The sequence below is a fragment of the Diadema antillarum genome, unplaced genomic scaffold (assembly GCF_040938485.1).
Source record: "Diadema antillarum isolate AM-2024a unplaced genomic scaffold, OU_Dant_1.0 scf00000029, whole genome shotgun sequence".
In the NCBI taxonomy this organism is placed as follows: Eukaryota; Metazoa; Echinodermata; class Echinoidea; order Diadematoida; family Diadematidae; genus Diadema; species Diadema antillarum.
The window spans coordinates 3,135,630-3,207,718 of NW_027270918.1; the positions used below are offsets into that span (position 1 = coordinate 3,135,630).

General features: G+C 39.7%; 1 protein-coding gene across 1 annotated transcript; it reads left to right on the forward strand.

The window, feature by feature from the left end:
- Positions 1 to 738: 738 nt before the first annotated feature.
- On the forward strand, positions 739 to 38,623 carry LOC139739636 (uncharacterized). Its single transcript, XM_071650249.1, has 18 exons — positions 739 to 957; positions 2,067 to 2,273; positions 3,391 to 6,894; positions 7,471 to 8,261; positions 9,210 to 9,316; positions 11,220 to 11,396; positions 12,616 to 13,303; positions 14,566 to 14,770; positions 15,541 to 15,660; positions 16,489 to 16,665; positions 17,371 to 17,454; positions 20,426 to 20,509; positions 21,458 to 21,550; positions 24,160 to 24,162; positions 27,215 to 27,263; positions 31,282 to 31,403; positions 34,660 to 34,846; positions 38,183 to 38,623. Exons 1-17 carry the CDS (start codon positions 739 to 741, stop codon positions 34,804 to 34,806), a joined length of 6,777 nt encoding a protein of 2,258 aa, XP_071506350.1. The 3' UTR covers positions 34,807 to 34,846; positions 38,183 to 38,623.
- Positions 38,624 to 72,089: the final 33,466 nt, after the last annotated feature.

The window sequence follows — 72,089 nt, forward strand, 5'->3', positions numbered from 1 at the left end:
TGACTCGGTATAAGCTGAGAGAAAGGCTGAAAAAGTATTATCTTTTTAAAGGCACCATAGAAGATCTTGCCCTGGTCACTATGAGATAGCTACATTCAGATCAATCGCAGAGCTTGCTGCCGTGCAGCCATGAACATGTCTTGTACGCCGTGCTGCACTGTCTGCTCCTGTGCAACGCAGTTATCGCAGAGTGAGTACATGTGTAGCTGCGATCAACATTCTTCCGAGAAGTAGAAGAGTGTCAAAATGCGAAAATTCCTTTCCTGCTGGACTTGACTCTCTCTCAGATGCAAATATTTGAGGCCGTTGGGTATTTAGAACGAGTTTGTGCATGTTTGGAGGTCAATTGACAAACGGGTTCGAAAGTACACTAGTGCCAACATTGACATTGTGTTACCTTCCGGATTTTCCTTTTAGAGTCTCTGAATAGACTGAACGAGACACTTGAACTAAACTGGACCAGTGAACACTGGACACTGAAACTGGAAGAAAATGTACAACAACTGGGGAAGTGGGCCACCGAGAGGCCAAATGATGGGACATGGACCTCCCGGACCACCTCAGATGGGAATGCGTCCCCAATTTCACCCAAATGCTCCAATGCCTGTAATGCAGCGTGGACCTGGTCCAGGACCTGGTCCAGGACTTGGTCCAGGACCTGGTCCAGGACCTGGTCCAGGACCTGGTGGGCCAATGTTTCATGGTGGAAATCCTCATCAAATGATGGGCCCAAGAATGATGGGCCCAGGTGGTGGGCCCATGCCTGGGCATGGACCTGGCATGCCTCAGCCTGGTGGTAATGGAAATCCAGGTTACTGGGGTGGACGTCCACCCTTCCAGCATGGCCGTCCTCCTGGTCCCAGACCTGACAGAGCTCCTGGACCACCACCATTAGTGATGGCTGGAGATCCTGGACCACGTCCTCTACAACAGCCACAGATGCAGAGGGATCCACAGGTATTAATATAAATTGCACATGACTAAATTAAAGGGTATAATGTCCTCTGTTGGATCATCTCTTCAGTAGTCTCTGATCAGTGCCTGAGACATCAATTCAATTCTCGTATTTTATAAGCAGCTTAGCTTCATCAGGTAGAAAAAATAACAGTGCTAGATTTGGGCCTCTTGATCGTAGACTGGAGGTATTTAACCTTTTTTTTGCCTTCCTTCAAGGAAACCAACGCAAATATAAATTTGGATTGAGTGAAAGCAGTAGTATAATGTAATGTATTGAAACTACATGACAATATAAAGAAAATATGAAAATTCAACATATTTTCTCTCGTAGTAAAATGAAAGAGCATTTAACTTGCTTCTTTCAGAACTTAAGAGCTGGGGGAATGATGTTACCCTGGACGTACTGTACAATGTATGTCTAACAAATCTGTTAAATGTACCTTTCATGAATAATGATTTTTTTTTTCTCTCTTATTGGCCATACATGCACATGACTTCATGAAGTGGTGTAAAATCTAGCCTTTTAAAGCTATGATGACATTGAAATTATTAAAAATTCAATAACTTTTGAATTGTTTACCTGATTTTCCTAAAACTTATGATGTTGTGTTTTACTGCAGCTGCAATACTGCTACTTTATCTCTCGATCTACATTCATATATATATATTTTTTTTTTGTTTGTTTCTTTGGGGGAAATGGGGGAGAGGGGTGGGTGGGTAATGTACAGGTACTAGTGTAAATATTTATGAATACTGCATCAAGATACAAATGTATTGATCATAATTGCATGGCAGGGATATTATTGTACACCTGTACTCTCTTTCAATAAAGTTGTCCACTGCAAGCCTAGGTTGCCCCATGATGCTGAAGTTGCCACAGTTTTCTTGCAATGACAGATCGCGTAGAGTCAATTTGTGTGTGAGTTGTACAGGACAGTGCTGTTATGATGACACTGCTTGATTGACCATTTCTGTTTACGGATACCAACCAAAATTTAGCTGCAGCTAGTGGCAAATACCTTTAGAGCAAAACTGTTGGTAAATCAAATGGCACATTTTCTTGCACAGTTTGTATGCCATGTTTAATATTGTGTCTCATCCATTCATAGGAGGAGGCATTAAAGTTCAGGAGCCTTCAAGATAAGGCCAAAGAGTGGCAGGCCACTGCATCCGACCGGCAGATGGCTGAGGTGGAGCAGCAACGTCAGGCCATGGAGGAGCAGTGGAAGAACTACCACAGTCAGATGCAAGTGTACCAGCAGCAGTACCAGCAGTGGTACCTGTCACAGGAGGCTGCTTTGGTCAATGTCAAGTTGGTGAGCCTGAAAAGCCTTGTCTGCCATTACAAAAGCACAAGTGTCTTCATTATGTGATATTCAAGTGTTATTTTTTGGAAGAGTCATATTGATATTCTGCGGTATCAGCTGCATTGTTAACAGGTGACCCTTATAAAGAGAGAGGTGGGATATGTAAATATAGGTTTAAAGTAGAGTCCCGGGATACAGGGATTGTGCCCTGACAGAAAGATCCATTGAACTTGCCTTTGCCATACTGGGGTAGTTATTCAATAGTGCCATAACATCGAATTTCATTTTCCCTTTCTTCAAATGTTATCTGATTTTAGGATATTTCTTGACATAGGAATAACAGAATCAGACATACTATGTTTTTGAATAAGGGGGGAAATTTTTATATCAAAATATGCTTTGGAAGTTGAACTTGATAGACCAACTGACCAACATAGTAAAATTTTATGCTTACGTGTAAATGAAAAAAAAAAAAGCAAAATCAGAGAGCATACCCTATGGTTTAATATCTTTCATGGCAACTACGAATGCACAGAATTCACATCGTAGATTCCAAATGCTCAAAATATTTATTAGGAATTGGTGAATTCCAACAGCTTTGTTTAGTTCCCCTAGGGAATTATTACGATAATTTGAAGAAAAAAAAATTATTAGTGTGTTGTTAGAAATTTTTGCAATTGTCCTATTTTGCCTGTGTCTTTAACGTCACACTTGTAAAACTAGAGATTGAATGTGTACATTTCCATCATCCATGCATTGAAGGTGGAGAGAGGCTCACTGAAACCAGTCAGGATATGAAAAAGGTGTCCCTATTAGCATATAAACATTTATGGTTCAGTAAATACCCAGCTTAGATGTCTAAATGGACTATGTGGTTTCGGACAGGATATTGAGAGTGATGAGTAGCCATCTTATAACTATCAAGTGGATGTCAACACTACATACATCATCATTATTATTGAATCCCAAAAAGAAAATGCATTTATAACCTACCATCAGTAGACATGGAAGAGATTTGTCGAAAATTATTTTTACAATTCTGTCAGATTGTAAAGTTCATTTTAATATTGTGCATTATTTCAAGAGATGATGTCCCACTTTCGCTGTTTTGTTTTTTCGTATTCAGGAGGATTTGCATGAAAAGAAGAAAAATTGTGAGAAACAGCTGACAGATTGGAAAACTCAGTTTGACCAGTGGGTGGAACAGCACAAGCAGCATCCAAACAAACAGCAATTTGACCAGTATCAGAATCAATGGAAATCATGGCAAACTCAAATGGAGAGCATGCTTAATACCTTGGACATGCAAATAAAGATCAAGGAACACTCGCTTCAAAAGGCGAAATCTGACAGTGTTCCAGCAACGCTAGCACCGGCACAGTTGCAGCCAGGAAACACGCCCCAAGTGACAGGAACCAGCTCTGGAGCACCAAGTGTGACGCAGGATGTGAGAACTACTACTGCACCTGGAGGGAATGCGGCTCAAGCACAACAAGGCCCTGCACCGAGTGGGCCTGGGATTGGACCAGGGATGGACACGCGACCAGTGGGTCCTGGGATGGCGGACTTTGGTCCTGGACCAAGGGGTCCAACTGGAACAGGGTCCGACCAGGGCATGAAAGGTCCAGGCTCGAGAGGGCGAGATGAACGTGGCAAAGATACAACTGAAGTGGGTCCTAAGAAGAGCAAAAATTTCTCCTTTCCATTTCCAGGGGATTTTCCCTTTCCTGATGACATGGATAGTTTTCCTTTCCCCCCAGATATGAAGCTTGATGATATGTTTTCTGCTGGTATGAGTTCTGATGATTTCCCATTCCCATTTCCAGATTTTCCCATGCCTCCAGATTTCATTAAGTCTGATGACTTCCCCTTTCCTGGTGATATGAAAACAGACATGTTTCCTGATATGTCAACCAAGGAGATGTTTGCATTTATGAGCAAGATGGAATCTAATCTTGAGAAGTCAGTCCAAGAGGAAATGGCCCAAACCTTTGGTGAAAACAAACCATCTCCTAGTGCTGCAGAGCCTAAACAAGCTGGCCTACCTCCAGTGCGTCCTCAGGGCCACACTGACTCCAATCAGAGAATAGGAGTAGAAAGAGAGCCAGGATTTAGTGGTACAAATGATGGGTCACGTAGTAAAGATGAAATTCAATCTGGCATGGGTAGAAGACCCCTAGATAGTGAAAGAGTACAAGTAGGTATGAATAGAGGTCCGGGGAATGTAAGTGCTAGTCCATCAGGTGTCGATGGAAGTCTACCTGGAATGAATAGAGGCCCTCCTGTTGTGGATGAAGGACCTTCAGGTATGAATAGACCTCCTACCGGAATGAACCCAGTTCCACCTGCCATGAACCCAGTTCAACCTGCAATGGATGGAGGATACCCAGGCATGGGTGGGGGTCCGCCCATCAATAGAGCACCACTTGGTATGACTTCAGATCCTGGTATGAGTAGGGGTCCACCTAGTATGGATAGGGGTCCACCTGGTATTAATAGGGGTCCACCTGGTATGGATAGGGGTCCTCCTGCTATGGATAGGGGTCCTCCTGCTATGGATAGGGGTCCACCTGCTATGAATAGGGGTCCACCTGGTATGGATAGGGGTCGGCCTGTTATGGATAGGGGTCTGCCTGGTATGAATAGGGGTCCGCCTGGTATGGATAGGGGTCCACCTGGTATGGATAGAGGTCCTCCTGGTATGGACAGTGGTCAAGCTAGTATGCAAAGGGGTCCACCTGGTATGGATAGTGGTCCAGCTAGTATGCAAAGGGGTCCTCTTGGTATGGATAGGGGTCCACCTGGTATGGATAGGGGTCCACCTGGTATGGATAGTGGTCCACCTGGTATGAATAGGGGTCCAGCTAGTATGCAAAGGGGTCCAACTGGCATGGATAGAGGTCCTCCTGGTATGGATAGTGGTCCAGCTAATATGCAAAGGGGTCCACCTGGTATGGATAGTGGTCCAGCTAGTATGCAAAGGGGTCCACCTGGTATGGATAGAGGTCCACCTGGTATGGATAGAGGTCCACCTGGTATGGATAGTGGTCCAGCTAGTATGCAAAGGGGTCCACCTGGTATGGATAGGGGTCCGCCTGGTATGGAGAGGGGTCCACCTGGTATGAATAGGGGTCCACCTGGTATGGATAGTGGTCCGCCTGGTATGAATAGGGGTCCGCCTGGTATGGATAGGGGTCCAACTGGCATGGAGAGAGGTCCTCCTGGTGTGGATAGTGGTCCAGCTAATATGCAAAGGGGTCCACCTGGTATGAATAGGGGTCCACCTGGTATGGATAGTGGTCCAGCTAGTATGCAAAGGGGTCCACCTGGTATGGATAGAGGTCCACCTGGTATGGATAGTGGTCCAGCTAATATGCAAAGAGGTCCACCTGGTGTGGATAGGGGTCCACCTGGTATGGATAGGGGTCCGCCTGGTATGAATAGGGGTCCGCCTGGTATGGATAGTGGTCCACCTGGTATGAATAGGGGTCCACCTGGTATGGACAGGGGTCCACCTGGTATGGAGAGGGGCCTTCCAGGTATTGAAAGGGGTCCACCTGGTATTGATAGGGGTCTACCCAGCAGAGGTGCTGTGACAGGTCCTCCTGGAGTTGACAACTTTCCACCAGGTGCGGAAGGGGATAAACTCAAAGCAGCTATTGCTCCACCTGGCATGGATGATCATCCTCCTGGTGAAGAAGCTCCTTACAAACCTCCATACTGTAGCCCTCCTAGAGACCTCCCACCTCCCGGGGTTGATATCGCTCCTCTTGGAATCGATGGCCAACATATATGCACAGCAGGTGGACATGGCCCTGCTCAAGATGAGCCCCTTCCACCAGGGATGGAGCCTCCTCAGTACAGTGTAAGAAGTGCTGCCAAGCCTGATGTTGCCCCACCAGGATTGGATCCCCCCAGTCCCCCAGGGGCAGAGCAAAATGCTCCAGACAGTGACATTTCAAAAGCAGAGAATGAACCGGATGATGCAGGGCTTAGTGAGTTTGAGCGCAAACAAAACCTACCTCTGTTTCCTCCGAGGCAAACCAAGGGATTGACACAACACTGTATTCCAGTAACAGCGATGGTTCAGGATTCACTTGGTTCGAGCTCATTTGTGTCATCACGACAAACACTGATTGGCAATCCTCTTGCTGGCTTTGATACCCTGGAATCAGAGAAGGCTCGAAAGAAGCAGTTAGAGCAAGCAGAAGAGCATGAAAAGACTAAAGGTAATACAGCAAAAAATAAGTTTGCTACCAGTAATGCTTCTGCTGCCAAAGATAGTAAAGACTCTGTAAAGAAGGGCTTAATACAGATTAAGACAGAGCCGAAGTCCGAACCAACTGCTAAAAGTAGTCGTGATCCAAACAAGAAAATAAATATTATAGTGAAGTCACTCAAACAGTCAGATGAGGAAACTCAAGAAAGCGATACCCATCGACGGACTTTGCCCCCACCTCCAAACTCTTCCAGCAAAGGCCCAGCTCCTGCATCAATAGGTGAACTCTTCAAACGGAACTCCTCAGGCACTGTTGGGTTCAACAAGGAAACAAAGGCAACGCTTCGGAGTTATCGCAAAGCTGCAGAGGAAGATGAGGAGGATGAGGAACATAAGCATGAACCAAAGAAGGTATGAAAATTGTAATCAACTCATTTTATACAGCATATCAAATACCAAAGGCGTTGTTAACTAGGCAAATATTTGATCTTTCATGGAAAACAATTCAAAAATGGTGAACATGATATGGGATTTTGTGTGAAAATGTATCATGGTCAAGATGAAACTTATTTACATTTTGTCATTATGATTTTGAAATCTTTGTTTTTGTGTGTCCACGCAAATTGAAACTGGTAATGTAGAGGAAAAACTACAGGGTCTTCTGATCTTGGAGGTTTTTTTTTCTTTATTATTATTATCATTAAAAGACAATGTATTGCAGCTTGGCCTTTTCGTTAGATGAATTGGGCTGTTCAAGTCTCTGCTTAACTGGGTAGTCATGATATACAAGACAATGCAATCACATGCAATTACAGCCATTTTGCACATGCATTAAGTTAATGTTTTCATTTTGTCATTATTTTGGACAAACAATGGTAAAATTTAAGCTCTAAAAACAGCTGATCCAGCTCTGCTTGTTCAGTCTTTACTCAGCCAGTTCTCCTGTTCAAACACTTCCCTAAGTCACTCTGTTGAAATATCTTCCAGGATCTCAAAGATTCCAAAGTCAAGAAAGACAGCAAAGGCCGGGATGATTCGCTGCGGGCCTCAGCTCCATCTCCACCGAAAGGATACAGGTCAACTGACAAGAAAAAGAGGGACTCGCCATCTCCAGACAGACGTAGGCGCAGATCTGCCTCAAAGTCTCCAGACAGAAAGAGGAAGAACTCGAGATCACCTTCCAGAAGGAGAAGGGACTCGCGATCACCTGGCAGGAAGGGGTCAAGGTCACCGAGCAGAAGGCGGCATTCCCGCTCCCCTCCTGGGAACAAGTCCAAGCATTCTCGTTCTCCTCCTGGGAGGTCCAAGCATTCCCGCTCACCATCTCGAGGCAGGAGTAACAGGTCACCAGACAGGCGCAGATTAGGTTCCAGCCAGAAGGACCGGCCAGAGAGGTACCGAGACAAGTACAGCAGAGAGTCGCGGGGACGTGATCACCGGCCACGAGAGTCCAGTCAGCCCAACACGGAGGCATTTGAGAAATTACGAGAACTACTCTACGACACTTTGGTCCGTCAGCCAGATGACAAGCAGCCGGAAGTTCCTCTAGGGGAGAGGCGCTACATAGACGAGCGTCAGCGTGGAGAACCCTCCAGGGCTCCATACGTTGTGAGGAGAGAAAACTATTACCCCCAGGCTGAGAGACCAAGGATGCGTGTGCCCCCACCACCACCGCCAGCACGCCCAGCCCCGCAGAGTAGTGATGTCCCCAGAGGCCAACCGTACAGCCTACCACGGGATCCTCCAAGGGATTCAACTGCTGAGCGATCTCTTGAAAAGTAAGTGCATAACAGTGCTCATGAGAACTTGGCTTCAGTGTGACGATATTCTATGTGACAGATTTTACAACAAATTTTACTTGTTGCTCATCACTTCGTCTACCTAAATCCTAGTAGTTGGAATGTGTTTTGGTTGAAATGCTGCCACTTCCTCTCATTAACATTCTAAAATTATGACTTAATCCATTGAATATGTAATAAATTCCTTTTCCTGCCATATAGCGACTTTCATAATGCATCCATATCATAGACTGTTGAATGTACATCCTTAACGGTCACTGTTTGGAAAGTTTTTTTTGTTTTTTTTTTACCCACCAAAAAGTCTAGTTTACCCCATTGGAAATGCCATTTTGTCTTCAGGTGTTGGAGAATGTGTCCACCTAATGTAGTGGTCCACTGTTTCTGGCCAGTATATGAGCTGCACAGATTATCTTTTATGATCCCAAAATCATTGATTTCATGCAGCTTCTTGCTATGATGAATCGTATTTCTGCTTCTTCAGTTTATCTTTTTATATTGTATTGCATTGAAAAATTAATGCCACCGAAGAAGCAGTGTTACGATACATTATGCATGTTACTGGCCATTTACTCTGAAAGGGATGTGTCCCTAGGGCCTGTTGCATAAATCTTTTTGCCTGAGAAAAAGTCAAGTTCATTTTAACAAAAATATTTGTGTGTGAAATCAATGGGAGAATCATACTAACCTGATTTTTTTTATGTTCGTACTTGAGTTTTTCTCAGATTAAACATTTTATGCAACAAACCCCTGCTGGTATGATCGTGGAGGAAATTCAGGATCCCGATACAGACTCAATATGATGCTATTTTTTCTTTTTTCAGGCCAGTCACAGGAGTTCATTAAAACCAAAGTTCATTAGCAACAACTGGAGTCTAAACAAGTTATGTTTGCATCATTTGTTTGTCTGTCTGTCTGTCCGTGATACAGACCAGTGGAGAAAGAGCCGTCACCCGACAGAGACAGACTACCTCCGCTGGTATTTGAGTACGAGCATGAAGACTCATCACGGCCTCCCTTTGACATAGATGTGAGAGGTATGATGTACTTGCACTTTGCTCACACACACACACACACACACACACTCTCTCTCTCTCTCTCTGTTGTGCGATATATGAGCTTTTAATTTAAAGTACAAGTGTAATTTTCTTCAGCGTACAGTCTGACCTCTCCTATCCAGACATGTCAGGACCGGCGCTCATCCGAATAAGGGATTTGGCCGGATATACAAATTTGTAGGAGACTCAAAGTTTAAAGGGATGGTACAGTATTGGTGGAGTTGAGGATTTGGCTTTTAACTTTTTGCAAGATACCAAGAAACCACTTATGAAATGGTGCAGAGCATGCCATTCTAAGAGGAATTCAAAGTTTATTTGATGAAAATCGGTTTTGGAATGGCTGAGACATCCATAAACAAAGTAAAACAAAGCTATCGTGATAAAATGCGGGTCCCACATTTTATTAGTATTGCTCTGTTTTGGGTATCTCAGCCATTTCATAACCAATTTTCATCAAATAAATGTTGAATTCCTCTTGGAATTACATGCTCTTTCATATTTCATAAGAGGTTTCTCATTATCTCAACTAAAAATGTTAAAAATCTGAATTTAGGTCTCAACCAAAACTATACAAGCTCTTTAATACACGCAGCTGCCTACCCAATGGTGGCTACAGCATGTATCAATTTTGCATTAACATGTCACGTCCTCGTCAGCTGGTCTGCGTTAATAATTTTCTGATGATGTGCTCAATGAACGATCGCCTGTACCATGCCCTGATTTAATGATAAGTTTTCTGTCTTTGCTCTTGCTGTGGTTTTGGGGTAGTGAATGTCTGAATGCATTTTATGTAGATGACAATTTGATGTGCATCTATGTTAATTACGTTGGGAATAAATCTTATGTAATTTGTGGGAGTTTGTGCAGGAATTTTGTCTGAGTTTGGAATCCCCTTGTCACCCATAATAATTTATTAGACTGAAAAAAAAAAAAAAAACATAACGGTGAGATTCTGTCTGGATAATTGAGAAATCCATGTAATGGGAGGCTGGATAGGAGAGGTTGGACTGTGGGAATATTGACAGTAGCTTTCATGGTGGGTATGGATGAAGAGAAATAGGAGCAGATGTCCTAGGTGGATACTGAGATGTTGGTGAGAATTTGTGAAGGTAATACCACTTCAAAACTCAGCCAATCATGCTAAGTTGCATTCCACTGAGTATGTCAAATTCATCACAGCCATTTCGATTGTAATGTGGAGATTAGTAAGACATAATTTCTTGTGAATAGAGTGTGAATTCTAGTATTTGTCGCATTTTTAAAATTAGCCATTGAGTTTATACCAATTCTTGAAAGATAATGACTGCTTGAAGACATTTTGAAGACAGCATTGGCGGCTCCCAGAAAATCTAATGAATTTCTATCTTCTGTGCTTATGAAACAAACAACATCTTGCACAGGAAGCAACATCTTTTTCATTAGAATATTTATTTCCCTGTGTCAGGAACTCATTTTTTAATGATATGTTGGTATTCAAAAGTGCAATAGGAATCATGATAGATATTCTTAGCGAAGTACAGTACTGCAAAATAAAAAATGTTCCTTTCCATTTTAATTTTGCACATTTCTCGAGAGCCAAAAATTTGCGAAAATGCATGCAAGAGTTCTTGTCACGCTTAGATGCATTGAATGCCAGTAGCAATTCGTGAAAATTTCATGCAGGGGAAAAGGCTGTTGCCTCCAATTTGCACAAGTTTCATGATGTGAAAATATCTTGCTTTACAGTGGTCAGTTGACCAGTCTGCTTGGATGTCGTAACCCAATGAAGTTTGGGAGCAGCATTTACATTTTTCTGACTGCTCCAAAGTTGGTCCATTTGCCAAGTCAGTCAGATGGATTTCTTCATTAGCGTTTGCCCACTTGTCTCTACAATTGCTTACAGAGCCCATTGCGAGTTTGCTCAGCAGTGCGGTGGTGGTCGATGTAGTGGACTATGAGCACGGACAGATCCGGCAACCCTCGATCCGGATTATGAATGGCGAAGAGCTGATGGAGGAGGATCAGAAAATCATGCTGTCCTCTATGGCTGCTGTGGTGGAGAATCTACCACCATTAAACGGTGAGATAATGGGTAGTGACCCCCGCTAAAAAAGCCCACTTTGTAGCAGTGCACACAGCTGCAGCTTGCCAAACTGTGTTTGTTATTAGTATGGAATGAGGGTTTAAGGAATGCCCCAGTCACATAGACATCCCGGATCACCCCGAACCACCCAGGATCTGATCCGGGGAGAGATCCGTGTTGACGCCGGGAAGCCAACACGGCAACTTTTGGAGGTCAAAAACATCCGGCGTCATCCGGGGATTGCCGTGTTGGCAGAGCAATCCGGGGTGGTCCGTGTGGCTGCCGTGTAGATGCCGTGTTGATCCGTGTAGATGCCGCGTTTGTCCGTGTAGACGCCGCGCTCTTCCGGCCTTATCCGTGTAGCTGCCGTGTTGATACCATGTGTACAGTCATACCAAAATCCCGCATCTCCCCGGATCTCCCCGGACGTCCCCGGATTTCCCCGGATCACCGTGTAGATCCTTGAGCATCCGTGTTTATATGTGACTGGGGCATAAAGTTTACGTGAAATTTGTGAGGGTGTGACAGTACTACAGTCCCACCGGAAAGAGCATTGTAGTACATTGCAGGAGATGGCACTAAAGTTTGATTCTTATTAGCAGTACTGTGGATTAAAAAGCAAATATATGGTGATGTGCAGTTTAAGGAATGCTTTTCATTGCCTCCTCTCGGACATCACTGCATACTGTAAAAGTGGTTTCTTTCGCGGTGGTTTTATTTTCGCGCTTTGAGGTTGAACCGCGAATTTAACATCACGCGAAAATGTTTTGAACTCGCCGATTGTTACAACGCTATTGCGCACATGCACACACAAAGTTTCCGCGCATTGAGTGTATTGAAAGTCAATTCACAGCGATACCGTGCAATATAGGTACAAGCATGTTATAAAGTACTCAAGAGACGATATTTCAGGTAAGCCTGCATTTAATTTTAATTTCTATTTAATAAATCAAAGAATAATTGCATTATAGTTTGGGTTTTCATGTGCAAAGTAAAACAGTTTTTGCCGACTGTGAAGTCACAGATTTTGCCGACCGCGAATTTAAACACGCGAAAAAGTCAGCACCGATGGGAACCGCGAAAGTATCTGTGCGCAAAAGAAACCACTTTTACAGTATGTACTAAACACAGGGAAAATCCTGCAAGCATGAGCATTTCTTTCTGTAAGGGTCTGATTATTTTATTCCTAAATTATGTCTGTTTCCTGTATCCTCAGATGAAGAAGATAATGTGTCACAGTTGCACCAAGATGAAGCTCCAACTGATCCGGTCCTACCGCCCACATCCCAGATGCCACCTCCTGAGCAGTATTCCCAGCCATCCCAACCCCCTGACGTATCTCAGTACGAAGCCCCGCTGGAAGTGCCCCAAACCCAGGATGAGTATTTTCATGACGAGCAATACCAGGACAGTTACCATCACCAGGACAGCTACCACCACCAGCCGCATGATACCATGCACATGCACCAGGGGCAGCAGCAGCAGGGGCAGCAGCAGCAGGGGCAGCAGCAGCAGGGGCACCAGCAGCAGGGGCAGCAGCAGCAGGGGCACCAGCCAATGTTTGGTGGTGGGCAGCAGCAGCCGAGCCAGTTCCAACAGCAGTTTCCACATCCACCATTCCAGGGTGCGGACCAGTCACAGCAGGAGGGGTCCTATATGCAGCATATGATGGCCCACCAACAAGCCCCTCCCCCTCCTCCCCCGCAGGAGAAGGCACCGGAGTCCTACCAACCCAAGCCACCGCCCCCGCCGCCACCGTCATCGGAGACAACTGCCTTCCCCTTGTGGTCTGCTGTACCCCCACCGCCGCCCCAGGAGAGCTACCAGCCCAGTCCGGGTAGAAGAAGCCTAAGCCCTGTTAGAGATCAGACTGGGGAGAGAGGAAAACGTGGTCATGATGACATGTATGTTCCTTGGTTGTCTGCATTGTTATTCTTTCATGACATGATTCCAGCATTCTAGTGCAAAAAAAAAAAAAAAATATCTACTTGACTTTCTTCTGTGTTATTAGTATTATCTAGATATGACAGCTTTAAAGGGATGGTATAGTTTTGGTTGAAATGGGGATTCGGGTTGTAACTTTTTTACGAGATAATTAGAAACCACTTACATGAGTTTATTGGATTAAAATCGGTTTTGAAATGGCTGAGATTCCAAAGACAAAGAGGTCCTAAGAAAAGATGGGACCCACCTATTAGGACCAATTTGTTCTTCTTTGTTTTTGGATAATTCTACCTTTTCAAAACCAATTTTCATCAGATAAACTTTAAATTCCTCTTAGAATTGTATGTTTTTTAGTATTTCATGAACTGGTTTGTAATTATCTTGTAAAAGTTAAAATCTGAATCCACAACTATACCATCCTTTTAAGCCCTTCATCTTGTCCACTCCAAGACCATTTATCAGAAGGGCCAAGAATTATTTCATCTTACATAAGTTCTCATGAGATTGAATAAGTCATTCTTGGCCAGATCTATGCAGGAACTTTGGACTATTTCATCTCCTTGTTAGTAAGGGTCATATATTAGTGTTTGTTATGTAAACTGCCTCAGTGCATTGTGATAGACTGATGAAAGAATTCTTGCCATGGCATATTACTGTAAAAACTCAAACAATTGTGGCACTACTTACTTTCTGTAACAATATGTTCTATCTCCAAACTACCATAGATTTGTATAGTTTGTCAGCAATTGTTGCATATAGGAAAAGATTTGTCTAGTTGATAAACTCTGCAAATGCATATCTGTTGTAAAGTGACAATGTTTTTGTCATATAAAAAAAAGGGACAAAGTATACGCAATTACAGCACATGAACTCTGTCCATGCCTGCTGCACAGTAACCCGGCACTGCCAGAAGCGCACAAGTAAACATTGAAAGTGTGACCCTGCTCAACCTCCACTTGTTGCACATTGGTGCGTAAGATCATTTCAACCATTGGCGAGTATACGAACCTGACCACTAGTGACAAAATGTTCACATTTGTGTGCATTAGGGAGAATTGTTTGTGTACACCCCATTTGGAAAGGTATTTGCGCCCTTTGCAACTTTATATTTCTCCAAGTTTGTATGCCCCGGGAAGGGTTGTGCAAGTTCCCACATTGTATTTAGTTGTGTGACTTTTGCTTCGCTGTCTTTCTTAACCTGCTTTTGTACTTTCATGTCAAGGTTCCGTGACTCTCCTCACAAGGACTTGTACAGTGACATGCCCCAACAACCCCAGCCGCCGCCCACCAAGGTCAAGAAGCGTGAAGTGGTGGCGGTAACGGACATCCTTGATCCACCCAACCGGGAGAAACGTCCCCCTAAGATCTGCGTGATCCTCCGAGGTCCGCCAGGAAGTGGCAAGTCCTACATAGCTAAACTCATCAAGGTACTGTGCTCGCAAGATTGTTGCAGTTTCTAATTTCCTCATGATTTTGTGCATTTCGTACTACTGGCTGTAGACTTCACTGGTTCACAGCCACTGTTCAGGAATTAACTCAAACCGATGTCTTTTCCACGCATACACTTATGACACTGATCTATTCATGTGCACAATCTGACAGCTTATGTACTAACTGAAAGAATTCTAAAGGAGGATCACTTTTGTTTCAATTAGGTTTGAAGTCATTATAATCAGATTCTGCTGTGGAATGCTGTTTGAAATAATTGGACAAAGTTTGTAAAGAGTGAAAGTCAAGTAGTTGTTTTTCTGTTCCTGTCATGATGTAACTTTGGATGTTTTTCAAATTTGCTACTTACATGTCATTCAGCAAGGCATTTGAATATGTGTACAGATTTAAGCTATGAGTAAATAAGTTAATGTCTTGATGTTATATGTTGACACAGCATTTCCAAGTACAGCCGCAGTGGCTGCAGCAATTCTATTGATTTAGTAGAGACTTATGTTTCGACTGTGCATTGGTCAATGTTTCAACTTCGATAACATTTGGCAATCATTGTGTGCATGTGTGTGTGTGTATAAATTTTTCAAATAAAAGAAACCTTTACACAAGTATAAACCTTCAATAGATACTGGTCTCTTACATAGCTTTGTGTTAGCAAATGAGTTTCTCATAATATTTGTGCGTCAACAGCGGGTTCAAGAATTGGATGTGCACCGGTAATTCTTAAGAGTTTGTTTTGCCATTCTCCATGCAGGAGAGAGAGATAGGCAACGGTGGTCCAAGCCCACGCATGCTGTGTCTGGATGACTATTTCATGAGTGAGAAGGAAGGAATGGAGAGGGATCCCGAGTCGGGCAAGATGGTCAAGAAACGGGTAAGAAGCAGATTGAGACACCCCTTTGCAGACTGGGCATTTATTTAGCAGAATCCAGTCAGGTGGACATGTTTCATTTCTCATACAGTTGAACCTCTCTTATCCGGCCTCCCTTTATCCGGATCTCTCTATTATACGGACGCAATCTCGCCGTGATTTTTTTTTTTCATACAATGTAATTACGGGAGGAAAGGGGGATTCCCAACTCCTTGAGAACTCCATTGGAGCATGGACCGTGATTATGTCTTATCGAACTAGAATGACTATGAAGGTGATCGAACCAAAATTGTGCAGTCTCAAACATGGAAGGCTGCACTTATGTGAATTATGTGTTTATAAGCATATTTCTTCATACTGTTTCTTGGCTGTTGGTTGCTTTTTTTTATCTATCTATTTGTTTTGTTGTTGATTTTTTTTGGGGGGTGGGGGGTGGGGGGAGGTGTCCAGATTGTCATTCTTGCATGCACCAGGTAATGGAACAGCAGACATAACATTTTAAATTTGTCTGTGACATTGTGAGAGTTGGCTTGTCTGTCTTTCTGTCAGTGTGAGATTATACACCAGCTAATTTGATATCTTGGATCAGATACGTAGGTAGGTCTGCCACGTCAAATAACTCAGTCGAAGAATCTTGAGGGAGAGGAAAATATGTCAGCATTATGATGACATTTTCAAAGTACGTTACGCACAATAATTTTAATCAGACACAATAAATCTCTCCCCCTTGATGCCATAAAATTGAAAAAGGCTCACCTCGTTGAGTTTGTTTTGTTTGTTGTGAACCGGATAGTAGCATGAGTCTCATTCTCTCCCCTCTCGGTGAAATAGTACCAGGAGTACGAGTATGAGGAGGGTATGGAGGCCATCTACCACGTCAGCCTGCTCAAGACCTTCAAGAAGACCATCGAGGACGGCTTCTTTGACTTCATCATCGTGGACGCCATCAACGACAAGACATCAAAGATTGAGCCCTTCTGGACCTACGCCAGAATGAAGGGTTTTGAGGTATGCCTGCATTGACATATCAGTGTATGAAAAATGACCTAATATTGATAATGATGATGATGATAATAATAATAATAGTGAACTCTTTTAGAGTGCTCATTCTACCTAGAAAAGATACTTATGGTGCTGTGGAAAACAAAAAATGCACAGGATACCACAATTTTCAACATTGTATCATGGAACATGAGAACATACCTGAAACATAGTTATAAAATAATAATGTATGTAAATATTGATGTAGATTGAAGACATAGGCTTTAAGGTTCAATTTAAAAACCTGAGTAGATGGTGCTTGTCGTAGAGATACAGGGATGTTATTCCAGTCTTGGGGCTCATGTAGGAAAAAGCTTGATCTTGCTGATTATGTGTCATCAGAGGTATCTGTTGGATTTTGTGAGTTACCTAAACCTATCCACCTTTTCAATTTATGCATTTGTTTGTGAGGAATATCTAGCTCTTCATAGTTCTGTCATAAGCTGCTGCTGTGTTTTACTGTAAATGATGTCATGAGAAACAATTGACATAAACCTAAACAAAGCATTTACTGATTTAGCATGTACAATATAAAATTTGTAACTGTATACATATGTGCATATACAGAAGGGTTTCTGAATTATTGTTGAAATACTTGTAGGTGTATGCTTAAATGTACACTTATGGATTTGGCACACTTGTACCCACATCTGTGTCTGCTTTCTGCCCTAGGTATACATTGCAGAGTTGCTGGTGGAGCTGGGAGTTTGTGTGCAACGTGACATCCACGGGAGAGGAGAGATGGATATCAGAAGAGTAAGGAAATTATTTGATTTCTGTGCTACAGCAGTTCTTTATCTAACATACTTGTAATACAGTGCACTCCCATTATAACGAACATGGGTGTAACAAAATTTTGGTTACAACGAAGTAAAAAGTCAGGCCATAGCATTATCCACTCCATGTGTGTTTATTGTTTATTTGTTGGGATATAATGAAATTTAGATATAACGAAAGAAAAGTGCCGGTCCCGAGGACTTTGTTATAATGGGAGTCCACTGTACCAGCTTATAGACTAGGGTCTTGTGGTATAAAGAGTTTGATTTTGAAGGTATTATTTACTATAAACAAAAACTCAGCTTTAGTGCTTCAAAATAGTTCTAGAATGTGAGTTAAGGATTGAAACAACCAATGTAAAAATGCTAATCTGTATAATCAATGTTAAGTATTGTTAAATTCACAAAATGTAAACAGTAGTTGTAATTAATTTTTTTTTATTCATGTTCCATATTCCACATTTCATACAAGTTTTATTTGTCCCCGCCGAACGAGTTCGAGCAGGGGACTATGAAACGGGCTCCGTACGTGTGTGTGTCCGTCCGTGTGTCCGTCCGTCCGTGTGTCCGTCCGTGTGTGCGTCCGTGTGTGATCAAAATGTTCAAAATGCTACTCCTTCGCCATTTCTAACCCGATTTTGATTCTGTTTGCTTTATATGATAGCACTACATGGGAGCTTTGAAACTTCTATACAGAATTTCAATTGTGACCTTTGACCTTGACCTTTGACCTATATTGTACATTTTGCTTCAAAATGCTACTCCTTCGCCATTTCTAACCCGATTTTGATTCTGTTTGCTTTATATGATGGCACTAGGTGAGGGCTTCAAAACTTCTACACAGAATTTTGACCTTTGACTTCTTTGACCTTTGACCTTGATTTTTGACCTATATTGTACATTTTGCTACAAAATGCTACTCCTTCGCCATTTGTAACCCGATTTCAATTCCGTTTGCTTTAAGTGATGGCACTAGGTGAGGGCTTCAAAACTTCTACACAGAATTTTGACCTTTGACTTCTTTGACCTTTGACCTTGATTTTTGACCTATATTGTACATTGCCTACAAAATGCTACTCCTTCGCCATTTCTAACCCGATTTTGATTCCGTTTGCTTTATGTGATGGCACTAGGTGAGGGCTTCAAAACTTCTACACAGAATTTTGACCTTTGACTTCTTTGACCTTTGACCTTGATTTTTGACCTATATTGTACATTTTGCTACAAAATGCTACTCCTTTGCCATTTGTAACCCGATTTCAATTCCGTTTGCTTTAAGTGATGGCACTAGGTGAGGGCTTCAAAACTTCTACACAGAATTTTGACCTTTGACCTTGATTTTTTTACCTATATTGTACATTGGCTACAAAATGCTACTCCTTCGCCATTTCTAACCCGATTTCGATTCCGTTTGCTTTATGTGATGGCACTAGGTGAGGGCTTCAAAACTTCTACATAGAATTTTGACCTTTGACTTCTTTGACCTTTGACCTTCATCTTTTTACCTATATTGTACATTTTGCTACTAAATGCTACTTCCGGCGGGGACTTATATTACGCACCGCGTAATTTCTACTTTTCTTTGTATTCCATTTGATTTTAAAAAAGAAATGTTTTAACACAATGGTCAGTTTGAAACAAAATTGCACAAATGTATAAGGACGTATAATTGACGTGTAATATGAGAAACCCACTAAAAAGCAAAGCTTGCAGGATGTAGGTTCCAAAACTATAATATAGGCTTTTAGTACAGTATGTCAATGTCAAAAATGACGTAACATGCAAAAATACAAGATGTCTAGAATATTATAGAATTTATGGAATGCACAAAGTATTGTATAATGTTCATGATTAAACTTATGGTATCAATACTAAGAAAAGTAGCAAGTTGATCAAACAAATGAAGTCATCCGAGCGAGGCATCGTTTTGAGTATGCATAATTTTTTTCAATTGATCACGGCAACGTAATCAAACGTAAAATTTTAGAAAATTGGCTTTCAGATTTTGCTTAAAGGAACTTAAAAGAACTTGATTACAACCGAACAGAAAATATAACTCATTCCAGAAAGAAGTAATTGTCGTAAGGGCTAAAACTGTACGAACAGGGCAAAAATGATAGGATTCACTGTGTCTTGTAAGGTAAGTATGTTTCTTGTAGGGTAAATTGTTTCTAGAATAAACCGTCTACAGTTTTGGTTTATTGAGAAATAATGATATCTCCTTATATTTTAGGCTTTGTTGCGACATTTTTATATGGTACCATGTTTTGTGATACAACCAGTCTACACGTGTGCATCAAATAAAATGTGATAACTTGAACATTTTTCAAATCACTGCTCGCAATGGAAAACAATACTTTAATGAGTAAGGAAGAGCTCAATATTGGGCAAGCAGCTAAAACCTCCTCCAGACTGGTCAGTATCATAGAATATTGATTTGTATCAGGCACATCACATATACAGGTGATGAGATATACCATATACTGGTTTATTGCCTGACCCGCTCTTTCTCATCACACTCAGTGTGACATCTTTGAGAGGAATGATGATGGTAGCTACCCTTCATCTCTTTGCACACCAGAAAATGTTGCCTGTGTAGGGGCATATATTGCACTTTTCCTGTATCTCTGTCGTATACTCCTTGATATATACTCCTTAAGCAGTGTTAGTAGGTGTTCACCTCATTTTTAGCCCGTTGAGGACGGGCTGATGTTGCTAAAACACGCATTTCCCATAGAGGCCTGCCCAAGTTTTCTTGGGACTAGTCTTCAACGGGTTAAAGAACCACACATTCTCTCACAGACATCAACTGAAGCAGAAAATTGCCTACCCTTTAATAATCCATGTACCTCGCTAGTAGTCCTGTGATATCCTTCTCACAAACCCATGGTATCACCACTCGTGAGCTTCTCATTATTGACTTGGTGTACCTCTGTCTCTGTCAAATGTAGATCATCGAGCACTGGGAGTTCGCCCCAAGGAAATACACTAAGCTGGATGTGGTGGCGCTCTTGCAGGATGCGGCTATTCCGGAGGTCAGTGACCCTTCTCGATTGGTACTGCACAATCCAAGTCAAGTCTAAGAATATGTCTGTTCTGTTGATGTATTTCTATTTCAAAAGTTATTATGTAGACTTTGTTGTAGTTGGTCGGACAGAAAAAAAAAGAGGAAAATCTGTTAATGAGGCTAATGCTAGTGTGTAGGGGAATCATTTGAAGAAAGCTTCAATGAAATTATACAAGACTGTATGGTCCTGTATGTACTCATAAAGGTACGGTTGTGAAGCACATTGACTTGAAGTGATTTTGTTGATTTGTTTCTTGAAGAAAAGAAGGGAATCCATTATTCTTTACTAAGTCTAAATTGTATAAACTGTTACTCTTGAACTTTCTCGTTGCCTCATAAAAAGACACACTCATTTGAAATATTTATTTGATAAAAAAAGATTAATATTCTTTTGTTGGAAAGTATACTAATGTTTTTTTTAAAATATGTTTATGTTCTTGCATAATAACAAAGGACTGCAGATAGGAGAAATCATATTTAAGGTATGAAATTGAAACCAACCAATGCAATGGAAACAAAAATCACATTTTTGATGAGGAAAGCACAGTGACACCAGGCAGACACATAGCAAGAGTAGAAATCTACCCTTACTTGCATCTTTGAGATATCATGGGCCAGAGTTTTAGCAGGATTGGAGAAATCTATGCAATATTTGATTTTCTTACGCAGCTCATCCACATCTTTCAAATGGTTACAATGCAACCGAAGTGACTAGATTTGGTCCTGTTCTTGCTCTGCTCCAATTCTTCATGACATGTTTAGATACACTAGCATGCTCAAGGTATTCTTTCATGAAGAAGGGGGGGGGGGGATGGAGAACACACACCCTTCCCTCTGTATAACTACCGGTATTTAATTGAAAAGACCAGGATACGATGCAAAGAGGAATAACATACAGTGTATTATTTTTTGGTAGGTGGAGATGGAGGATGAAACTGGACCCAGCATGATGGAGCAGCTAATAAATCAGGAGCAAGAAGCGATGGAAGAACTGGAAGAGGATGAAGAGGTAAGTGAAGGTCAGGAGGTCAAAGGTCAGAGGGCCACCTTCTGAGTGTACTGCACATGTTTCTAGACATCCCCTGCCTCTGTTTAGAGCCCTCTTTTGAGCCGTTTGTGCCAAGGTTTCCAACAATGTGCAAAGCATAGAGGAGCGTAGAGTTTTGTAACATTGAGAGAAATCTGCTTTATGCATCACGTTTCATTTTGGAAGTTATGAGATGAAAGAGAAAAAATTTGCGTTGGTGTTAGGAACAAACGATATTCCATGCTAGACCAAATCACTGTTATGACTACAGGTTTTGTTTCTAGAACTAGTGTGCTAGACTTCACAGTCTTCATATAGTATTTGGCGCCAACTGCAGAGCACGGTCGAGCTCTTTTCAGATGTCTTGGTGGGATGATCAACAGTATCACATCCAAAAGAGTGATAGAAGTGTAAAAGTCTCTTGTGTAAGACAGTGGCCTGTATGCCAATCTTCGGAGGAACTCTATTTTACCTATAACTCCGCTGTCCTCCATAGATTTTGCTTGAGGCAAAAATTACGAATTGATGCAGTTTAATTTCATATGGAATGTGGTTCGTACCAAATTTGAGACTGTGTGATAGTACTGTGATGAGGTTTGCGTTCCTTGGGGGATGATATGAGTGACAGACTTCTGGTGAGGAAGCATTTTAGTGCAAACGTCATATTAAGAGTGAGATAGATTTAGAGATGCCTCCATCAGTACAGTGTCAGATAGCTACACACAGAAGTGCTAGCATTAGGGATTACTGTGCAAGCCTCTTTGGCTGCTAGAATGGTTATTCTAGACCTGGACATCTCTTTCTAATTCATATATGTTTATATCTGTGGTAGATTTGATAGCGGTGGATGAGTTTTGTGTACTTGTGTTCAACTTCATATTTGATAACATATTTTTTTTTTAATGTAAAGTGTGGAAGCAAGCTGCAGTCTTTGAAAAATAAATCAATTTTTGTTCTTTTTTTTGTTCATTTGTCATGCAGCCTTTGAGAATATGACACATCTTCAAGTAGCTGTGAGCTATGTAATTATATGAATGTTTTGTATCTTAATGCATTGACATTTCGGTAGGCCTTCAAAAGGGTTCATAGTACAAAGCTACCATGCCTCTCTCATTGTACTGCAAATTCCTGCAAATTGAGATATATCTCTTCATGTCCTGAGAATAGTAGTATACATATAAAAGTCTGCCTGATTTGGGAATTATCAGTAATTTATTTTTATTTGTTGAGATGCACACAACACACAAGAATCTTTCTGCTTGCACTTAGCTGTTGCCAGCTGTGATATCAGAAGAAGGGGAGAGGGACATAGTAGCCTAGACTACAGTTTATTCCTGCAAGTTCTATTTCACCACAGTGATTTCTAATTCAGGTGTTAAACAGCTTTATTGATTGTGGAGTTCAGATCTTGAGCACACTTTGGCACCAAACCTCCTGAAGTAGGGCGGTATTCAGAAAAATAGAGCCGTATCACACAGGCCTTTTTTCATGCACATGAATCACTTTATAGCCATTGTTTAACGTAATTGAAATGATGTATTTTTGAGCCTCTGAAGTCAATGAACTGAACAGTTCTAATGGGGGCAAGATTTCTGCAGGATCTGCTTATCGTTAGCAAAATGTGTTTATTTGTTGTTTTTTTACAAAATTGATTACAGGGCCTACTTAAATATCCCATGTTTGTTTTTGTTCTTATTGATAGTGAAGTCTTAGATGTCTTTCATGTGATTAGCACTAAAGAACATTGACCAATTTATTAAGGATTAGATTTGAAAGTAAAGTTTATGCTTGTCAAAAGTGGCCTTGCTAAAAGGTGGTCATGCGTTAAGGTAAACATTGCCTTGGTGAACACTGGACTGGCTTTTCTGCTACAGAGAGGATCACAAGAAATGGTGTGAATGTTCTTTTTAAGAAATTTTCTGTCTTTGCTTTTTAAGCTTGCATAATTCTTGTTTCTGTTACATCGTATGGGTCTTTAAATTACATTCTAAATATGTGGTTGATTGTATGTAGTATTTATAAAGTAAATTTTTAGACACTTGCTAAACTTTGTAGGAATTTAGCTTTAACGCAACCATTATGTAATGATATATGCCTAGCTATCCATTAATCCTAATGTGTAGAGATAATTGTGTTGATGCTTGATTTTAATTGTGATGTACACACTGATAAACTCAATATCATTAGACTATTTACTTTCTGTTGATGTATGATTTGTGTTTTAACCATGTTATTACTTTTAGGATATTTAGGATCGGATGTTATGACTAGATTCCAGGTTTTGTAATAGTCAGTTTTCTGCCATGAGATTAGCGGGTTAGTCCAGAGCAAGCTTTCTTAACAACTTACTAGAATTCTACTGGAAGATAATCTTATAAGTTTTACTTTGACATAGTGTATAAACCTGAAAGGAGAGTGAAACTAAGTCCCAATGTGTTTGCTCCATCATCAGTTTGCATTAATCAGTGTCTGTTTTATCAATCTTCTTGGCTGTTTGCTCTTATTGAAAATGTATCATAGGCATATGACTATCTAACTGTTGTATCTAAGTCTAGATGTGTGAATTCAAACTAAATATTACTGAAAGTAAGGCTGTACAGTGTATCTTGCCCTTGCAGACAATTAAGAGACATGACTGCAAAGGTCTATATTACTCAAACATTTAATTAGCATTGTATATAGTATGGTTACTAACAATGACTGCTATCACTGGTAAATGCAAACAAAATTTAAAGTTTACTGTCTGATGCAATGGTACCTAGAATCATTGCTAGTTAGTGCTATGGAAGTTTTACAGAAAAACTGCTGTTTTTCTTTTATCCTCTGCAAAGTTTGTTTGTTTGTTTGTTTGTTTGTGTTTTTTTTTTGTTGTTGTTGTTTTTTTTGGGGGGGTTGTTTGTGTATGTTTATTTTTAAAGCAAACTGAGGAGGAATTCCAGAATTATTTGCAGAGACCAAGTATCACTACATGCATGGAAAAGTTGTGCTATAGGACAGGAGGTGTATACTTTACCTATCAGTGATTGACTTCAATGATTTATTTCCTCCTGGGGCTATGGAAACGATGCAGTAGATTAGCAATTATACTTATTATTACCATTCTTATATAGTGCATCGTATCTTTGGCAAGGGTCTCTATGCACCGGAGATTACTATTTCATATCCCCTTTGTATTTCTCTTGCTTTTGTTGGTATTTTTATTGCAACTAATTTACAAATAGCCCTTTATCAATGTAAATAAACCTGAATTGTTCTGTGTTTCAGTTGCAGCCATTATAGAAATCATGGGCATACATACTGGTTGATATGACTGACAGCTGTCTAGCAATCAGGAGGTTGTTGGTTTGAGTCAAACCGGAGTATGTATGCCTGTGATTTTTTTATTTATTTATTTATTTTTTTGATGGCTTCTACCAAAACACTAAATTATCTGTGTTTATTTACACTGATGAATGGCAGTTTGTCAATCAGTTGCAATAAAGGCAACTCAATGCAATAATCTTATTAATTTGAATAGTTGGTACTTTTTTTGGTATATTTTGTTTTATGGTTAATTTTGTTGTATTAGTAATCAGGCCAGGTTAAAAAAATGAGATAGAGTTTCAACAAAGAGCTTTCCTCTGATCTTTGAGGAAAGAAATTTCCGCCATGATCACTCAGGGCATTCATCGTACAAGCCAATAATTTGCTGTAGAATTGATTTGCTGAATGAGTGATGTGTTGTAAGATAGTGAAAGTTTATCTGGGTGTGGTCAAATATGAGCTTGTATCGAAAACTCATTGAAAGTAGGATTGCAAATACTTGTTGGGCATTTTAGCCTCTAAGGAATATTGTTTCACTTATGAAACAAAAGCTGTTATTATGGTGTGTACAGGGTCATGTCAATAGCCTCTGGATGGACACATGAGAATGCTAATATTATGTCCTGGCTGTATGGATTTCCTTTATAAAGATATGAATGTACTGCATGCCGCTTGCTTGTTAGGTGTGGCAGATTATTTGGGCCAAGTGTCACAAGGAGTTGAGTGGGGCAGGTTCTTATTTCACCAATGGGAGAACAACCTCTCTTCCAGATGGAAGAAAACACTTGAAATCTATTTATAGCACATGTGTGTGATACAATCGCGCTTGAGAGAGAGAGAGAGAAATATGGCCTTCTTAAAGGGACTTTGTCATATTACATAGAGCAGTGTGGGCAGTATATTGTACAAAATCCGAGCATCTTGAAATTGCGGTTATGCATGCACAGTGAGTCAGGTTACTCAACTTTGCAATGCTCAGCAATGCAAGGCATCAAAAGGGTGACGCCACACAGATATGCCCTGAGCTAAAGTTGGCTCCCACGCTGCGCTGCGCTGTGCAGATAAATGGAACAGAGCGACACTATGACTTACTTTGAGGGTGAATGTTTCTGAACAGGTAAAACAAATAAGGAAATGAGGCGTATGAATACAAAGTTCACATCCTCATTTACATTTATATTGTAAATCTTGTAAACCTAACCAGAACAACATGTTGATGCATTCTTTACATGTAGTTAAGTTGTAGTTGGACTTGTAAATGATTGCAGCATTTTTTGAAGCACCTGAAATATATACCTCTTTCTAGTCCCATTTTGTTTATTGTTACATCACTTAAAGGTAGATTTCAGGTGCTTCTACATTGTAGTCATGTTCATAATACCACAACCCTGCAATCAATCTCTTTTAATGCCATTTGCCTTCAAGAGATTTTGATATGACATACTATTCACTGATTTTAAATGACTCCCAGTCAAGATAATTTGTTAACATAATAATGACTACATGTGTTGATGATGTATTTTGTTACTGGATTTTGACTGTGCTTCTTACCTGTAAACAATGAATGCCTAAGATAGTGCATAGGGTGTAGTGTAGTTATAATGTAATGTATTATTGTTTTGTTGTTTTTATTAAGTTCTTATTTCTAATTGCTTTTATAAACTTTTATTGCTTTATGTGGCATCCCTGTTGGTTTTGCAAGCACTGTTTTCGTGTAGCCATCACATGCCCAGTCAGTTCAGAAAGGATAAGTGCAAGTATGAAAACGGAAAAACAAAGTTCTGACACATTCATTAATCAGGGCACTACAAATAGGATATCTCCCAGCTGCCCAAATGGCTGGGGGACAAGAGCCCTTTACTTTTAACAGTCAGGCTCCCATTCATGGTACTTGCCCAATAACAAGTTTTCGTTTCCAGGGGCACACAGGCAAATGGTTTTGAAGCTCCCTACTTACTGCCTGCTCTTTATGCAGTACATATGGGTCCTTTTAGAAAATACTTTTTTTATGAATATCATGGATAGATGTAATGCAGTAATTATCAAACTTTGTGCGATGTAATCTTTCCTGAAAGTGGTTGATTGCATCACTAGTTGTATCTCAAAAGCCCTGATACTGACATGTTTGTATTTAATATCATTCAAAACATAGTTTAACATTTCTCCAATCTGATGCCAGTCAGCTTCAGAGGATATATACATACATTTAGCCATAGCATGGGAATATAAAGGGGCATAACTTTTCTGAGATTATTTTTGTGAGTCATTGTAGGTAGAATTTTTCTGTGTGTTTGTTATGGGAGATATCAATTATTTTCCTTCTCCAACTTTTCATTTTTACAGCTACGCTTTACCAAGAGCAAATGGGACAGCGCGACTGAAGAAAAGCTTGGTGAGTCTCTTCGCTGTATTTCCTTTTCCTCTATACTGTAAAGTCAAAGTCAAAGTTTTTGCGCATTTCGTGTGACCAGAAACTTGAACAAAAATAAAAGCATGCAAATATTTTTGTTTGTTGTATATGTAACACTAATGTCTTGATTCTGTGGAATTAAACTTATGTGAAATTTGTCTTACCTGGCTGAGCACAAAAAACAAAACAGAAAAAAACCAACAAATTATCAGCGCGTGAATTTCCACTTTTAGAGTATAGCATGCAAGGAACTTTGCTTAAGTGTCACTATGTTCTGCTTTGAAAATTTGATGTGCTTCACCTGTCTGTCTGGCCGTAATTGATTTTGGGATGATGTAACTTCAGAACTGTTTGAGGTATCCAAATGGAACTTGGCATATGTACGATAATCTTGGTACGGTGCTGTCACTTGAGGAAAGCTTGGGCCATATTGCTTCTAGGTACCAGTCACGGCTTTGCATGTAATGTTCTAGGGGTCTAGGGCTATTACCCCCTGGGCAATTATCCCAGACCCTTCACCTGACCCTAACCCTAATCCTAATCCTGAATCTAATCCTAACCCTAACCCAAACTCTAACCCTAAACCTAACCCTAACCCTAATCTTGACTCTAACCTTATCACTAACCAGTATTTAGCCCGGGGGTAATTGCCCTGGTACGTGTACTAGGTACGATGACTGAGATTGGCCCTAACACAGCAACATCTCACATTTTACAACATTCAGTTTGTGCTGCTAGTAGAACTTTTAGGGGATGAAAGATCCTCTGATCTCAATTTACCCTCTCAGTGCAACTAAAGAAACAAAAACAGCAACAATGTCCTGTGTATGCCCCTTGTATTCTAGTGATAAAGAAAGAAGGAAATGCTAGAGTTTATTAGTGCCGTATGTTTCATATGAATAGTTTATATTACTCAAAAAAAAAAAACAAGTGGGTGATTACACAATTGAACAGAATTACATTAAAGGGTGTGTACAGTTCTGGTCGACGTGAAGACTTCACTTGTAACGTTTTGCGAGATATTCAGAAACTACTCTATGAGATGTCAAAGAGCATGCAGTTCTAAGGGGTATCAAAAGTTTATTCGATGAAAATTGGTTTTGAAATGGCTGAGATATCCAAAAACAAGGTGAAACAAAGCACTTTTTGGGATATCCCAGCCATTTGAAAACCAATTTTCATCAAATAAACGTTGAATCCTTCTTAAAATTACATGCTCTTTCATATTTCATAGGAGGCTTTTCATTATCTCACTTCAACCAGTACTGTACAGTCCCTTTAAATGCAAAAACAACAAAATTTGAGTTTTGCTCTTCTGTGAAGAACAGTTTATTGGGGTGGAGTTGACTTAATCCTATATCTTGTGTGATTGATGATTATGAAAAAAAAAGTGTAAGGTGCACTTCGCGAAAGGGTATGAAATACAACTCAAGTAATTTGAAGTATCCTGAGGAGAAGTATAGGCTGTTGTTCCCTATGTGGGACATGTTCTGCATTTTGATATCAGGTCTAAGCGTTAAAATACAGCTGATACAGCAATTACAACATTGACTTACTTACTTACCAGTTGAAATGGGACATTTTTCCTTTCTTGTTTTCCCTTGTATTTCATTGATATTACACTGTAGTGTGAAAAGCACATAGAACTTTGTGAGGCCAATTTTCCAGCCACTTTTTTCCCCTCTATTTTGGAAGTGGAAACTTATTTGTTACATATCAGCCTCCTGTAACCAAGTGACTCCTCTCCAAAATTCACTGTCTGATTACTGCACAGCATTATTCAGTGAGCTGCAGGAGGGGATAGGAGGTGGCCTAGGATAGCAACCATGCACATACATGTACAGTGTAAACAAACTGAAATATATATCACCAGTTGTGAGTGAGATGTATGACTTGAACTTTTGCCAGGGAGTAGGACTGCTGTGGACAGTTATTTATTGTTGGAAAAAGTAATTATTGCAATTACACCTATTTTAGTCTTATGGGACTGCTGGCTATAGTTATCTGGGGTAGGCCTATCTCGTAATCATTATGGGTGGTCCTTTTGAAAAAGGAGCAAAACAGCCACCACTGGCAGACAGACAGACAGACACAAACACAGACGTCAGATTGATGAGGTTGATAATGTTGAGTGTTTGTCATATTCGGTGTGCGCTTTCACAGTGGTATTCATGCATGTATACATACCACCAACAAGATGTTTGATCCCATAGGAGCAGGGTGTCATGCGATATTGTGATTTGATAACCTTCTGGTGCCTTTGATCATGGTCACTGAGAGCTGATTCACACTTCACTACCCAGTGATACCATTAATGGCACAGCAACAAAATTTAGGACTTGGTCAAGAATGCTGTACCTCTTGAAAACCTGTATAGTCACTCTATGAGACCATGTACCTCTTGACTTATCCTTGAAATTAATTCAGATTGCCGATATCAAGTTTTGAAAGTAGCCTGCTGATGTCCATTATGTCTCATTTGGAGATATATGCATTTGATATAAACCAAAGATAAATTTGAAAATGGAATATGTTGTTAATGACAAAATGTGAGCTCTAACAAAATGAATGAATCCTCAGAAATTAACGTCAAGAGTCGTAATTGGGTCAGGATGTTACAGCTATTCTCACAGTGTTTTGCCCGTCATATATACAATCATGTTGGGAAATGGGACATGGTTTAAATATGATGGGCCAGGTAGAAGGGTGGTCATGAATGCTGTTTTATTTGTGTTTATGCTTTGTTTCTGTGTGTACTGCTATTGTTGTTGTAGTTTGTGTTGTGCTGTATTGATTTGTTACGAAAGCAACACAAAAGACATGCATAAAATATGCATAATGGATAGATCCATTGAGAAGTGATGAAGTCATTTTATCTTTATATTATGAAACAGCATCTCGCATACAAAGTGCTATAAATACACATTTTCTATGTGCTCAGAACTGGCAAAGGGTATTGCTGGGGCATATGAAAGTGTAAGACGCGAATGCATCTTTTATGTGTAACTGTATATTTGTAACCCTTGTGCAGCTTGTAGTCTTGTATCATTTGTATATCAGCTTGTGCAGTGATTAATGAATTATTGGAATACGCATAGCTGCATGAAATGCATATCATTTGTTTTTTAGCTGTGATACTGTAAATGTGCATGTGTGTGTGCGAGTGTGTGTCTGTGCGTGCATGAGTTAGTGTTCATGTCAAGGACACCAACTCCAGGAACGAGGTATTCTTATTCTGTTGTTCTCATAATGTATGATATTAGCATTTGTCCCACATTTTGTGTGGAAGGTAAGGTTGAAGAAGGCCTGAGAAATGTGCCTATGATTTGTCTACAGCTCCTAATTTACCTTGTGTTGTGTGTATGTATTTGTGTTGATGGTTGATAGTTTTTCATTCAACAAATCAAGCAGTATGTATCAACTTTGTCAGTGCAAGACAATGCGTAAATGATTTCACAAAGCTTATCTGGTAATAGTCAATTCTATTCATGCTGTGTCTATCGCACAAATTTTACGGTATACAATATTTGCTGTAAGAGTAAGATATTTTGCAGTGTGAAAGTATTAGATGATTACAGAAAAAGTTTCTGGCCATGTTAATCTGTCAACTGCAGTAAAGTACATTTCTGGAAAATTGAGGGAAATATATACAGCTGTAACTATACACAGCCCAGTCGCTGTATAAATCGCGTGCTTTGCACGGCGTCTGGTCGTGCTAGAAATATATAGACATATTGTGAGCACAATGTTATTGTAAATTTCTCAAGAACAGTGATAAAAGGTGGTTATGATATGGTTTCTTAGAGGTAGTTACCATGCAAACATTTTAGTTTTATAGAAAAAAGGAAGATTGAATGTTATCTAGAAGGTTTGATATTAAAAGAGGAACATGACTTGAACTTTCCACATGACAGCAGACATTTCCTTATATGATGTTATTTGAGCTTAACCTTTGACACCAAAGTTTTATCTTCTATCTGCCATCAATTCTCCTTTCCAGATGCCCTGGACGGTATCAAGAAGTACAAGAAGAAGGAGCACTACCAGAGTATGGAGGACTACATGTCAGGGGGAGACATGTTTGACGTGGTCACAAGACCGGCGCTTCCTGGTCAAAAGCGGGTAAGTTGAGTTCTGTTCTTTTCTCTCAAGTCGCCTGTTAGTCTTTCAAGTAGGCCATCATAGCATCAGTGAAGATGTATAGGGATTATTCATTATTGGTGTGTCACACAAGGTAAGATTACTCTCAGCAGTTTTCTGTCTGTGAAATGCAGTTTAATCAATTTATTTTGTCAGAATGTAAGATCATTTTCTTTTTTATTTGGGGGGGGGGTGGTAGGGTTTAGCAGTCTTCTTCACATTTGATGTGAGAATGAGATCATATGTAAAATTTGCGTAGGTACAACTGTATGTGTTCAAGAGGTAAGTATGTTATTCTTTTTTTTATTCAATGGGCTTATATCTTAAAATGTATTGAACTGCTGTAGACTCTGCCTCCTCGTCCATTCAATTTATTGATGGAAAACAAGATAGCTGCCCTCAAAATCCTTCAGTAAACTGTATTTTGTGTGTGTGGATGTGTGTAAGCGCTTTCAATAATCCCCCCGTCTTTTTTTCCCGTGGTGACTTGTCAAACTGATTGTGGAAGAAATGTGTGAAAAATGAAAGGGATACAGTTGCATGAAAATTATTGTACTAGAGCTGTACCAGTATGGTTAATCAATAGTGTGATTGTATAGCAGTGTAGTAGAAGTGCAGCTTTTATTCTTAGCATAAGAGTACAGGTAAGTACGCTATCTACCAGGCAAATGTATATCATAAATACTTGGTAATAAGTACTTGGTAATAAATGTCTTGTAATCAAGCAGATACATTTACTGCAAAATTTTTCATGTATGCCTGTTTATTTGTTATTGTTATCAATTATTCCAGGTAACACAGTATCCACTGCTATGCATACTATTAAGTTCTAGATAAGTCAGTAAGCCTTATGCTTCCAGCTACTTGTGGTTACTGTAGAAACATACATGATGCATCAACCAGCGACAATGACAAAATCTTTGTGATGTTTTTAAGTTTCTCTGCTGGCACTAGTCTGTAAAATCTATTGCTGAGAAACTGTTTGTAGCTGAATTTTCTGGAAAAATTCAGCTACAAATATGTAACAATATCACTACTTGTGATTTTCAGTGTTCAGCAATTTATGTCGTGCTTGTTAGAGCTGTGTGCACAGGAGTGGTGGAGAATGTGATGTTTAGGTACTAGATGGCCTAAGCTGTTTGATTGCCCAGTTGAATCTTGTATCGTGATACCGAGCTAAATAACGCTGCGCGAGCCACATCATTGTAGAAGTAGCACAAATGAGTTATACATCAGCGGAAGTGCAGAAGGAAAAGGGGGAAGCATATGCATCAGCTAGCATCCAAACACCTTGCGGAGGATGTTTTGGCAGCGACGATGAAAGACGGTAACACAGACTCTCTGTTATGGTACTAAGGCGTAACTCTGTCCCTGAATTTTATATTATTCATTGATCATGCTGATGGCTATCCATAACAGCACAAGGTATAATGTATGTAATTGTCAAAATTTATGTGGATGAAGATCTTGTTGAAATAGTTGGGAGAAGTTCTTCATCACTGTTAGGTTTGATAAATGATGTTCTCCTTTAATTGAAAGAAACTTCAAGGGATTGTATAGTTTGGTTGAGACCTAGTTTCAGGTTTCTAACATTTTTTGGTGAGATAATGAAAAACCTCTTATAAAATATGAAAGAGCATGTAATTCTATGAGGAATTCAACGTTTATTTGATGAAAATTGGTTTTGAATGGCTGAGATATTCAAAAAAGAGCGATTCTAATAAAGTGTGGGACCCACACTTTATCATGATCGCTTTGTTTTACTTTGTTTTTTGATGTTTCAGTCATTCCAAACCCGATTTATATATCAAATAAACTTTGAATTCCTCTTAAAATGGTATGCTCTGTACTATATCATAAGTGTTTTCTTGGTATCTCGCAAAAACTTAAAAGCCCAATTCTCATCTCCACCAATACTGTACCATCCCTTTAAGCAGATGAAAGAGTCAGATAGGCATATCATTATACCATGTGTGTTGACATGTATGTGATGTTGTGCATATTTTGATGTTTCACTTTCCTTTTGTATGGAAAAGTGTCCGATATATTTGGATACTGGTATCTTAAAATGAGTGCCAATGGAATTCATATACTTCTCTTATATTAAGTGGATATTGACTTCCATGCCTATTTGTAATTCAGTTTGTAAGACAGTAATCGGTGATCGGAAGCACATTTTCATCTATGATTTGTAACGTGTTACAAGTGTTAAGAATTTGTGGGTAATGTTAGGGTTAGTTTTTGTACTCCGCATGCCACTTTAGTTGTCATTGTAAAAGCAGATTATTTGCAGTGGGTTATTTGCCAAGGGTCGTGGGGGGTCTGTAGATTTTGTGAATGTTCAGATTATCGGAATGTTCCTACTGCGATAATTGACATGCTCATCAATTAATGGATACATTCATAGTGTAGCATTTCAAACATGGAGGTTTTGGACACTGATTTATCCCAAATCAAAATCAACAACTGTTCTGTCATATTGATCAAAGTCGAATGGAAAAGACCTAATCCTTTCCCCCCAGCTGAGTTTTATTGCATTGTTAGGATGGCTGATAGCAGTGGTAAAGAAGATGATGCTTATAAATACAGTATTTTCCTTTTAGGTAGGATGTGGTACTTCAAAACCACCATTGCAAAGGTCACTGCATAATGTATGAAATAAGACAAAATTATTTGTGTGTCATAAATTGTCAGGATGAAAAGCAAGACAGGCATTAATAGGAGCCATGGATCTTCCATACCCACCAGGATCCTTCCATTGTACTCACAAATGTTTCCCTTGTAAGGATTAGATCTTTTGCTTTACCACAGATAAAAGGCATGATAATAGGTATTCACAATGTCATAAAATACCATAGCAACTGGCAGAATTGCCGAGTGCTTAATGATTTTTGTTGGTAATATTCACTTATTGTTAAAGATGTCCTTTTAGGTAATAGGATTCAGATATTCATTCATTTCCTTTTAAAACTAAAGACCTTATATCTACTTGCCTCTGATGCTGGTACAGGTCTGTATATGTACTATGTGCATAATAATCCCATGTTTAATTGTAAAAAAAAAAGAAAGAAAAGAAGAAAGGAAGGTATATTGTGTAATTATGGTACATTCAGATATGCTTTGGGTGGGAGTGTTGATAAGAAAAACAGTGTACTCATATTGTGTTTCTTCCCTCCTCTCTCTCTCTCTCTTCCTCACTCCCCCCCCCCCCCCCCCAAATATTCCAATCATTTAACAGGTGCGCTGGGCAGACATCGAGGAACGCAGAGACCAGGAGCGTAAGCGTGCACTCGGATTCGTCATCGGGCAGACCGCGACCGACTGGGCCAAGATCACCGACGACAATTACGCAGACAAGGCCCTCAATCGCACCAAATACATCTAACCAACGACATTTACAAAAAAAAAAGTTCATCCATGCTCAGGTAAGAATATTTGCGATGACATGGATTTGTTATGTTAACAGGTTTCTGGTAAGGGAACCTGCTGGGGATAGATATTTTTTGTCTATTTTTTCCTACGTAGTACTTCAATTATCAGTAGTGGATGCAGAGGGGGGCGCACCAGGCATGCACCCCCTCTTTATTTGTTGTTAAAAGAAAAGAAATAAAAAGAAAAAAAAGAGATGAAACCCGTAAGTAGCGTCAGAAATATTGTTTGCGCCCCCCCTTTACGAAATTAATGGACCCGCCCCTGATTATCTTTATTCATCTCTAAATCTCAAGCTACCAGACCACTCTATAAAGTGCCCTCAAATTTGTTGCAGTAATTTAGTGTTATCCATGGGCTTTAAATCATAAGGTGACATCATTTTGTCATTATACTTACAAATTTGATAGAATGATCTGTTATCTGTGGACAACATTTACAGTTCAACTGATCCATTTCTCCCCGTTTTTTAAAGGGATGGTACAGTATTGGTGGAGATGAGAATTGGGCTTTCAAGTTTTTGCGAGATACCAAGAAAACACTTAGGAAATAGTACAGAGCATACCATTTTAAGAGGAATTCAAAGTTTATTTGATGAAAATCGGGTTTGGAATGACTGAAACATCCAAAAACAAAGTAAAACAAAGCGATTGTAATAAAATGTGGCTCCCACAATTAGAATTGCTCTGTTTTGGATATCGCGGCCATTTCAAAGCCAATTTTCATCAAATAAACATTGAATTCCTCATGGAATTACATGCTCTTTCATATTTCATAAGAGGTTTCTCATTATCTCACCAAAAAATGTTAGAAACCTCTGAAATTAGGCCTCAACCAAAACTATACGATCCCTTTAAGACCTTCACTTCAGTTTTACTACTCTGAAAACTATAATATTTGTGGAAATCTTACAATTCCATGCCACCAAACTATTCTCTCTAGCTTTGCTTTCAAAATTATGTTTAAAAAAAATATTGCTTTGTGTTCACATATGCATGGAGTAAGTAGTTATATAGCCTAATAACAGACAAAGAGTATCATTTTAAGCCTACATTTTGTGATAATCTAAATAATTCAAACAATATGTGTCTTTTTCATAATTTTACACCATAGCTTTCATCTCACATTTTCATGAATGTATCAATTGTCAAGGACTTTTTCTGCAGTGCCTGCTTTACCTTTCCATTATTTAAAGAATTCATAGCAATTTTAGTAGTCATGTGTTCAGGACAGTTTACACAGGTATTTTCACAATACCATTACGTTAGCAGAGCTTCCTAAACAATGATTTTTTTCTCCAGTCATTACCTCTCGCATGTATGATGTTGAAATACAAACACAAGCTACTTTTCATCTCATGTACGCTGAGTACACTCAACTCCTTGTAAAGTCGATGGCACATATTGTAGTTAGGGTGACAAGACCTTGTATCTCAAATTTTGTTGAAAATTAATGGATTTATGGTCTGACGATCAGTTGAGTGATGCCCTGTCCAAATCCTAGAGATGTCTTGCCCCAAAATGGCACCACCAAGGCATGTCAAAGGAAAGGCTATTCCATTTCAATAATAGTGCTTTAGCTGCCATGTTTTTTAAACTCTCCTGAACATAAGAAATTGTGTAACTTTGAGGTCTTGTTGCCTCAGTGATGATATGCCAAATAATCGGCTGAGTCAAAAGTATGAAGTCCTAATTAACATACATCTTTACCTATGTTATTCATCTGTGTAATTATGCAGAAGTCCCATATCGCTTTAGTCTACCAGTTTTTGTCTCAGTCCTGTTAAGATCAACTTACAGGGAGTTGACTGTATTTCAGTTGTTGACGATATATTGTGTACTGCATAGGCAATGTCTATATACAATGTACAGTGCATTTCTGTATTGTGGTTCATACCTTGTAATGTTGTTCAATTTGTGAATATCAGTCAACATGTGGCATTCACAAATAATGAAACCACCAGGAAATATATGGCATATTTGGTATTTTTTAGTGGCAGTGCTCTAATGTAAAGGATATATATGTACAGTAGTCACATATTGATGCAGAATGCAGATGCATGACTGTAGGTTAGAGGTAGATATATCAGCTATAGTATCTCACTGTCTAATTACATTGAGCACATAAGATAAGAGTAGGCTCAAGTGTAGATTGTCTGCCCAAGAAATAACTATGTAGGACTACATCCCTGTAGGACATTATGGTATGTTTAGTGTTTGTAACTTTGTTGGTACAGTATAGATTGTTGCATTAAAAGGGTACAGCTGTTTTGTTGAATAGACTTAACTTCACCTAAGAACCCATAGAGATAACACTTGTCATATGAAATATTATAAACATGCACAAAGACTTTACCCACTAATCCCCATAATACTAAAAAAAAATGGAAATTTTTGTGTGACATGAAACTAGCGTGAAAGTGAAACGTGCACATTTGTATGTTGTTGTTTACATATAATGTAATATCATTTCCTATCATTGACAGCAAGGTAGGCATATTATAGGGGTATTACAGTACTGTTACAGTATGTTTCTTGTCATGTTCTATACCTTGCTAATCCTGTAGCTTGAATTAATTTGCTGTTGTAATGTGGACCTTCAGTCAACCTTGCCTAAGTTGACCTCACATAAGTCAAATAATTGCCTGAGTCGAAGGTTTTTTCCAAGTCCTCTTCTCTTTATATTTTATTGATTTTAAACCCTGATAAATCAAATTTTCTCTACGTTGAAGCTATTTCTTCAGTCCAAATAGATTTGACTAAGGCAAGGTGGACTGTATTTCCTTTTACTGTAGGATGTGCTGCCAAAGCCCTTAACTGCCTTGACAGAGTTGAGCTGTTTGACGATTCACAAAATTAAAAACATGCAAAATTCACCTTTCAAGGTCTTCCACAAAACATTACTCACATTAAAATTTCCACTTTTACAATATATGTGATGTTTATAATGCCTGCAGATGAATTAATACAGGAGATCTTTTACACTTAATGTACATACAGCTGTACATAATTTGTCTATCAAAACTTATTTTGGCCTGGATACTTGCTGTAAAAACTCATCTAAACATGCTGAATGATATACATGGAATAGATATACTAATATAGCTTAATACACCTTTTTAAATAATCAATAAGCCCAGAGCAGCATAATCCACATTATAAAAGTTTCTATACCAGTGAATCATAGAATGCTACAAATAGATGCATCAGTATTTTCCCTCATATGCCAATCAATCCAAATGAATTTCAGGCCAGATGAAGATGATGTTATACAAAAGTAGTTTTCTTTGTTGATTTAGTCAAAATTTGTTCTCATCACCATTCTCACTTCAGATCTGTCGGTCATCACCGGGCGTGCCATCTTGGTGTCCATCCTCAGCATGGGGGGAAGGGGGAGGCATATCGTTTACATCTCTGGCGCGTGTGTCGCATTCGTATCACCATCCAACTGGAGGATAACTGCTTGCTCCGAGTAGGAAACCAACATCATCTCATGACAACACTTGACTGTCTGGGTCCTCTGACGAGAAGACGCCAGGAGATGTTGCTACCCTTCTGTGCATGCCTGTCAACTTTCTGATCCCATGCGGCTCATTTCTGTGCTTGAAGGTTATACAAACTGTGCGGGAGGTTTGCTGAATATCCTAGGTAGATCAGTTTACCACATGAACTGTAAATATGGATCGACTCGATCAAATTTGTATGTTCTTCGATAATTAAGAAGTATCAAGAAAATGTCTCTCAACAATCAAAAGGTACTGAGAGAATGTCTTTTCAGTCAACCTTATTCTTACTAACAATCTGGATATCAATTTGTATGCAAATTGAGAATCATTCTGGATGGAGGTCTTGTGAGATTTATGTAAACATTGTATAGTATTAACTTTTTTTTTGCTTTAAATCTCAGAAGTAGTAGGAAGTGTTGTAGTGCAAGTCTGTATATGCCTTTGTTATCAGCTCCATGTAATGCACGTAATCGTAGGGTATTGTATTGTAATTGGTAATGTGTATAGCTTTGAGGCAGTAATGGACCGTAAGACATTGAATCTTATGTATGCTGTTGTAATCACAGCAAACTCCCTTGTCCATGGATTACCCAACAAATACCAATGAAGAAAGTCACAAATGAGCCATCAACGGCCTAATCAGTACACGTTGCAAAAGGAGGAGTAATTTGGCAGAAATGTGCACTTTCTGCACACAAATGTGGCCATTCTGTGTGGATTGAGAAAGTGGAATGAGTAGGTTTCACCGTAGAGGTTGGGGTGGGGAGGGGAGTTAACTAAAACAAATCCAATAAAAGATAATTACAATGTATAATCTTTATAAGTTCTCTTTAATTACTGCAAAAGTGGAAATTTTCGCAGTGTTGAAATTTTCGTGCATTTCGCGCAATCAGAAACTAGCGCGTAAATAAAAGCACGCGAATATATTTGCTTGCCATATGTTCCTGTGGGTGATGTCTTGATTCCGCGGAATTAAAAACACGCGAAACTCTTCTTACCCAGCCAAGCGCGAAAAATTAATTGTGCGAAAATATCCACTTTTACAGTAGTGGATTAGAATTGACAAGAAGGAAAGTTCTACTCTGGCGACTGTACATGTCATTATATTTTTGAAGTTAAATCCTTACCACTCATTTATGAGGAGGCATTTGAGCCTTTGTCAATGGAATATATTAACTCACATATATTACACACCTACTTACATTGTATTTTGAAGTACATGTGCATGTATTATGCAGTGGCATATTTCCTTGTGTGTAGAAATGCTTTTTAAAATCTTTGTTCACTCTGCTGATTCTTTCCCACATTTTGAAAAAAACAACAACAACAACACAGGAGTCAATTCCTGTGGCAGTCTCAGCTATGCTTTCCTGAAAATCCTCTCAGCTAAAATTTGACAATGTCCTGGCAGATGATGTGTTGGTCGGCATAACATGTTAGGAGTGGCTTTAAACTACCAATGGTTTTATTCTAGAGAGGATATATGACTACATATTGGATGATACAAATCATAACATGAAGGTGTGTCCACATGTATTCATTTATACAGAATAGTTATGCAGAGTGTGTTTACATCTCTTAACACACACACACACACACAGGAAAGTGTGATCCTGATTTCAGTGTTATTATATCCACTGCTTGAAATAATGAAAACTCACTAGGGTAAAGATTTTTTTTTTTTTTCAAATGCTGATATTTTACACTGTGACACTTAACACCATGGCATGACACTCAACGAAACTTCTGTGCTTCTCATTCACATTATTCTATGTACACTGTATATCTTATTTGAGTGCATAGCCTAGGTGGGCAACTCCCTCTTACTGTAAGTGTTATATGACATAAAGATAATGACAATGAATGTGTGTGAATGTGTAAAAATCACTTTTAAAGGCAAAGTCTGTGAATTTGACATATGAAATGAGACCCACATTGCGTACGCATGCACTTTGAGTATGCATGACATGTACGTCACAGTGAATTTTCACTCTGTGGGTGGACTTGATATGAGAAGTATGTATTATTCTGTAGAACGTGATCCAGGCAGAAAAGAGTGTGTTTTGTTTCTTGTCATACCTGGAACACTCTCTCTGATTATTTATTTGCTCCCACTGGTGCATGGTGTCTGCTATTACCACTCCCACACCATCCTACCATCTCAACATAGAGGATGCTGAAGTCTTAAACTCCGTAGCGAGTACAAATTATGTGCGCATCTCACTTTAGTAAATTCATGTTTCATTCCTGTAGCTTTAGCACACTTTTTCTTTTGTGAATGAGAGGACGTTGAAAAGATTCTGAGAAACATTTAACAGTTCATCACCCTGTTGATTTCAATATGCTATAGCAAACCCTTGCAGGTGCACTAAAATTCAAAACTTTTATCAGACTGTTGATTTCTAGATGCTATGACGAGAATTTGCACATGCACAAAAATGCAAAGCTGTGATCAGACTGTTGATTTTATATGCCTCAGCAAAACTTGCACAGGAACAAAGATTTATAACTTTCATCAGACTGTTGATTTCTGGATGCAAGCCAAATCGCAAAACTTTGCACTTGTACAAATGCTCGAGACTTCATCAGACTCCAGTGAAGTAATTTACCATGCACATGCATTTATTTCTCTTTTCCCCCCACTGTGCGTCATATTCAAAGAGAAGAAAAATGCAATCTTGATTGATTGATCGTTGAGATCTTTGTGCTTAAAAAAAAAAAATGTGTAAATATAATTATGCTTGGTTGATTAATGCTGAATATATCCATTGTAGTTGTGATAACAGGGAATAGAATGTGTATAAGTCTCTGTCCATTAAAAGCAGACATAAGAGTTCTTAAATTTGTTGTGTTTTGTATGCTTGGAAGATCAGAGAGTTTACTAGACTTAACTTGTTTATTTTTCTAAAACCCTTGTGTGGCTTGCTAGTATAGTAAGTTAAAAATGTGGCGCAGACTGTAAAATGCCACGAGATGTTAGTTGGTAGGTTTTTTTTTCTTCAGTCACCTTTCACAATTTGTCATACAATACCAAGTATATGAGTACCAGGTATGTAAATATCGTCAAAATGTGCTGAAAATGCATTTTACCGTAACCCGTTCCATACTGAATTCTGAAATGCCCATAGACTTAATACGCGGGCCACCAGGTTCCTATATGGGACGGGTTAAAAAAAGAAAAAAAAAAAGATGAAATTTGTGTATCTTACTGATTCCTTGTGATTTCATGTAAAACTTGGCTTCTTGATACTTATTGTAGTTGATATTCATGCTGTTAGATTGCATTGAGATGACAAGAAATCTTGCAGCCTGTATCATACAGTCATTTCTACTGGACATCATGTGTAAGTTTTATGTTAACCCTTACTTTGCTTTGTTCGCTGTTTGCAATAGAAGTCTTGAAACCAGTTGTCAATGAATTGAATAGAGATTACATATCCCCCAGATCCATATCGTGTCACCATGGCCTTCCTGTTGGGCTATAAGGCACATTGCTACACCTGGGTGTACTAGTAAACTCTTCAACTAGGTCAAGTTTGGAGAGATTCCTGAATGCTGTTGAAAAAGTTTTGGCAAGTCCAGCTGAGTGCCTTGGCACGTAAAGGGTTAAAAGAACTCAAGTCCAGGCGAGTCTTTAAAATGTTTCCTATGAGAAGGATTGAGCCAAATGGGCCGAACAGAAGAGCGAAGTGTTTGGACATCTATCTTGTTGGGAGTTCTTACAGGTTTGCTTGATGAGAAATGATGAATAGAGGCAAAGAAATTCCAGAGACACCTTTCAGTTTCAGCCAGGCAAAGGTTTGGTCTGTAAGTTCAAAAGAATGCTTTGTGTATAGTAGGCATACAAGTTGTAGATTTTGAAAGAGCCATATTCTGGTTATTTGCTCTGTAAGTACTCTTTAAGGAACGGGATAAGATTACCGGTATTTTGTCATTCATGATAGAGTTTCTCTTTTCAGACATAATTATTGTGTAACCCTCTTTAATTTTTCCTCGGTTGCCTGTTAAAAAAAAGAAAAGAATTTGCTTGTAAAAGTGGCTGTCCATGTAATGCCTGTAATATGCAAAATAAAAGTGGAATTGTGTCAAATGAAGTCTCCTTCGTTGTTCATACTGCAGGCGAACCCCATTCTAGCGAGACAGTCGGGGTTGCAAGATTTTGTAGTTTTAACGAAATCTCTTTAAAACTGACAAAATAAGTGAGGGAAATAATGGCATGTTAACCGGTAAAATCCTCTCGTTCGTATGAAATTTCGTATTCATGGTTGTTATAGCAGGGTTCCCCTCCGTAAGGATCATTCCTTGTGCGTTATAGATATTAGATTTTTAAATCACACGAAAGACATGAAAGAAAAAGAAAATACTGCATGCACTTGCATTATTCTAGAAATATAAGAGATATCCATTGCATAGCCAGTGAGCGAACCTCAAACCACCTCATTCGAGACGTAAGTCATTGCACAACTTTAAACAAACACATGTAGGATGAGAAATGGTCGTATTATATAGACCCGGCATCGATTGCATCTGTAGTTTCGTATGCCATGTTCAGTTCGACTAGAAAACAACCCGTTTTTGCTGTTTTTTTACTGCATTTTTTATGTTGTAGGGGATGGGGGAGGGATTGTGTGTTTTTGAAAAATTGATTATAAAAGTAGATTAATTGTGGCCCTCTTATGTTAGGATGGATAGGGCCTACAACTGTTATGTTTGTAGCGCATGAATGCATCGCTCCTCACGCAAGAGACATGGCGTTCTCGGTTTGTGCTGGCTGATACGCTGGTCTTGCACTTTGCGCGGACCTAACAATGCTTTACCAAATTAATTATGTCAAATATTCATCTTTGAGTTCACATTCTTTGACCAGGCACAATGTGCGCTGGTACCTTCTTCGTATAGATGGCCAAACAAGAATTAGTTTTGACCACCAAGATTTTCACGTGGCGACTCCTTCATACCTTCTTCCTCGTCGCATATTGTCGCGAACTTAATTTGATCGACTTGTGTATATTGAGCGAGCTAGACATAGTTCCAAATTTAAACGCAGGTTCAAGATCTCAATCTTTCGGTGGCCCGAATAATGCTGTACACATCACGTTCTGCGCCTTCTCCTCCCACTACTTACTCGAGCTGGTAGTTGTCGCGCCGTCGAAAATCCGCCGGGTCTGACAGCGTCATAAAACCTCATAATTCAATAGCGCAGCGCCCGCGGGCGATGGCTGCGGAGAGAGACGCAAATATTTAAAGAATCAATTATAGTTGACTTGATCATCCCGTCCCATCCGCGGGGCCTCCGTAGACCAACCCAGATCTGATTGCCAGTGATTTGGGTTACAAACCTCACCGACAACTCCAATTGGGCTGACTCCCATCAAAGATGCATGCTGGCTGCATCATCGATACTCTGTTTGTCACTCTCTATTAGCCACCACTTTTAAGATATGATTTTTAATAACGTCCTTTCTTTCTTTTTTCCCTTTCTTCTCGCAGCGGATATCAAAGAGAAAAGCGATACTGGGGTGTCAACAAAACGTCGCGATCATAATTGTGTCCATTTTCGCAGCGAGGAAAACTCCAAGCGGTCTTGGATCGCCGCGAGAGATTGGTTTTTTGGTGGTGATAAATATCTGGATATGGACTCGTGCGAGTCATGTGTAAGTGATCTTGATGAGAAGAAGGTCATGTTAATGTCAAGGTCACAGGGTTGATATCGGATCGTAGCCAGAGCTGCAGTGTCCCTCATTCTGCAAGAGGCCCCCAGAAAAAGAAAGAAAGAAAGAAAAAAAAAAATCTTTGCACGTCCCGCCAAGAGATTGAAAAAGCGCCCTTGATTTGGAGAATTACGCTGTATATTCACCTATTAAGATGCATGTCGCACGCAAGGTATGAACACTCCCGGTTAGCTTTTTTTGAATCTCCCTAATGAGTTCAATGTCTCAATATTGACAGCCAGATAAAGGATAGAGGTAAAGAAGGGCGAGGGATGAAAACTGTCTTCATTTTGTTGTGATTGGGGGGGGGGGGGGGGCAGCCAAGGAGAATGGGCGTGGTCACGTCGTTTTTACTGAACTGCCACTTATTGAAAGGCAAAAATGATAATAAAAAAGAAATGAAAAATGGAAATTACTCTTCAGAACGAAACATTTATTCATTCGAAATGGAGTGTATCATAAGTGTTAATAAATGTCCGAGCGTAACTGTAAAGCGTGTTATTTATACGTTGTAGACCTACTATTTTTTTTCTGTGTTTACTCAGCCGAACTTGATTGAGATTAATATACAGGGATGACTCCAGCCTACACGCTCCTTTGCACTTATGTTTGAACTCGTTAAGAAGAAAAGAGTGTAAAAACAGATCAATTAAAATGTCTTCATCAAGTTTTATTAGCAGCCTTCGTCATGCGGGTATTTTACCCGTCACTGAATTACCTTCAATTTATGATCGGATACAATAATTATATTATGTGGCTTTCCAAAGCGATGCTGAAATTGCATCTTTCTGTGTTTCCCGCAAAGTAGTCTGGAATTGGCCTTCGACGGGTGATTTGATACATTTCTGTTTACCTACTGGTATGCAGGATATATGCCTGTAGTCGTGCATTTTACGGGGATGGAAACCCGTTTTCTTGTTATCCTTCATTTTATTGTGCATTTCAAAGACACACTGAAAGAAATACACAGACAAACAAAACACATGCAAGCATACGTACGCACAGTCACGTATACAAAGACACACACATTCGTGCGCGCGCGCAAACACAAACACACACATACGAGGTTATGATAGGGTTTTTTCCCCATTTCTAATGGTATTTTGCGTCCAATGAGAGGCAAATACATTATTGACCGCTAACTGGTTCTAATCCCCGGATGTCTTTTTTCTTTTTAACCCCAGTGTCTATCGATAGGCTGTTGAGTTCACTTAACGAAAAGATCCACCCCAAAAGTAAATAAACTTCAAAGGAAAGAGAAAAATATTCCCAACAGAACGATACAAAAGTGACAAATTTTGAAATTTCACATTTTTCGGAAGACATTTCTTGACCAGTCGTTATGAATATTTAAATCAGCAAGTTGACGATGTCATGCTCTCACAATTTCTTATTCATTTTATATCTACAGAAATGACAAAAATCTCTTATTTCAGCTGTATGAATATAAGATAAATAAATGAGCAAATGTTAACTGTGGTATATCTTGGTATATGAACACGCTTTTACTTGTATCAGCTAAAAATGATTGTTTTTTCTTCAAAATTTGGGATGTGAAATACATGATAAATTGTTAGGGCATGGCATCATCAAATAGCTCATTTGAATATTCATAAGGAATGGTCAAGAAATTGTTCCAAAAAAAATGAAATTTCAACTTCATATCTTCCTTATTTCTTATCCGATTTTTTTTTTGTTGTTGTATCTTTCACTAGGGAATATTTTTCTCTTTTGAAGATAATTTATTTTTTGGGTTGATTTCTTCTTTGAATCCTATCATTGACGGCCTGGATCAGCTTTTCCAACATGACTGATGGTTATCCTGCGATAGACAAACGTGTATATGGGTTGCATTGGACATTGTGTGAGGGAAATAGAGATGTCAAGATGCGCGACTAAAAACTGGTCTTACCCTTCTCCCTGTTAGTTAAGTGTACAGATATTTTATTTGCTCTAATTCAATCAAACCTCATTGTAATTTATCTGTGTCATCCCAAAGTTTCCTAAATGTTATGTCATTATAGTGAGGTCTTTCGTACCGCAGTTGTGGAGACGCCCGCCTGTAGCATTTTGTTTGGATTTTATCAACAACTTTCCTGATTTTAATGAACAGACAGCTTGCTTTGCCATGCAATATCACTTTGTATGGAATGTAGTCTTGTCAACAGCGGCATAAAGCACATACAAATTCATTGCGTTATCTGTCTACCGCCCCCGTCTACTATGTCGTCCCAATGTGTACTTGCTTGAAAAATTATGGCTCTATATACTTTGATTTAGGCCTTTTTCGGTACAATTCCTGATAGCTGAATTAAAGTTTTATTGTTCCGTATGTTTCGTACTGAGTCGGAAACACAATAATAGTCGAGCAAGATAATATAAGTTCTTTCCATGGCCATTATGATCTGTGCGTCAGCCCGAGAGATGCAAATATTGAAGGCAATATTGGGTTGTACCACAATTTATAGCACAAATTACACCGTCAGGGCTTGTCTCAGAAGTCCAGTCGTTGACTATCTTTCCATTTTGAATTCAACGAAAAATTGTTATAATCAATCGCGCTTTCCTGGGGATGGATCTTAAGCCGTCGTTCCCGCGATTGCTTAGAAGCATGTCTTGTTTCCCTAGCGGCCATAGATACGCGTAAAACTAATCATGTGAAAAACAATAACAAAAAAAAAAATGTTATATAAGCTTTTACATGCATGAAATTAAATCATAATCCCTATGATGGTCGCATTCCCGTTTACTGTCCAGATGGAGATGTAACGTGAAGATTAAAAGATCCTCTCCATGGTCAGATAACTTAGATAAACTAATATTGACACATGCCTCTATTATAACACACATTTGACAAAATATTGAGTGTCAAAGAAAACAGAATTTTGAGTTTTAAATTTTCTTGAATGTAGTGTAAATGATTCGAAAAGTGAATATGGTATAATGTTAAGATTGAGCATCAACTATCTTATGGTATACCTGGACTTTGTTAGACAAATCAGTGAAAAGGTCTTTGGGCGAAAAATCATCATCTTTATACCTTTGCTAATTAGCACAATTTGTGACGTGTGAGATATGAGATATAGGTACTACAACTTTCTTGTATAAGCCCTGTATTTCGTCCTACTTAGTATATGATTGGCATTTTCACTGGTCTGTTTTACTAATACACTACATGAAAGTCAATGTTTAACACGGACCAGAGTTCCCATGATTGTAAGAACACCTATCGTACTCTCTCTCTCTCTCGCTCTTTTCGTTCATATATCTTTATGTGCGATTTTTTTCATGCATTAAATTGCTCACAAACTTGAATATTATGTATGCGTGACGTTTAAAGCATTCTATTGCATGTTCCAACGTTTGAATTATCAGCTTAAAAAAAAAAAGTTTAGATTATCTGAAACACGGATGGAAGTTAAAATCGTTGAAGAGATGGCATTGTGGCAGATGCGTATTGTGGACGGTTCCGCTAAACATCTCCGCACTGAAAACGATATAAAAAAGAAAAGAAAAAAGAAATGAGTTACATCGGTCATGAAAGCATGCAGCTCGTGTGTAACTCATTGTCATGCATGGATCACATAAATTCGACTGTTTGTTCACAAAAGTCATTCGGACCGAGCAGGGGACCCGTCGCGACTGCTCGGGGTGTCAGGATAAACAGTGCGCGTGGGTCCGAAGCGTTGTAAATTACGTCGTCAACCCTTGCCATGCAGCGCCTGCAATCAAGGAGGTGTCGATTTTATGCTCGCCACTGGGGGCGCGCAGGATTGGGTGCACACGGGGGCGACTTGCCGTTTTTAACCTCTTGGCAGCCTCATCATTGGTAGAGTTTAGGGAAGATTGTATGAGGTCTTGACAATAATATACACTTGTTGTATAGCCTTGATAATGACTATTCAGGAAATCGCTTTGACTGTTTTCACTCCAACTTTACGTCGGAGCTGCACATAGTTGATGTTTTTGAGCATTTAGATAGGGAGAAGAAATTAAATTTGTCTTTTTTTTAATTTATACTTAAATTAGCTATGTTTCTCGGGCTGTGACATGTGTCTCATTATTTTTTATCAACACCATCTAAGCGCATAGTATTCAAATGTCTTGTAAACATCGCCGAAACATTCAAAGAGCCATTCCACTTCTGATAGTTATGTGTGTATGAAATTTCATATTTTAGCTGTGTAAAGAGTGTGTAGTCATGCAGGATATGATAATGGCGGATGTTTCTCACTTTCTCGGATTTCCATCTTTAGGAGGAGAGAGTGTGAGGGAGAGAGAGAGACAGAAAGCAGTAGCCTTTATTGGAGATGTAGACCCTACATTAACTCGATACATTAATGCACTTGAAATGTTACACAAAAGTTGCAGAGAAAACAAACCTCGCAATAATCGAGAAAGAGACTCAACTTGGGATTCTAAGATCGTTTCCAGCAGGATTTTAATCATGATTTCTCATCGATGTCATTCATAAAGCTGACACAAAGGATGAAACAAAGCAACAAGAACATTATCATCAACAACAAAAACACTTCATTAATGCTTGTCTAATCCGGCGTCTGTATGTATGCAGCCCTCGAACCCCCCCCCCCCCCTTTCTGCAACCCCACAGAATAGCTTTCGTCATTGTCTTGTCATGCCCCACTTGAGCGAGTTTCAGCCCAGTTAACTCGTCGATGACTCTGCGTCGGGCTGTCTTCTTCCGCACGCATGTCTCGTTTCACTCCTCCAGACCTCACACGCTCCGAGCAGAACATTAAGTAAATATTTTAGGAATCGGAAATGTACACCGAAATGGCTTCCTACGAATTGATGAGAAAAGTACGGGCACTCACTGACGTACCAGCGGAAAATTGCCTTTTTGTTTTGGCGCGAGTGGTACAGTCGCCTTTCGGTGAGGCTATTATTATTTTTTTTTTATTACAGTTTCGGATTCATTCGCTTCTATTCTCCCAGCACAGTTGGGCGAAGTGAAGAATCGTAAACTTTATAGGGAGACATTATAACAGTGTCATGTGTATGAGGGCACGAAACCATGCAATGATAGGGCAATGGTGGCGATGCTATTAGAGGTATGAATAAAATTCTATTGTATAGATTCTTGTTTGATTAAGCAGCAGTCTCGTACATACGTCAATTTCTTCTTAAAAGTCTATTTATATCCATTCGTTTGTATTGACATAAGGTACATATTGGTAAAGAACCCATCAAAACTGGCTTCTGATGATATTGTCGGATCATCACGAAGAAAATAATGTCAATTGCAGTTCCTCGATGAATTGTACACTTTATCGAATTTACAGTATATTTACGACAGCTGTTTATAGCTGGTTTCCAAAGGACGTGGCGGTAATGAAGCGTAGATCTAAGGGTATTGGTCGCACTTATTTCTCAAAATTATGTTTTGGTCGAGGATTCATCTTAACCTTATTTCTGGAGACGCCCCAGATAAAATGCTGAGTACTTTCCATGATAGATTTTCTATAGTACATGTAATGCAACATTAACGCGACGAATTTTTTAACGCTGACAAGCACGTAAACACCGAACACAAAAGATCAATTCAATGACGAACTACAATACTATGTACTGTCATTGTTGTATTGTGTTTATTTATTTATTTATTTTTTTTTTGCCTTTTGAATTGGAGGGGCTTGAGGAACATTAATATTTGCATATTAAAATTTGATGTTCGGCATGACACATTGGACTGGATTATCGCCGAGGCTCTTATGGATAAAGGGAGCACATGGATTGGAAATACCCGGTCAAATAGTTTGTGTTTTTTTTTAATACCAGCTAATGATCCTAACACAAAGTAATGTGTTGAAATAATGTACCACCACCTCATTTTCTTTTAGCAACAATCAATTAGAAATTAGAGTAAATGGAATTTAAGTATAATGAGATAAAAGACATCTTGTTGACATCTCACTTTTATTTGTGGTCTTCTGAGAGTTTTAGCAGTCTTACCTCACTAAATTTTTCTGGATATCAACCATAATCCAGTCTTTTCAGAGGAGAAGTAAGAGAAATAAACGACCAGATTATATCAGAATAAAAATTACTTTCCCCAAACTCTCCTTGGGTTTCAAGAAGATATATGTACTAAAATCAGTTGCATACAATATATATGGCGTATACTCTTCATGACTGAATGTTTTGTCGACCGTCAGGTGATTCACAAACTGGAAGATGAGAATTCAAGGAGATATTGCAGCATTCCAGTTCAGTTTAAAGAAGTTGAGGTCAAAAGTTCACAATATTTTATCCGTCTTAATCAAACTTATTGCGTGTTACCACATTAACTGGGATGTTTTGTTGTGTAGGGAGATACCTGAGATGCGTTTCTTGCCGACTCTTCGTACAGTATTTACAATAAATTCACAAGAAGTGATATTCACTACAATGCGCCATCCAGTTTTATGTCATCTACAAAACCACTCTAATCAAAATGGCAAGTACAGGACGCGCTTCGTGTCTAATACAATCCTAGAACAGATTGACGTCTATTTCTTTGCGGGAAACATTAGCCCTCGATATGCGCATTCACCATTCAGAATGCAGCTTTTACGTCATGCCATCGTCACTAAAAAAGACCCCAGTCTTATTCATTGTAACGAATCGACGGCGGGACACCTCGGAGTGTTATCACTATTACACTAACAATTTTGCCTTCTGATCAGTAGACTAAAAACAAAACTCGAGTGGAATTTGAAATGAATGAATTGTTGAGCTTTAAAAAAAAAAAGTCTTTTCGTTTATTATATCCGTGGAAATGTCCCGCCTTGTCTCATAAAATTACACAGCAGTACGGCCTATACATGTACAGTGTATACATAGTGAACTATTGATTACTTTTATCACCGACTTATTCGATGTAAGTTTTCCCCGACAGCAGAATTACAATGTTGGTTTCGATACTGTAGCCTATTAGACTCTAATACAAGGTTAAAGTAAGGGGTTGACATGATTACATGGCTTGCGCGGCGTTGTTTTCTCAAGACAAGGTGTCTCCCAGACAGTGATAATTATTGTTCGCGGCCTGCAGTGCTTCTTACGGAGATATTGGCATTCCTATTTGGTAACTGTCGTCCGTTAGTGCATAAGTTACCTGTAAACGTATATGGCCGTTTATGAAACGATCTGTTCACGTTTCCCTATATACCTACCACAGACGTCTGTCATTAATTTTGAGCGCCTGCCCATACTGTCTGTATTGCGTTGAATCCAATGTGGCGCCATTTACAAAATGCATTGAATATTATCAAATCACATCGTCCGTAGGAAAGGTCCGTTCAGATACCCGGATGTCGCTAATTGACGCCACCTACGTTTGCAAAAGTGTTCTTTTCGTCGTCGCTAATGTCCATGTTATTGTTGTCAATGAGAGACAAAGGGGCAGGTGTACAATACCGCGTCTCACAGACCAGCGTGTCGTCAGTGCGGGCGAGTCCGTTGTTGCTCGAGTCGTCGCTGTCCGTATGCATGTGATGCTGCTCTCCTTGTCCGTCCTTCGCCTCGTGCTGATCGCCGTGCTGCTGCAGACGCTTGAATTGCTGCGTGTGGCGCCATTTCATCCGCCGATTTTGAAACCATACTTTCACCTTGAATGAGAAGTGAAGTAATGATAATAATAAAAAAAATCAAACCACCAATCTGCATTTTAGATGTTCGAATGCACATTGAGTTGTTATAACGAACTACATGTACTAAAACAAGTTATTTCATAGAGTGGAATCGAATCACGAAAGTTCAGTACAATGTACGTAGTTACATGATTGGATGAGCGCTGTGGAATGTTACTATTCATTTATGCCAGCGTCATTTTTTTTTCTCAATCTTATACGGACAATAGCGCTTATTTTCCCTCAGCGCGTTATGTCCGCAACATCCTCATGTAAATAAAATCGAAAGAGATTTTTTGTATAAAGCATTGGCTTTTAACTTGTTTCACAAGGTCACTATATCGAAACTTTGACAATGTGCTGAGCGCATTATGAAAGTGCCATATGTTAAGGGAAGATGGACTATCCCTTCCAATAGAATAATGTTGGGTGCTGTCATACGGACCTGTGCATCGGAGAGGCCGAGTGCCGATGCCAACTGGCGCCTCTCTGGCTTGTTGACGTATTTCTGTAGCTCAAATCGCTTCTCCAGACCTTTCCTCTGCAGGCTTGTGAAGACGGCTCTCGACCATGATCTCTTACGTTTGTGTCCCCCGCCGCCTCCGCCTCCACTGCATCCTCCTCCTCCTCCTCCTCCTCCTCCTCCCACTCCTCCAGTACCTACCATCCCGCCGGGTCCACCAACTGCAGCTTTGCCGTCGAGTCCGGAATCTGGCAACATAGCAGATCGGGACGAAGTGACGGCGACGGCTTGGTGGTAGGATCGGGGTAGAGTAGGGTGGGACGGCGGTAATGTCGACTGCAGCGGAAAGCAGTGCTGGATCGGCGCGTCGGGAATACGAGGCCACGGGAGAGTGCCTGGATGCGGCCCATACCCATCTGCTCTCCGACAGAAAATTGATAGTAGAAACACAAAAAATGAGACTTCACAAGAGTTTGTCTGAAAATGATTAAGAACAAATGCAGATGGACCTTGTTTGGGTGTGTTTCTCTTTTGTATGTCTTCTTGTGTATTGGGGTATAGATTGAGGTTACCAGTATGAATATATCGCAGTAGTAAATTCCTGGTCATGTGTAAACAAATAAACACGTTGCTTGTGAATTGTATTTATTCATCTGAAGTGACCAGTAAACGCCTAAACATGCATCATGATGCATTGATAGACAAAACTTTTTTTTACATTTTTGACTTGACTGCTACAAAGGTTCATATAGATTCGACGCTAAGTATGTAGTCATGTTACCGAATGCTATACATCACGAGGAAAAAAAACAGCAACGAAGAAAACACCTCCCACAAAAGTATTTTGAAAAAGGGAAAGTGTGGGGAATATGAGGACAGTTACCTGAAATTGAACCTTAACTGAACATTAAATGTCTGTGAGCTCTAGAAAATCGCTGTACGTGTAACCAAATCTGTTCGTCAAAACAGAAACGATGTGATCAGCGTGAATCTTGAGTCTAGCTAAGTGGGACAGGCAGAGTATCCGTAAGCAGAAAAACACGATAAAATCGGGTCTAGCGTTTCTCTTCAATCCAACTTTTTTATTTCTTTTCTTTATAGTTTGAGACAATCTTATCAGCACGGGCTCACATCCTTGTGCTTTGGCATAATACATTGTATACTCCAGTTGGTTTACTGCTGATGAGAGGTATCTCTTTCTGGTCTCTTTGTTACCTTCCCCCCCCCCCCCCCCCCCCACCCTCGTTCAATCGTAGGAGATAAAAGACAACAGCTGAAAAGCAAAAGGTTTCAACTCAATAGACTTCATACTGGGTTAACGCCCTTTTGTTTCTCACTTCACAATGTTTTTTCAGCCCCCTCTGGACCACATCTCAAAATTTCATTGGCTTCGTATGTACACACAGATTACCCGTGGTAGTGAAAGGGTTAATGAATTGATATAGTTCCCACGGTATATCACAACGAGTCGCTTTTCCTATATATCACTTCCGGGGATAAAACTGTTAGCCCAGTATAACCAAGACGTAAAGAGCGATCGAAAAATCCACATAATACGAAGTACCTGTTTAAGATGTCATTCCCGAAACTAAGCGACACTCAACAATCATCTTGAACTGAAAGGAACTTCACCCATGAGCCCTAGTTCACTCAAGCATTAAGTGTAGCCAACGAAAAGCATGTGACGTTTATATTGTTTCTGCCCTTCACCATGCCGATAATGAGCTATTAGTTGATGATTAATATCTGCTGATTTATTTCTGTAGCCAAACGGTGGCTCATTGATATTAATCGTAAATGTCGCTTCTTGGCATGTGATAGCTAGCAGTGCTGAACTGGCTTTGTTATCTTAATTTTGAAGCTTGTTTTTGTGATAGTTTCGATGACGGACCGACTCGAGACGAAAGGTTGTTAAACAATAGCTGGATGCGAGATCGCAAACATAGATCAACCTCGACGGTTTTTTTTTCTTCTTTCTTTTTTCTTTTTTATCGTGGCTTCTTTTCGTCCCGGTCTTCGCGACTCCCGATTCCATCTCGCTCGGGATGTGAAAGTCGACACCGGTAAGGGTCGCGAAATGGGCCACGATTTAAAAACACGGGGAGACGCGTGAAATCGCTCAGCACGAGCGGGCAATCTCTCGCAACCCCGGCCCGCTGGCTGGAGCCTAGCCGTTCCCTCAGGGAGTATCGGGCGCGCGTGTTTAGACCCACTTCGTCTAATTAAACGTCTTCGGGTATTTAAACAATCCAGATCTAAATGAAACAGTACATCAACAGCGTCAGCCGCGGAACACATTCCTTGGCGCTGATCCCTGTCGCATTTCTGTCACCGCCCGATTCGCTCGTTTTTTATTTCGCCACGGTGACATCGGAAATTGCAGCTTTAGTTGGGCAATTATTCTGTCAAATCCCGACGAAACAAAAATGAACTCCCTCCCCTCTGTTTGATGACTTACGCTGAGCGTGTCTTCTGAACTCGATGAGCTATTCCATGGAGCTTCTATATCATGGTTATTCCACGCGATTACTCTATAATTTATTGTAGTAGTCCCGTAAATGTCAAATACTACAGTAAAGTATATAGGACGCGTCTATTTAGGGCGTACATGTTTACAATCTATATAATGCTTCTCGTAAGAACGTACCGATATCACCGCTATTATCAGCTTCTAATCTGAAAAAAGACATGTTCGATTATGTTTTGTAAATCAAGACATCGTTGTGCTTCCCTCCACTCCACCCACGCAACATAAGCACGCCAATGTCACATGGCAAATCGTTCGTGGAACTCAAAAGATTATCACATGACGCGGAAAAAAATAGTGACGAAGTACGAGGTATTTCATTGTTTGAATTAGATGAACCTTATTCAGTGCACTTGTTGATTAGAGTTGATTAGAGTATGCTGTTCCCTTGTTCCTCGTGCCTGGAATACCTGTTCACTTAAGTGGGTTTGAAATCGTATCGTTCGTTTGGATTGCTCATCGCTTGGACTTAATTAGTCGTCGATGTCGATCTCCTCAAATATGATTGTTGACTGAGATGTGCCAGTAGGGGCGCGAGGTCGACACGATTTGCAACCGGGAGCATTCCACAGGGTTCGAGTGATGAAACTCGCGCTCTTATTGGACGCGCGACCTTTCGGGCATCAATGAATCTTGACCCCTCGCTGGGATAAGTTTCCACCTGATATGCAGCCCCACCCTCCCTCCTTCCTTCACCCCCCCCCCCCCCCTTTAATAACGGGCCGACATGAGGCCAATGGCTGTGTGTGCGTGTGTGTGTGTGCTGGCGTGCGCGCGCGTCTCAGAGAAGGTCAGTGTTGGGTGTCATGTCCAATACCATTGTCTGTAATATACCCCTTCATGGCGCTATTGATAGCTGGACAGTACTGTGTCCAAATAATACCCTTGTACGTCAGTCCAAGGAGGTGCTTGTATCTCCCAGGTCAATTCATTTTATACGGTCCAGTTATAATTAGGAACGCGTCCTATACAGCTATGAATCGTCTTGACAGAGCCAACACCATGACGTGTAATGTTGATAATGGATAAAATCGTGTCTTCCAATTATAATTAAGAACGCGTCATATACAGCTATGAATTGTCTTAACAGAACCAACACAATGACGCGTAATATAATGTTAAAGGACAAGTTCACCTTCATAAACATAAGGATTGAGAAAATGCAACAATATTAGTAGAACACATCAGTGAAAGTTTGAGGAAAATTGCACAATCGATGCAAAAGTTATGAATTTTTTTAATTTTTGTGTTGGAACCGCTGGATGAGGAGACTACTACAGCTCGTGAGTCATATGCGTACAACAGTATAAAGAAAATGTAAAAGAAAATTCAACATATTTTCACTTTTTTGGCATAATAAAAGTGCACTTGACTTGCCTCTTTCTAAAGGCAGGGGGAATAATATTACCCATAACATTTGTCGGTAACGAGTCAGGGGAATGTGTACTTTTTTCAAAAGATGGAATTTTGTGAAATTCTCTTTATATTTTCCTTATATTGTTGTACGCATGTGACATCTAAGTTATTCATACACTGCAGTAGTCTTCTCATCCAGCGGGTACTGCACAAAAACTTCAAAAATTCATAACTTTTGAACGGATTGTCTGATTTTCCTCAAACTTTCAATGATGTGTTCTACTAATATTGCTACATTCTCTCCATCCTTATGTTTATGAAGGTGAACTTGTCCTTTAATGATGGATAAAATCGTGTCTTCTTCTTTGCGTCCATAGCCTTGCATCATTTGCGTTCGTGGTGGTGTTTTCTCTCTTTTCTATCTTTGTTTGCCTCCTTTTTTTGTCGTGTAAGGGGTAGATGTTTGTAGTATGTTCTATTCTTTGTGTATTGTTTGATTCGTCTGTATTGGTCGATTCGCTGCCATAGACTCTGGAGGAGGGAATGGAATGTCCCAACTTGGTTGATGGAAGTAACGGAAGCAAGACACACGAAACGCAGAACTTTTCACGGTAGTCATTTCTTTAAGTCGGAAGACGCAAAAAATGATGCAATACCACAAAAAAGAGCAAACCTTAATAACTGCACTTCTTCATTCCAATATTGTGTCCTTCAAAATGTAATGCAGTGCATCCTGAAATTGATAATCAATAGAGTAAAATATCCCGTTTGCGGCAGTTTAAGCATTGTTAAGGGTTTTTCCAACTTGTAAACAAATCAGGCAAATTATTTTCAACCATTTCATATATCATAGACAAGATTATTCATTAACGCAATTGTTTTCGTAAAAGAAATTAACCATTGACCAACGCAGTTTTCATGATTTACCAGGGCAAAACCCGGTACAATTTTCGCCGATAAGGGCGATATGCGACGTAGTATTTCTGCTTGCGGCACGATGTACAATCCCTATGCAATACGCGCGTGCTCCGCGATCTTTAGCTGAAACGCCTTCACATGTCTCGCGAACATTGCGTAAGCGCCAATTCCCATTGCGAAAGCACGTGAAAATAGCGTGCGCACATGCATTGGCCGCAAACAAGATCGCAATTCTGGCGGTGTTGTTGATGTCTTTCTCGTGTTTTTCCCGTTTTTTTTCGATGGTAACATCCATTTTCCGAAAAAAATGGCGGCCCACATCAGCTCGCGAAAGTTCTATTTTACGCGAGGATGTGTTTTCAAAATCCATGAACATCGAGAAAACGACAAAAAATCCAGTTTCTTGGACCATTGTTTCTTAACTGTTATGTTAAGAAGTACCGAAAATTTCATTTTGGATGCAATATGTTGTCATTTCGGTGAGAAAATTTCACTTTCGTCAGAGATTGTGCCCATTTTATCGGTTGGTTTTTGTTGATTGCTAGTGTGTTAGTATATGTGTAGTGTGCATGTAACAGTGCAGTGCTGTGTTTAGCGGTATATTACCGTGTATGTTGTACCTGCCGCGAACGGCTGCACGGCCGCTTACTGACGCAGTTACTCTAGTAGTGGAAAAATGATCAGATGTGTCGTAGCTATTTTGTGATGGAATAGTGTTGGTCCCAGATCAAGTTGCGATTCACTGTCTATTGATGCTTCATCGTCGTGACAGCCCTGTATACAATGTATTTAATCCCCAAAGTATTTATTCCCCATTCAGCATGTTACGGCCATTAGATATCAACCGAGGGTGACGGATCTGGAGATTTGATTCATGGTTATAAAGCTCGAATGATGAGGATGATGAAAGCAAGGAATGTCGATATGATCCCGGCCTCTTCTAGAACAACAGAGAAAGATAGATACATACATACACACATACACAGATAGATAGAGAGAGGCACAGATGCATAATCAGAATGGGGGGGGGGGGAGGGTGTTCTTGTGCTATCCATTAATAACGCTTTTGTTTTGTTATGGTTTTTTTTCGCGAGGAGTTCGGACGGTGAGGTATGCACGAGGTGATAGTGATCACATAGTGACGAAGGTATATTTTTGGAAATTGCCGTCGGGGCGCGTCATTATTATTTATGCGCCAATAACACGGGTGCGGACAGAATGGAGGTAATTGGCCGAAACAAATATTGTGCTGGGGTTGAAAACTTCGAAATGTTCCCTTTCCTGGGAGTTTCCTAATGAACACGTGACTATAGTTCTCACGTTTAAATCTCGATGCAGTCGAGTTCTCCTCATCTATCATGAAGGCAGTTTGACAGCAGGCGGGTCAAAGTTAACGATTCCGGCTGAGTGTAAGCGTTTGTTATGGGAGTAATTTTGTTTCTCAATAGAATCTAAACTTCGTCTCCCTTTGAAGATGATTTGGTTGTAATTATTCGCAACGCAGTTAATGGATATTTCCTCAAAGATTATACATCTTCTATGGATCAGTGTTATGACTACCACCTTTCTCCTTTGTAAATAAACGGAAAGATCAGGCGTGTGAAAAGGTCTATTAATCAGTTGCAAGTATTCACATGAAACATGCTAAACGATCTCATCGCAACTTCCTACGGGGTAGGAAAGGTTATATCGACTTTTTAATAGCTGCTTACATAATTATTCTTTCTTTCACGAACATTTTGCATATTGTCTTTTTAAGAGCAAGACGTCTTTATGGTTCAAAGATGATGCAAACTGTTTTGTGAAGTCTTTAAAAGCATTTATGTGTCTCTCGTTTATATTCTCGGAGCCGACGGCTGGCTGAATAGCAAGCAAAAGACTATGGATAGTGATTTGACGTCTAGCACACGGAGTGGATGTCATGCAATCATCGTATATGTTTAGAGGTTTAGAAGTCATCAGAAGTTACTCGAATCGGTACCAAATCTGAACCCGCTGCGAGCCTCATTGATTACTCAGTACCTGTCCACAGGCTTGTGTTTTATGTGAAATTTATGCACATTTTTTACTCAATGGCACAGGAAGGGTTAAATAATTATATTAGAAAAAGTTTGAACTTCCCTAAATAAGCACGAAGTTGACGACTGCTTGCGCTGCTCATCCTGTCAAATAGCAGAAGTTGGCTACAAAAGTATCGTAAACCATAGAACGTGATATGCCGTGTTTAGTCGTGCAACGTATTAAAGAAGAGATGCTTCTTGTTAAAAAGGGGGTGGCGCCATTGTTTCGGTTAGTGTTCTGTAGTTGGTGCGCTCCCTTTCGGTTGGCATTGCATTAAATACTGGTGATCTAGTTTGGTGAACGTTATATTGATGTAACAGTACGGGTTTTCAATACCGGCCATTTCGATAATGATGTCATTGTCCGGTAATGAAAATTAACGCATCGGAGAGATTCGGCAAGGTCCGCAATGGCCGAGATAATATCTGCTTACAACATTAACTGACATTGCCTTTATGCGTTACCATGGCCTGCAACTTTAACGACGGAAAGAAGAGGTCAAAGAGATATTACATAGAGTCATAATGCTCGTACAATGTCTACCAACATGGCTCGGGTGATATTATGTGTATCACGGTCACCTGTATGAACTTATTACCGCTTTGTTGACGACGTACCACTTAACAGTCAGCCAAAGCGCTATTTTCAATCCTAGATTTGACCCCGAATGTCAATTTCTTAAAACAACTTGTGCTGTTGATCACCCATCAGTGAGCACTCGTCAGAAATACGATCTGACAGTACTGACAATGAAAAGTACAGAGTGCAAGCTGATAACACAATTCATTGTGCTAAGTCATTTTTTTTTTTGCTCCCACCCACCCCCCCCCCCCCCCTTTCACTTTCCCTTTACTTGTCATTTCTTTCTTTCTTGGGATAGGGCGTTACAGTCCTTTGTTATGCAGCGCGACCGTGGGGACCGGTAAGAAAAATCTACTGAATGTGGCATCTACGTGAGAATGTGCGCATATTAGGGATCGGATGTCGGGTGAAATGTTATCTCATGAAGGAGGTGGCGCGTAAAAAGGCTCGTGAGCACTAAAAGTCAATAATAAGGGGAAAAGAAAGGAAGAAAAAAAGATCAGAGAGAGGAAAAACGGAGTTCTCTATTGCTCCGGTATATCGGCTAATAAACACCAAAATATTTTTTGCCTCTGCTCTGATTACGCGATGTACGTGCGCTATTTCTACTCTAAGGTCAGAGCATGTTCCTTAAGGTATACTTTGTCGTTTAACATCCTACTCGAACATGAAGAAAAGGCAAGGCATCGATGTTTCTCCTCAACTGTAGACGGAATTTCGCGCCGAAATATACGTGTTAGCGTTTTAAATTGTTATATTATCACCAACAGTCAAGAAGACAAAGAAAATGATGGGATATGGGTATAGCAGACTGACCGTCTTAGCCATTGTCACTTTGCATGTCGCGTGTCAAGTATTCGCAGTATTCATTGAAATCCAAATTTCTGTAGAACGTAAATGTTTCTTTCATGCTTCTTTCTTATTTCTTGGAGTGAGATTGAAATCATGAAATCAAAGAGCTCTATTGCCTCTTTGGTCGTGTACAGCGTCGATATAAACAAATATATCCATTTCATTTTCAAGTCTTAATACCTAACAGTTTAAAGCGTGAATTCAGCCTGTCAAAGCCAGTTCTATCGCTTTCTGATTCTTAGGATATATTATGCTAAATAACGATTTCGGTCTGTTCTTAGAAGAGATTTCATGGGTGCTTTCCGAAGTATGACAATGTTATCCAATGAATTTACCCACTTTTCTGTTCTTCTTGCCTTTGCAGCACTTTTACCAGAACAATGACAAAATGACGCATCCTCAAAGACTGATCTCTGCCCACTGATTGGTTGTGGCAGCCTGCACCACATAGCGAGGAGGTCGTTTTCGCGCCCATTCAAAGTCGCTACTCCCGAAATCACTATATTTTAAACAACGCGATCTATCGTCTCCCAGACAGTCATTTGAGAGATTTTAAATTGAATCTCAAACGAGGAAGAGATATGGGCACGTGACGAGAACCACTCCATGATATTTATTTTGTACTATAATCTGTACATGATTTCACGAAAAGAGACAATCTCCATAGTCACAATAAAATATAGCGGGAGCAAAGGTTTTTTTTTTCAGCTTTCCTGTCGTGAAAAGACCGTACGTCGCGAGAATGATCTTAATAATGGACAAAAACCGAAGAAAAAAAATCCGCCGATAATATCCATGAAGTTTTTAGTGTCCGTGCTTACAACTAATTTGAGGCACGTACCAAGTTGCTCAGATCAAAACGGGTGACATTCTTCAGCGGAAAATAAAAGACGATTGTAATCTCTCGCTTGCCAGCTTAACTCGCCCAATCTCGTCGGGTTATCTTGATTAATTTGTTATTTCGTGGATGTTGTAGCTTCTTTTTTTTTGACAATTCTTGGAATAATAGCACGGACAAATATCTGTAAAAGAACTACTAAACGATAAGATTACGTCTGTGAATTATAATCTTTAACATCCGTACACTGTTTGATTTCCTACTTTGTCGACTTCTTACATGTCTTATCTGTTTGCTTTAGCATCCCACTGTTATTGATGGCAGTTTTACATTTTATGACTTTATTATGACTAAGGAGTGTAATGGTGTGTCCTTATCAGACTGTTTCATTCTCCATTTCAGTTTTTATTATAGTATGTTGACACATTGTAGAAGTAGCATGTGCACTTTCACCAATGTTCATATTATAGTTTGTTATATTGGCAGTGAACAAACAATTCAAATCCGTGTTTACTCATTTTTGCAGATAAATCCGCACTCCTATACGCTGTATGTATTCAGTGATAGACATATTACTATGCTTGTACTTGTAAAGTTCATATTACCAGGATAGAATATTGGATGCCAATAAAACGATATGGGATATATCAACATTGAAGCAGAGATACTGTAGTTCCTTAATTCACAAACACATCCTGATCATAAAATCATCATAATGAGAACGATAGAAGCAGACAGTACTTAAACACGTCCTGATCATAAAACGTCATCGGGCCTGTTCCGTATTTACCAGTAAACATCATTAATTATTGGCGCTCATATCCAGATGATTAGATCAAATTTTCAAGAGAGAATGAATTATAAAATCGCATAATATTTCCCCATGCAGGAAAACGTTCGTTATCAGCACCATACGTATTTATGTCAATACACATCATGTTGTTTTTATCGGGGTTATTTTTTGTCTTCTTCATCTACATGTACGTCATAATCGTGACGTGGTATTTGATTAATTTCGCGTGCTTCAATATAATGTGTCTTATTTATTGAAATCACCCTCGTTACTTATAGGCGCGTTACTTATAAGCGCGTTGAAAATGAAACAAAGAAAATAATATCAGTGGTACATGCGATTGCGATCGATATCACTGATTGCGAAAATATGATACAGAGTCATGTACCTGCAAATTCCCTTTCTCATGTCATGTCCGCGTATTTTCCTGAAACTTCTACTTCTAACCATCCGCATTCACATCAACTTAAACATGGTGTCACCTTTCACTTCAAAGACATTAAACCCTCAAGTGCAGAGCCATGCAAAATTTGCTATGAGTTTCAAACTTCACGCAAAGTGTACTGAACCATTGCAGCTTTAATGGATGACTCACGCGATAGACATTTCTTGAACATTCCATTCAGCGTCATGGTGTAAACACTGGGGGTAGAAATGTAACTTGTTTGTGTCAAGACGAGAGACTTCCAAGAAGATGATTGTAAATTATAAGCATAAAGCGTTCAAATTCTTGCTGCTCATCTATAGTACAGATGACCAGGACGGTGATTGGCGTAAATTGTTCTCGTACATTGATTTTATTAAGCCATTACTAAGATAGAGATTAAAATGCAAATAAAAGGGCTTTTAAAATAGAGATGTAATGAAATCATGCTCTTCTAGTTTTGCATTTCAAATCGAGATGGTTTCACATGATTTGGGTTGGGTATTCATCTGTATCTCTGTCGTGGGGTGTTACTGTAATTGGCGGGGAAAGACCGGAAGGTCAATGTGGTTCTTATACGATTTACTATCATGTGATATAAATGAAATACTGCGATCATGATTATCTTGACAGTTTCACAAAGTGTGGTATAGTTGTCTTTGGAGGTAGCCGCACTCGATACACACTGCCAAAAGTCCTTGTTTAGACCTACCGTGATATTCTTGGCAGTGCGCTCTGCTCGCCGCCCATGCTATCTTCTCGCCGGCAAACTCCGGCGACGCGTCCCATCTGATGCCGGGCGACGGGACCGAGTGGGCGTGCGGCCAGCAGCTCTCTGCGCTGCCCCTGCACTTGGGGTTTGCGTCACTCAATCGGGGTTTCCCCGGTTGTGGCGTGAAGAAGACCCTTCGACTGGCGGTGCTTCGACACGGTGTGTCGTCATACCAAAGTGCGGCTGCATGATGCGTAGCTGTGTTGTCTGTTATGGAAACAGCAAAATCATAAAAATCATTATTTCCACACATGACGTGTGTCAGAATTAATGCATCGAGTGCGAATATAACCATAAAATACGGGTAAAAAGAGACAAATGACGTTTGGGTAAGCAGCCCTTGACTTCCTGCTTATCAAAAGCTGGAAAACGCATAATTCGTGGTGAACTGTACGTTTGAAAATGCATGAGAATATGATTATGGTGTATAAGGCGTAAATTTAACATCAGCTATGGAAAAGAGGTTTCAGCCTGTATTTGCTCAGTTTAATATTTCATGGTGCATGGCTAGTTTAGGGAAGTATATAGGCCTACATCCTGATCCATGCATGATGTGATTGCAGTGGGTTGGACTGACAAAGAAGGCTTTAGAAATCATGGCGAGCTACCAAAACAGAACAAAACAAAAATAACAACGAGAGGAACGGTGTCCAGAAACTAGTGGACGTAGATTGTTGGCAAAATGATGCTTTCCAACAAGTCTTAACAATCAGGAGCTGCGTCTCATGCATTCGGAGCAAAATTGCAATTTTATGACAGTATTTGCGAACAAGGCGACAACAGACCAGCAACCCTGAACATATGATACACAAAGTGATACCATAGCAAAGCCGACATGATCAATGATTGTATAAGAAACACTTCTGGGTATCATACATTGAATTCTGAAACTAAAGCATAATTAGACCTGGGGGAAATCAGAAAAGGAGGGTTATCTGTAGGAGAGGGTACCCGCGCATTGGACTGCTTTATGTTTCGTCTAAAACTAAATAGGCAAAACATTGTCAAACATCTACGTTTACTGGTAATTATATTGGCTAGAAACATTGGAGAGTCGTGTGGTGTAATACACAAACTCACACACACACACACACACACACACACACACACACACACACACACATATTATGACGCAAGAATTTATGGTATAAAATGTATGTCATCCTGGTATACTCCTATACCTATATCCCTCTCCAAACTCGTGTAAGTTACAGTCTTTGTGAGAGGAAGGAGAATGAAAACTATCAGTAAAAATTTACCGAGATACGGGGAACAGAACTGACACAATAAAAAAGATCAGCGTAATGGAACTTAAACAATGTATTCAAAGACTTATATAAATGTAGACCACTGCAGGCTATATATATCGAAAAATGACAACCAACGACCACTCCGATATAAGAACTGGTGACGTCTTTACCACATGACTTTGTCTTCGTTATACTCAGTACTCATTTAATTTTCGCCTGTATTTCATTTCATTTCATTTCATTTATTTCCACAACTTGCACAACAGTTACTAGTAAAAAAAGAATGAACAATACAGGACAACAATCAATATGTCAATCATATGCAATACAGGGTGTGGAGGAGGAAGCAAAGGCCATTGACCTGTCAAGGCTTCTCCCTAGTAAGAGATAACATTTATGACACAATACAAAAAAAGAATAAAACAAAAAATATTGATATTTATACTATATAGCATCAATGATAAGGGGATTATTAGGAAAGCACTATTGCACGTATATCCGATGTACATGTGTGTATCATAGTTTCGTCGCCGTCATTCTTATCACATTAACACTGAACTGCTGAAAGTGTATCTAAGATTTTGCATTATGCGACAAGACATAAGAAGTATACAGAATTATCATTACAAATCCGAGGAAAATCGGGTTTCTGCGTCTTCATGTCCAACAAACCATATAGTGTGCTCTATGCGACATAACATTCATTTCATGACCAAGACGGCTGCATTGGGGAAAAGATTTTACGCCATACTTGCTGACTTCCTTTCGTTGTAACTGAAACTTTCATAGATTTAATGATTTCGCACCATTTTGCTGACATTGCGTGATGAATTCTCTGATCTCATTCAAGAATATAATATGCATGTGTCTCCTGAGGAATTCATATTGCGCTAATATTTTGTCGTAGGAAATCGTGGTAACGGAGCCATCGTAAATTTACTGCACATTCGACTCCCGCTCATGCAAATTTTCCTATAGTGCATGTGCAAGGACAGAATTGATGATTGATAGGGTGTTATAGTATTGGTTGAGGTTAGAGGATTCAGCTTTTAACTTTTTTGTGAGATACGCGTAGAAGCCTACTTAGAAACCACTTAATGAAATGTTAAAGAGCATACCAGTTAAGAAGGAATTCATAGTTTATTTGAGCAAAATCGGTTTTGAAATGGCTGAGATATCCAAAACAAAGCGATACTAATAAAAGGTGGGTCTCACCGTATAGCATCAATTTGTTTAGATATCTCGGCTATTTTAAAACCAAATTTCATCAAATAAACTTTGAATTCCTCTATAGACGCTCTTTCATATTTGCTTAGAGGTTTCTTACAATCTCGCAAAGAAAAGTTGGAAACCTGAAGTCCCACCTCAACCAAAACTATACCACCCCTTTAAGACTAAAACCTTCTTATAGGGAGGAGCATTTTTATCATCAATCAATAACGTTGTTACACATGGAAAGCGAGAGAAATAGTAGAGGCAGACTTTTTTTTTTTTGTAAACTAGTACACTGTACATGACTTGTCATTAGTTGAAGTGGAGGAAAATTGATGTTGCGGTAGACGATGATATCGATAAAATGATTGTACTCACGTGTCCATAAATGTTAATATTTTGTCTGTTACTATAGCGACATAATGGCCCGAATTCACGAAGGTGGTACAAATGAAACCATGGTTTAAACCATGGACAAAAACCATGGAGCGCCAAGTGTCGCTCGGAATATTTCGTTACGAAATTAATCATTTCGTCAACAAAATGACCGTTTCGTTCACGAAATTATCATTTCCTGGAGAAATGTTCATTTAGTTACAAAATGTCATTTCGTTACAAAAAAAAAAAATCATTTCATCGACGAAATGACTGATTTCGTAACGAAATATTCCATGCAACACTTGGCGCTCCATGGTTTTTGTCCATGGTTTCAACCATGGTTTCATTTGTACCACCTTCGTGAATTCGGGCCAATGACGTCATGAGAGTTGACAAGTAGGCATATGTATATAGGGTAAGTTGACCAACATACTGGCTAGGTTACAGTTATAATCGCCAATGTGTGTGCTTGTGATGTGCTGCATTTAGGATACCGATTATCTCCTGGCGTACACCGTCAGCGTACTTTGAGTGGGCGTTCGAACTGAGAACCTATATGTTGTAGGCCTACATATAGCATCTTGGTGAGCCACTGTGATGTGTCCGTTGTATTGCAAGCACACCAAACTATTTCTAGTGTGTCCTATGATTCGTGGTAGGAAACCTTACTATATACAATGTCATTGGGCGTTGAGAGATATACATGTATCTAGTTGCTTGTGATTTCTCTATTCGATGCTGAAATGGAATGCCGTGTGTGTGTGTGTTTTTTTTTTTTTCGTAAGTTCATGCCTCGAGAATGCAACGGTTTATCGTATCTTTACAATCAACTGTTGGGCATAAAAACTAGCAGCGGGCGTTAAAAAGGAAATAAATTCACTCTGACGAGTACTCTGTACTGGTATATTGAACTGTCACAGGAAATATGGCTCTGCTTTTGGCTAGAATTCGAGACACTGATCATAAATGTTCTGTTAATTGATCATGAAATTCAACGGTCGTTCTCCTTGACGAACTGTCACTCAATGCGGGTATTCGTGTTCAGAAAGAAACTACTCCAACCCAGAACCAACAAAATAAAAGTGACGGATATTAGTATTAATGACGGGTTGCATTTAGCCAGCCTTCGTCAAAAGATGTTTGTTCCATCTTTCAGCCAAAACTGCGGGTAGTTTAAACTGCGAATATCCTGGTCAAATACTTACAAATTCATTTACCATGCACTTGACTTGCACAGGTGAAGGCCATTTTTATTCCTGTAAACAATAATTATTAGTGTTGATATAGACTTTGTGATGAGGGAAGGTTAACGAAGTATTGACTGTCGAGTGTGAAGGATATCTACCCGCCTTTCCAAATTTGAGGACTTCATAAATGACAAATAGGTATCAAACCAGCATATCTTAGGCTGAAGCTGTAACTATGGACGAATTGACTCGCGAGCTTATATACGGAAGTTCCGTTTCTCTAGAGTTCTTGTTCCTTTCTTAACTGCAACCGTGTAATAAAGCTGTCTGAAACTTTAAAACTTTTTTTTTAATTGTTGATTACTGAGTGATCGCTGCGCATAATTATTGTTGACCACATCAGGTCTTTTCGCGCTGAAATCTTTTTGCGAGAATACAATATGATGTGGTTGACCCTTCAAGAAAACTCTTTGACGTACCCGCAAAAGACCAATCTTGAGCGTATAGTGCTTGCAGTGTAATACATTAACTGATGTTTATTTCAATCATCTTGTTGGCAACAACTTGCATCAAAGTACCTATGTTAAATCTTACACGGAAGTATCCACCCAGTTCGATTTGAAAAATATGTAGTTCACTAGAGCTCCTCCGTCTTCGTCAGCCACCTTGCCATACCTAAACTGAACACATCAGAATTGAACTGAACACATGAAATAGCATAGGGCGTGCCCTGAAAGGTGTCATAATTATGATTAGGAGTTTTTTTATTTCTATATGTCATCACTTCCGCTTGCAATAGGTTGATTCGAAACCTCATAAAGCGAAACCTGAATAATATGTTGAAATCGATAATGACATGACTATAAAAAACACTTTACAACGTATATAATACTTGGTTCTGCGGTCATTTCACTTTTATACATAGCTGAACAGTTTCCACCATTCGCTTGCACTGTCGTTTAAATGGATAAAATAGTTTTGGTTGAGATAGTGATTCAAATTTTAACTTTTTGCAAGATGATATAGAAAACACTTATATGAAATACTTGAGCATCAAATCCTAGAGGACGTAAAAGTTTACCGTGTATTTGATGAAAATCGGTTTTGACATGGCTGAGATATCCATAAACAAAGTAAAACGAAGAGGTCCTAATAAAAGGTGGGTCCCATCTTTTACTAGGACCACTTTTTCTTGCTTTGTTTTTGGATATCTCAGCCATTTCAAAACCGATTTTCATCAAATAAACTTTTAATTTCCCATAGAATTTATTATGCTCTTTGATATTCATATGAGTGGATCCTTTTCATCTCACAAAAAGTTAAAATCTGAGTCCCCATCTCAACCAAAATAATATACCATCCCTTTAGTTTCTCTCTCCCTTTGCTACTGTGATGAACAGTGCAGTACTATTTTCTGTTTTTATACGAGGTTGGACAAGGTTGAGTTGCCGCTTTAGGTAGTCAATCTGTGCCGTTAGTGTGTGCATGCAATCTGCATCATCATGCCATGTGAAATCGGCATTCTTAATGTCAGATTTCAGTTGGCCTTAATACCTACGTATTGAGCTAGATAATTGATCTTGCTTCTTTTAACCCCTTTTCTATATGAATGGAATTACATTGGCAAGCACTTTCAACTGTTAGTATAGGTAAAACATGTCGCATAAAAAGTACAGAAGATTTTTTTTCCGTTGCCTTTGAGGTTGCCATGAAATGAACGAAGTGAAGGAAGCATATACATGAAAAGAAATGTGAATGCTGTAGTCAAAATTATTGTATTGGTTGGGGTACTTTTTTTTTCTTTGCGTGTGTGCCTGGATGGCCTTGTGGAATACCGCAACAAAACGGAATACACGTGTACCTGAAGCAAAGTCAATGTACTTGAGGTTTATACGGATCGACGTAATTGCTTCCATGTACAGTGGTGTTAGGATTAGTTGTACTTACGCAAGTAAAAGTGAAAGGCTTACAATATTCTATCAAATCAAGACGACGCACAAGAAAATGGAAAGATTGCTGTGAAATAGATTGGAAAACGCATTCTGATGACTGTGTGCAACGAGTCACGTGCATGTAAATGTAGGCCTACATCTTCCGTATTGAGATTAGAGCATTATGACAGGTGAATGATCATGTGACCCCCAAATTGCCCCGAATTCCCAAGTTGATTATTTCAATATTAGATACCAATACTTATAATGATTTGCGTGCACTGTGATTATCAATCAATTTCCTACATCAAGGGAGAAACACACGTGTTTTTACCTGAGTAAGCCACACTTGGTTTCGGTGCCGATTTCTTGGCGCCAATAGCAAGTATGGTATCGATACCAAACTTGAGGTGTTTCTGAGGCGATCCAGTCGTACGCACGATGTTGTCTTCTTCGCCACTGCAACTCATCCCGGCATTCGAGCGTTTGGCACCGTTGTCCCCAAACTCCACGGCAGGGGTTTCGGGGCCGAGTTCGGCCAGCACCCTGCACTCGTCGACGTCATAGTCGTCCAACTTCTTCTCCTCCTCCTCCTCCTCCTCCTCCTCCTCCTTGGCACTTCGTTCCGCTCGCACGCATCTCCCTTGCGTTACCATGGTAACACGCGATTTCGAGTTTTCGTCGTACAGACAGTGATGTGGTTTGATATCCGGTCTGGCAGAGAGATATGTGATGTCGTACGTCTGGTAAAAAGAAGCGGGAAATCCGGCTATAGTTAGATTGGAACTCCGCAACGACATCACAGGCGGCTGCTTTGACCACTCCAATCTGTTCAAGTTGTCTCGTTCCCAAAAAAGTCGCTCACGTTTCACTGCAGGCATACTTAGTCTCTGTAGCTTTGTATCCGTTAAAGACATAGCGATGACAACATTCCACGTTCGGCTATAATTATCTTTCTGTATCTGTCAGGTGGAGCACAGAGTTGTGTGATTTTTATGACGAAATATGCAAGTTTCAAGTTTGAGTAACGGCGTGATTTGCTCAGAGTAGTAACACATCCTCATTTCATCGTTGTATAGAATTTACCAGCGAATTATCCCTTCTCGTTTCATGCTGAATCGTTCGAGAAATCCACACACGTTTCCTACAAGACTGACAATCAAAAGCTCCTCACTCACGTAAGACTTAAGAGTGCTCTCTTCCATGAGATGACCTTACTTTTCACTGTGTGATATCGCAGCGAATGACTCCAGATAACCTGTCGAATCACCTTCACGCTCATTAATTTTCCATCGGGGACTATCAATGACGAGTCTCGTACAGTCAATTTAAGTCGCAAAACAAGTCAATAAAAAACTCCCCGTCGTTCAGATGTTAATGGAAGGTTTTGATATTCCGTATTTTCAATTTCTATCTCCCACTGTACAGATCGAAGCCTGCTTGAAGGTGAATCAAGATTCGGCTGCACATGGTTCTCACAAGCATCTCCCGACTCGCCATCAACTCCTCGCGTGGGCCAAAGATCAACACTCCCGACTCCAACGCACTCCCTTACTTGATTCTCTGCATCCGCACACCACACGGCGAAGGAACGACCGAAATCAAAAGCCCCTCTCACATGGCTCTACGTAGCAGGAGAAGAAGCGCGATTGTATTACCGTTATGCCGGTATATATCATTTCATGACGGAAACACGAACGACATACGACACTTAAATTACTTCTCTCGCAGATTAGATATACATCATAAAACGGGCGAAAGTGCTATCGCCGCACGTAAAAGCGCCCGAGCCGAGTGTAAACACTCATTTTTGACTGGTAGAGACACCAGCGATAAAGTAAGCTGATATCATCATTATGGCAAAGGGACTTCTATTACAAGAGTGAAAGAATAGCAGAGAAGCGCTTTCAGAATGCCTCTCCTTCAGTTTTCTGCCCGTAAATAATCGCGAAGAATTGTTGACAAGTTGTTGATGGGTGCAGATAATACGCGGATTATTTCCTGCTCAATGGAGTCAATGACTTCCTGGAACTCAATGCGATATTTTGCCCATCGAAAGTGATTGGGCGCTTTAGTAGTTGGATGTATTACCGATCTAACATGAGAGCGAAAGTAAAGGTGTTAATATGTATAGACGTATTTTTTTTAAATCGCATATCACCTAACGAGTTCATGCTTTCGAATGCAGTTTATCATTATTATGCACGACAGATGCTGGATGAGCCCAAACGCAGTTATATTCACCGAGACCGAAGCAGAATGGCTAATGTATACGTATTACGTACGCATAATGGTGTGAAGGTGCCTAATTGAGCATGTAGGCCGACTTGGTCTAGGGCAATTGCCCCCTTGGCAATTACCCACCCCCAGACCCTTTCCCTGACCCTAACTCTAATCCTAACCCTAATCCTAACCCTAAACGTATCCCTAATCCTAATCTTTATTCTAACCTTATCACCATGATCACTAACCAGTATTTAGCCGGGGGTATTATTGTCTGGGGGCGGGGGGGGGGGGGGGGGGGGGGGGTAATTGCCCTGATATGCTTATAATCACATCGCTTTCTTTTGTGCAATACAATCTCGCGTTATCTGTGATATATAATATGATGATTTTGATCCCCCCCCCCAAAAAAAAAAAAAAAAAAGAGAGAGATTTTAATGCATTATTAATAGCGTCCAACAACTTTAAATGGTTGCACCAAATTTTCAGCGCTCCACCCATCTTCTTCATGGTTTCGGACTATCCTGAAGAAACCCCGAAGAAGACGCGCGGCGCGTTGAAAATTTCGTGTTAAAAGTTGTTGGACACTAATTATGCATTACTATTTCTTCTTTTCATCTTTATACAT

What these genes read in the sequence shown, in the direction of transcription:
- LOC139739636 (XM_071650249.1), top strand. Translation starts at nt 739, where the DNA reads ATGGGCCCAGGTGGTGGGCCCATGCCTGGGCATGGACCTGGCATGCCT. An exon ending in AAACGTGGTCATGATGACAT is followed by an intron (nt 13,304 to 14,565) that starts GTATGTTCCTTG and finishes TTTCATGTCAAG; the next exon opens with GTTCCGTGACTCTCCTCACA. An exon ending in ACATAGCTAAACTCATCAAG is followed by an intron (nt 14,771 to 15,540) that starts GTACTGTGCTCG and finishes TTCTCCATGCAG; the next exon opens with GAGAGAGAGATAGGCAACGG.